General features: G+C 26.4%; 1 protein-coding gene across 3 annotated transcripts; it reads left to right on the forward strand.

Moving 5' to 3' along the window:
* The first annotated feature begins 9,790 nt into the window (after nt 1–9,790).
* Nucleotides 9,791–49,052, forward strand: LOC148230183 (uncharacterized). Of its 3 annotated transcripts, XM_088198707.1 has the most exons (4): nt 9,791–9,906; nt 26,749–27,174; nt 27,406–28,626; nt 48,848–49,052. In XM_088198707.1, exons 3-4 carry the CDS (start codon nt 27,512–27,514, stop codon nt 48,849–48,851), a joined length of 1,119 nt encoding a protein of 372 aa, XP_088054833.1. In that variant the 5' UTR covers nt 9,791–9,906; nt 26,749–27,174; nt 27,406–27,511; the 3' UTR covers nt 48,852–49,052. The 3 variants fall into 3 exon arrangements, 2 of the variants coding, with proteins under 2 accessions (XP_088054833.1, XP_088054834.1); XR_015811495.1 differs by lacking the exon at nt 48,848–49,052 and having other exon boundaries at nt 27,406–27,546; XM_088198708.1 differs by lacking the exon at nt 26,749–27,174.
* Nucleotides 49,053–72,089: the final 23,037 nt, after the last annotated feature.

A 72,089-nucleotide genomic window follows, 5' to 3' on the forward strand; every position in this document is an offset into this window, starting at 1 on the left:
AAGAAAACCAAATTTTACCCCGTTTCTCCATGACCTTATCACCAGAGACGAAAAATGGGTTCTTTATCATGATATAAAAAAATAGAAACAATGGTTAAATCGAGGTCAAACCCCAATTCCAACACCAAAACCAGGACTACATCCTCGGAAAGCATTATTGTGTGTGTGGTGGGATTCGAAAGGTGTAATTTATTATGATGTTTTAAAACAAGGGCAAACTGTTACTGCAGCCCTCTATTGTGAACAGATGGACAAATTAAATACGACGTTACAAAAAATTAGACCTGCTCTTGTGAATAAAAGTAATGTCATTCTTCAACATGATAACGCCCAGCCGCATGTTGCCGATATTACCCGTAAAAAAATCCAGGACCTTAGCTGGAATGTTTTATTGCATCCACCCTATTATCTGGACTTGGTACCGAGCAACTTTCACTTATTTCGCTTTTTAGAAACGCAATTAGGGAACAAAAAATTCGACAATTCGACAAAAACTGAAATCGGGTCTTTCGGAGTTCTTCGAATCTAAACCAAAAGCCTTTTATGAGAAAGGAATTTTAGATCTAGTAACAAGATGGCAAAGAGTCGTAGATAACACTAGAAATTACTTTGTATTAAAAAAATATTTAATAATTAAAAAAAAAAATAAGTTTGAGTTTTAATAAAAAACGACATTAATTCCGGGATTACCTAATATATATATATATATATATATATATATATATATATATATATATATATATATATATATATATATATATATATATATATATATATATATATATATATGATTCCACACGGAATCAAAAAAGTACGCGGAGTAATCCGACTCCTATAAATATTAACCATATATATATATATATATATATATATATATATATATATATATATATATATATATATATATATATATCATCACATCCGGTGTGGGCAAAGCCCAGCATGTGGTTGTTCATATTCTCAATTTTCCCCTGAGGATGGCCGGGGAATCTGGCTGAAACGTAGGGACCATGATTCCACACGGAATCAAAAAAGTACGCGGAGTAATCCGACTCCTAGAAATATTAACCAAATATTTCTCCGCGAAAACGCATTCAACCACACATATATATATATATATATATACATATATATATATATATATATATATATATATATATATATATATATATATATATATATATATATATATATATATATATATATATATATATATTTATATATATATATATATATACATATATATACATATATATATATATATATATATATATATATATATATATATATATATATATATATATATATATATATATATATATATATATATATCGTATACTCTCTCTGTGTTTGCAGCTGTGGTGGTTGCAGTGCCTGGGGGCACCAATAGTTTCCACTCTTTAGAGGAAGGTTCGTTCGATACTGGTTCAAGCAATACTATCTTTTTTCCCATCTTAAAATAATCGTCCAAAAGCAAAAACTGCCCTGCTATAAGGCTTTCCGTGAAAGCGTTAGTAATAAAAACTAAATCTCCTTTTAAATATTCGGTTTGTTCTCGAAAATGAATTAATATTCACCGTTTAGGGCGTAGTTTAAATGTGTTGATCTATCTTGTGGAGAAATATAATTTATTAGGACTAAAATTTAACAAAAAATAAAATTATAAAAACAGACATTTCTCAGTAACATTAAATTATTTTGTTCCGAGAAATAGTTTTATCTCTATAGCGTTGCAAACGGTCGCCACGCAAAAATATTTTCAGTTGCGTTGCATCAAACTATAAATTTGCAGTAAAACGTTTTACAAAAAATCGATAATTCTTATATCCAATATTTTCTAAATAGATAGATATTAAAAAACCACTAATTAAATAAATATGTATATTCTAATACGCCTATTTTAAATAACCTAATAATATAATAATATTTGTATATATGTTGGATCATTATTTTACTTACCTAAAATTAGCTATGCGTGTCAATACAATTATATGCATTCATATAATTTTTAAGATAATTTTCTTAGGCATGCCATAGCTATTAAGTACAACCTTGTTTTCAGTTATGTTTTAATTTAAATGCGGTATTTTCAGATCGTCAGTGATCTATTAATATTCTCAACTTAATGTATTCATATCATTTCTTGTGAATTTTGCTCTGATACATCAATAACGTTTTTTACACTCAACATCAAAAAGAGGTATTTTTATTGCTTTAATAAATATATAAAGCAATGTTTTATATAAATATAGTTATTTACACGTTTTATATGGTTCAATTCGATTTTGACATAAAAATTCAAATTTTACATTTACTTTGTGCGAAGCGAACAATAGGTTCTGTAGCTGTAAAAAAACGATATAAATGAAGTTCATCGCTGTCAATTTTTATTGCGATGAAAAAGATATTTGCTGTATAAAAAAAACGACTCAACGCTCCTCGGTATGACCCACTTGTCTTGCTTTACATCAGTCCTTGGGGTGTAGTTTAAAAAGGAAAAAGGACGACCTAGGGTTTGATATAGGAAGATATATGTGTGCGGATAGTATAAAATTCCTGAGTCGCAAACGTATTGTAAAATATGGTATAAGTATCGTAATAGAATTGTAGGATAAAAATATAAATAAAAATTCAAGTTACGCAACGTTTAACTTATATTTTTCAGTCTTTAATGATAATATTATACAGCTTCCTTTAAGGGTGCTCATACTCATAATACGCATAATTAAATCTCCTCAACTCTCTTATTCCTTTCCTCTACTTCACAATAACATTTTTCATACTAATTTCGCTTGTTAAAAGTTATTTCCGTTCATTTCCTGTCTGACAAGTAGCAAAATTACGATTTCAATAGAAAGTTATTCATTTCAATTAAAATGAACCCAGATGCTGAATATGAGTCGATAAAACTCCCCAAAGAGCTGGTTCAAAAGAAGAGTTGAACTTTTAGTAATCAATCTTAGTTTATGGATGTAATACATCTACATCTGAATATGTGAATAATAGAATATTACTTTTGTATTATATACGAATTATTCACCATTACATGTGTATAATATTTGTTAATTACGACATTGCGTATTATTCATCTTGAGGTAGAACGTGCCGAGATTGTATGTCAGTGAAAGATAAACAGACAATATGGTTTGATAATTTAGAACTTGATTTAAAGCACAATGAGATTCTACTCGCGTTATTTTGTAACACAAGTTCGTTATTAATTTATTAATATTTAAGCGCATTCTTATCCGCTTTGTACATGCCATAAATTTAACCCCATTATAAACACATATTTTATTTTGTAAAGATTGTTAATAACAGGTTAGCATGTTAAAATATTAATCAAGCACAGTTCTACTTTTGATTAATGTCTTTACAATTCACATTGTTATTTCAAACCAAATAATATTACAAAAAATGTAAAGTGACTTATTACATTGTTCTTAATTAATTTTAATTTAATAATTTTATATTTTATTTATTTATTTAATATAAAGTTGAGTTTTTTTAAACTTTATAGATATTGATGTAGCTTTCTCTAAGAATACAATGCAATGCATAGCTATTTTTTTGTAAAGCATATATTGGTGATAAAATACCTAAGAGTTACAAAACTATAAACATAGATGTGATTTATAAAATACCAATAATTTTTATACAACATTAGTTTTATAAGCAAGGTCTTACTATTTCACTATCTACCTATTTAGTTTTACATTCGCACGCGTGAATCTTTTGTATGCTACGAATCAACCGGCGATTCACCTAACCCTTCCTCCTTTTACCGGTTCACCCCGTGTCGATAACCTTGTAATGACCATTGATTTATTATTTATTTATGTATATACATGTGCAGAGCATAATAGTTATACATAAATATAATTTTATATAAATATTTACCATGATAATTAAACCACAATACGTCCATTAACTGCGAGCTGCTGGATGAAAACAAATCAATACTATTTGAGAGATTGATTTGTATAATACTTTTTTTGTGTTTGCGGTACTTTAAACTATACTTAAGAACCCAACTCACTCTAGATTCTCGACACTAAGTACAAGCGTTATCGCGACTTCAATGAATCATATCCCAGCATGTATTGTGAAATTTTTATAAGAAATAAAAATAGATAATATTCATATTGTCTCGTATACAGAAATCTGATTAATTAGTATGACGCCTTATTGCTAAAATTTGCGAGAAAGCGTTGAGAATGCTCAGCTTTGTTATGCGGAGCGCGTGTCACTTTAATAATATATTGCCTTTTTGCGTTCAGTACGATACGCTAGTTTGTAGCGTCCCCAAATATTGTTATATTGCCTAGAATCTTAATAAGGTAAAGTACTTGTTGATATAATGAATTTAAAAAAAATCTGTGATATATTTAGCCCAGTACCATTTTACTAGCAGCTGTAAGATACAATTCATTGCATTCTATGCGTAGTTTTTAAAGTTACTAAGGGGTTGTGCTATAAACTTCTCAGCAATTTTTAGAGTGCCTTAGAGAGTCGCGATCGCTTCCCTTATTCTTACCCGTTGCGGTTAGGACTCTAGCTTCTTAGCGAACTTAGATGTGTTTATTTTTAAAATATATAGATATCAGTGTGGCTTTTTCTAAGAATACAATACAATGCATGGCTATTTTTTTATAAATCATAATTGATTATGAAATATCTAATAGCTACAAAACTAAAAACGTAAAATGTATTGTTTGTTAATCATAGATTCGATTTCAAGTGCAACAATAATTATATAAATGCGATCGCCTCCCTTCTTCTTGCCCGTTGCGGTCAGGATGTCAGTGCTTATGAATGTGCTTCATAGCTGTGTTATATTATTTATTTTTTCAAATGTTAAATTGTATAATGGGCATCATGATGCATTGGAAAAACTTGTCAAGTCATTAAAATTAGCTTTTTAAATATTAAAATAATAAATATAGTCTTCGAGCTCTTTAATTGACGAATCCCAACATTTTATTTTATTTGTTGATTAAATATAACACCCAAATCGGTTACCACTTCTGTGCGATAAAGCACGTCGTAATATGTTTTATAATCATGCTCTACAATATATTTTTTACTCAAGGGATCTATTTATTTGAATAAATACTTTAAGGCAATGGTCATAGTGGGTGATTCAAGCATATATGCTGGGCGATGGGTATTTTTGTACGGTGTATATATATTTGTGAACGGTTCCTATATAAATATAAACAATACAATAAACATATAAATTTAAGTAACTATATTTTTAGCTTCTTACTTCTAAAAAATATTTCTCATACTTATACTTGATTGAGTTATTGCGACTTTAATGCGCTGTAAAGATTTTTTTCATAAGAGGTCATCGGCAAAAATAAATATTTTAAAATCGAAAGCACTCTTATAATTATTATTATTAAATAAAAAATAATGGAACGAGATTACAACCTTGTTGAATTCTTGATGTAGTAATTGTATTAAAATTGAGTTACAAGTTTATGAGATCAATACTAATTTATTTTTTATGTAATTAAGAACCCAGTGATATTTAAACGGTAATAAAAAATATAATATTATTTTGAAATGCCCGAAAAGAAACAGAAATTTATTTTCTTATCAATAAAACATACATGAGATAATATTTTTAAAGACTTTCATTTAAATTGATATTATAAGTCAATTTTACCGTATGTTTTAAATATAATACATTATCAAATTATTACCTTACTTTGACTATTTTTAGTTAATGTATATCTGCAGGAAAAACTGCTTAGTATTTAATGTAAAATAAGCTTAATTCTCACAAGCTCATCCAAAATGCTTATCTTCTAATCCTCGTGTCTCTATATTCTATTTTGGGATAAAATTTAATAACACACGTTATACGAAACGTTAAAATCCTTATTAAAACGAAAGTTTATTATTTATTTTTATCCCTCGAAGAGATATTTTATACGCGAGATAAACTTTCACCACCTACTTGATCTCTAACCGCCCACAAAATGACTAATACCAAACGGTGAAACATATATGTTTAAATGGCAATTTTCCAAAGATTGATTTCATTATTCACGCTTAGTCATCAACGGCAGTCACTGATCATAAAATCACACATGTCCAATTATAACTGGATACTGTATATTAGATCACAATAGATACTAACTAAAAATACAAAGCGGATATTGCGAGCATCTCTCGTTTGTTGCGCTATGAACTCACTTAACATTTGACAGACAACTCGTCAACGTTTGTTTGCTTATCGAAAATAATATTTAACTTCCACTGCCAATTTACTGTAAAGTAACGAAAACACGTTTCAAAGAGAATCTCAAATTATTTTGATACATTGTTTCCAGTAAAGAGTGTAAATTTAACATGCGTACATTTATTTATTTAATCTGAGTTAAATACACATTGTTTTAATTGTATAAAATCTCATAATAATAGTCTCTGACTAACGTAAAAAGTTAGTCGTAAGTGATATATAATGTGTTAACTTTGTACAGTGATAAATTATTAACTATTTGTTTTATTTTTTTCTTGACTTTTGAAATTTATATAAAAATGCGCAACTAATATACCGCGATTATGGTAAGAATATATCTACTGAAACCTCGGTTAAACTCTATCTTTCGAGTCTTAAGTCGTACCAAATATCAAATATAATTGGGATTTAAGCAACTGCTTATCTGGACTTGAAAAACAAACGCTTTATTAAAGCTTAAGATCGACTCTGTCAACTTGGCGTATCTTCACTCGGTGCGAGTTCAGCTATGTGTGATAGTTATATAGTCAGGTTTTGACTGGAGTGTTTAAAAGAATGATTGATTACTCAAATAAGTATTTTGCAATTATTATTTGCTAAATAAATGTTGTATCCTGTCCCTTTCAATCTTTGATAATCTGACTAATACTTATTATTTAGGGCGGAACCAGACTCTTTATAGCATAATGGAAATTTCAAAATCAATACATTTGGCAACGTCGTTAACTTCTGAACTGTCCAATTTTATACATGTTGAGTAAAAAATATCAAGAAATTTTTATGTTAAAATAGGGTCTAACGGTTTCGATTCAAAAAATTAGGCATTACTATTTTTTATGTTAATGGACATCCGCATTGATATGCATTATTTCTGTTTTGTTTTTTTATGCCGATGAAAGCTCCCAAGTTTCTCGGTTTTTTTATAGTAATGCCAGTCGAATTAGCGTAGCTATACTTGCAGCTTATAATGCTACACTCTTTTTATTACAAGTTGGAAGTATAGTGGTAGTTTTGTGGTCAAGTTCTGATGGATGTGTCCAAAGAAAGTCATTGAGTACGGCAAATGAGACACTAACCAATCGCATTAGGGTCTAACTCTAACACTAAAATTACCCCTTCAGTGAAAGCTGGTTAAAGGATACCGTTAATAAATTACAAATGATAATTTTAACAATATTTATGAGGTGCAAAAGTATTTTCAGTCGACTTTTAAAGCAATTTAAAAGAAAGAGTGTAAAGATTTTTTGTTGAAATTGCTGACTTTAAAAAATTTTTGTGACTATGTTTTATTTTCTGTTTATGTTATATATATTATATATATATATATATATATATATATATATATATATATATATATATATATATATATATATATATATATATATATATATATATATATATATATATATACATATGTTTAGTTAAAATTTGTTTGATGTAAAAATTAGGTAATTGCCTATATAAATAAATAAATCTTGTGCAATTTTCGGTATTTTGAGCTAAACCATTGTAGTTAAACATTTTTAATGTTTTTTTAGCTAAATACATCGCCTTAAACTAAATTGTATTGGTCGTTGCTGCTTTAATGCGTCGCTTTGTTTTTTCTTTTTAATGAAGTCGTTGGTACTTATGGTCTTGAATACGTGTTTTGGTGGTGATGCTCAGCAGGAGGTGAGAACAAAGTCCGTGTTAAAAATATTCCTTAAAAAATCGTAGTAGTTGAGTCTCGTTTTGCTACTGTAATATATACACGGTTGAGTGGGCTCGCAGTATCCCCACTTAGTACGTTGGTACGCCATAAATCCACCATGTTTCGACGGAATCTCTCACAGGATGTCATATAAATTTGTGTTAAAAAAGCTGCATATAAAAAAATGTTCTTAAAATCAAAAGTAGTCCTCACAGTCTTTTCTGGTAATCCGGAGGCTACAGGATCGAGTGACGGCAACGACTCGAACTGTTATTTATATAAAGGCGCTTTTATTAAAAACTAGACCCGGCTGCAATATGCCATATATGTATAACAAATTATTTCATAAATAATAATTTATGAATATCTATATAGATTGTCACTGATTTACTAACCTTGGTAATACAGATTTACCCTGTTGTAACACATTGGGCTTACGCCCATCAAGATTAAAAAAGACGTTGCGAACCTACAGATACAAAATTATTTATTACTTATCTATATATTTATTAATCTTTTATTAAAAAAATGTTATATAAATACCACTAATTATTATATTATTAATAAATATATAATTTATATTGAATTAAAAAAAAAATCGTTCAAAATTTAATGTTCTAATCTCAAATATATTGCAGATTATTTATGTACTTATCATTTATTTTTATTAAATCTTCCGTTGTAACTTGACAGATGTAAGCCCAATACGTTACAACGGGAAAATCTGTTCAAATTGAGTAAGTCAATTCAAATTAATATGTGCTATACAATTTATAATTAATAGATGTCACTGCAGCTGGTGCCGGTTTTTTCAATAATAGCGCATTTTTATGAATAAAAATTCCAGTGCCGCTCCTGGTGCTCGAACCCGCAACTTTAGAGTTACTAGTCTGAGATGTTCCATCCGTTTTTATATTATATAAAATTTGATTCACAATTTACAATTACAATTAGACGGTGTATTATTTTATTTTTATGATATATTAGAAACTACTATTTCAATATATATATTATTATTATTATTACAAATTTTTGTATATAAAAGGAAAAATTTTAATAATTTATTTTGATGATTCAAACAAATTTTAAGTTAACAGTTTCTTAATAAAAATACTCACAACTTTTATTATTAAAATTGAAAGCGCTGTTAATTTTTTTTTTATGTGTTTTATACAAATTTTGAAGCAGCCTATAATTCTACTAGCGCTTTTTATACAATAATATGTAGTTAAAATATATATTTACTAATAAAAATATTTTTGACAAGTGGTAATTTTAATGTAGATTGGTCAGCAGTAATATATTTTTGAATATTTATACAATTAGTAACATGTTTAAATTGATGGGAATAATACAATGGGTGGCAGACAAGCCAAAAAATGTATTGTCCGCCCTCACGTCAGTGTTACAAGAGTGCCTAGTTTTTGGCCATAGTAAATAAATTGAACCCCACAAATAAAAATATTATTTTACTGTAACATATATTACAATATCATATTAAATATACATAGCTTTGTGCATAAGTTTGCATTAAATGGATAAATATATAAATAGACGTAGCACCTAAAAGTGATTTTCGCTTAATAAAAAGTATTTTTCTTATATCTTTAAAAGATCAAAATTATTTTGTAATTGATATATCGTGCCACAAAATTAATTAAAAAAATCGTATATATATTTATTTTTTAATAATTATTTATGAATTATTTTTTAGCGAATAATAGGTGTTATACCCATTATTCATATCTTATTCGTAATTACGCGTCTGATAATATATAAAAATTGGGTCACAGTCGCCGAAGGGTTAACTCGCCGTCGAGTGTTACCGAATTAGAGTCAGTCGAATCAGTGTTCGTTGGCGCGCCATCCGTGCTGGACGCGTACGCTTGCTTCCAGCTTCTGTTTCTTCTTTCTCTTCTCCTTCCAAAAGAGAAGATCACGTAAAACCAACAAAAAAACCAACGTGCGTTCCCCCAGTGCTTAAATTTTAACCATCGATCAAAACACAAAGAAATTTTATTATACAGTGCGGCTAAAATCGGTTCAAAATCACGGTTAAATTTAACCGAAAACACACGTGCGTATGTGTGTATGATTTGTGCTATTACAAAAGTGTAAATCTATATAATTATATATGATTCAATGTTTAGTGTGGTTTAGTATAGATTAAAGGTATACAGAGAGCGTTGGGTTTGGTTTTAATTGCATATATTATTATACTATTGAACGATAAAATAAGTAGAGAAATATTTACATATGAGATTGATTCGATTTATAGTGTGCCTTTTATTTGAGTCAATGTTAAAGCTTTGATATGAAAAATGACTAAGCAACGTTGCGAATACTCCTGTTTAACATATTCAATGTCTTTACAGTATTACTCATAATGTGTTTCTTTCAATTTCTAGAACATTGAAATTCTACTTCATGTAGGTGGAAAAGCTAAATGCGTTCTTAGCAGCGAGGACGCTCGTCACGTTGATGTCTGATAATAGATTTGTTCTGGTCGGATGTATAAATTGTTTTGTAAAGACTTTAGAATTTTAAAGTATCACTCTAGCCAGGTCCAAATACAATTCTATTATCGCGCGACAATGAGACCGTTGATCCGAAAATATTTCCTAGGTGGTTTGCCAAGGAAAATGTTTAACGTTCAAGGAGTTTTTCCTCTACTTAAGTCGCATGAAAAATGTATTAAGGCAAAAAGGACGATCGGATTAGCGAGAGCGCTCGTATCCTGAGCAGCACTCAGTAGTACATATGCGAAATGTCACTTTATCGATTCGGTCCAGATGCTGCTGAATTATGACTCTTGTATACAACTCACAAAAAACACATTCTCACCCTGAATTATACCCAAGAGCGATATTAGTGACATAATGGCTGTCAGATTGCGAGAAAAGCGTTTTGTGTGCGAAATTTGATATACGATGCGACGATGGAACATTTTTTATGATCTAATTGCGTTGAGATTGTTTTTAAAATCTCAAGGCAGTCAAACCATGAAAAAATAAAAGGAATTGTTTTTATATTAACGCTCAAAAAAAATTCGCGTTTGTGAATAAATATAATATATGCCTCACTCCTCAGAGCATACATCATGTATTAACGTGAAAAAAATATTGAAATTGTAATATTGCGTTCAAGACGATGTACCCTTCGTCGAGCATATCATAATATACTTGTTCATACAAACATCAATATATCTATTCATAATACATGTACCTATTGCGTTCGCTTTAGATTATCTCTTCGTAATATACGCGTAATGCAAAATGAAATTCGCCTCGTGTTTAATGAAAGAAGTCTTCGTGGTTATAAATATGTTACGTGTAGGTTTCAGCGTAAACATCGCGTGATATATTTTTAATTTGCAGTCATATTTTCTAGATTAAACTAATTTATTTGTGAAATGCAAAACAAAGACAAATAACTTAAATTTATTATCTATGAGAATTTTCGAGAGAAAAGATTATGTTGATTCAAAAATCTTATCTAAATTACATATATTGATAATATTATTAGGTATTAAAATAAGATTTGGTACAAAATATCTCCATTTTCTAGTTGATAAGTAATAAAATTATTATTTATGGAGTAGTACGTATCTAATACAAATTTACGACTCAGTCGTGTGATTTTTTTTTAATGAATTGGATTATTTTTTATATATGTTATCAAATTTTAACTAAGACATTAATATAAAATATGACTTGAAATAAATATGTCTATTAGATATTCTAAGATAAAATAATGTATAAATATGATTTGTTATTTATACACAATTTTATTTTGTTAGACCTGTTATAATCGCACTTCTATAATTTCATAACTTTATATTTGAACTAATACTCCAATATCCATACATCATCCAAAATTGAATCACGATTGGAAAACTTTTGAGTGAAATAGAAGAAATGGAAAGAATCCGTGAAAGAAATTCAGATGTGGGGTTAAAACCAGTGCTTCTTAAAATGTTATATAATAACCAGTTAGCAAAATTTTCATGTTTTTAACCTATTTATTTTCATTGAAATGATTTAGTGTTTATATCATATTTATATATATATATATTCGATCTTTTTGATTCTTCTGAATTAAATAATATTTTTATAGAACAAATAGTTACGATTTATATCATATCATATAAATGTGTAACTAATACTTTAAAGAACTGGTCTTGAATCTCGTGTGGACCCAATTTTTTTAATTTTTATCATGTCTAAGAAATCGATCATCCGTATTGAAGTTTTTCTAGCTTTCCTGAAACTTATTGTTTAATAATTAAAATAAAATGTAATTATTGCATAGTGATTCTTATGTATACAATATTTTTAATTAATATAATACATTTATTTTATTCTGGTCACTACGTAATTTGTAGTTATTGATTGTGTTTACTTCGTTGACGCGCATTTGGCTCATGCCAGTCGTGTTGCAACAAATGATTTACAATATATTAAAAAATGAAATTATTAAAATCAAATTTACTTAACAGTGAGTCTCTACTTTAAATATTTTATTATGTTTTTCTGAATAAGAAAAATATATTAAACATATTTTTTAAATAAGATAATATTCATTGTAAGTTAAATTACGATTAGCTTGAAAATAAATTAATAAATATCTTAAAAAATACTTAAATTTTGTAAATTAGCTAAAAATTCCACTGATTAAAACTAAGCTAATAATATAATTTAATATTGCACTATTTGTAAAAGAAATATTGCAGTAATATTTTTTCCACAAAGATAAGATTTAATTCATTTATAGGCAAAATTATTCTTATGTTATTTCTTTTGTGTCATTACATTTTTTGAATATGGTATTATTTTTGATATTTTTTTAAAGTGCATCATTTTGTATAAAATATTTTTAACTCATCTCTTAACTAATTTGGGGATTTTAATAAATGTTTAATACCGAAATATTTATTCAAAAACTTAAATGTAGATGGTACAGATTTACTGCTAGTTTTATTTCAAAATGGCATAGATTAAAAAAATACAAAACAATGTTACTCCCTTAAGAAATCTAAGAAAAATATTATAAAATCTCATAAGCATTTTAAATTAAAGCAAAACCAAAATTTAAAAAAATGTTTACACACATTTTTTAAAATAACGTAGGTAAATTTATGATGCTTTTATATACTAAATAACTACAATATCTTATATTATTTTAATTTTTGTTTACAAATAATTTTGTAAATAAAAAATATCGTAACGTAAAAAAATCCTGGATAAAAAGTTTAAAATTTAAAAACTTGTATAATACATATTAAAAAAATAAAAAGTTTTTTATGACACTTTTCTAAAAACTAAAAAATGTAAATATAAATATCTTAACTAAGTTTGCTTGCCAGCTTAATCTGCCATTTTCTTTAAAATAAAGGCTGATCAAAAATTTTAAAAATTTTGTCTAAAAAGTAAATTAAAATAAAAAATATTTTTTCTCATCAATATGGGTTATTACAGTTTTTGAGAAGACAGTAAATTACTGTAGTTTTATATAGATCAAACTTTGATTTGATATTTTTTGTTTAAGTATTTTATATGTTTACAAGAAATAACATAGCTATATCCATTTTTTTCCAAATTTAAATCGCGAAAATTTATGATAAGGCATCATGGATGTTCGACTTCGTTATGCGGAGCGCGTGTCACTTTAATAATTTATTGCCAATTTACGTTCTGTACGATACGCTATTCCGTAGCGTCCTCAAATATGGATCTAATGTCTGAAGATCGAGTGAAGCATTTTTTTTTTATTTACAAATTTATTTGCTATTATTTGTTGAAATTCAAGTGAAGTACTTCCTGTCGTTAGAGTTAAAGTACATACAAGACGGAATACAGATAGTATTGATATTTATATCCTAGTGCCTATTTGCACTGGGATATAATTCATAAAATTCCTGGTGTAGCGTATACTTGACAGAACACTTTTTAATGTTGCTTAAAGGCGGTGTTGACAACCCGTCAATGTTCGGTGGCATTTTACTGCACGTTTTAGTGTCCTAAAGAGTCGCGATCGCGTCCCTTATTCTTAACCGTTGCAGTCAGGACCAGAGTGCTTGTAAACCAGCATGAGTTTTTCAGATTCTCATTAGATTGTTTATTATCACGTATTAGGGAAACATGATAAGGAATGATAGTCAGATTTGTAATTAAAAATATATAAAAAAAATAATAAGTATATAAGATGTAAATCGAGACCTGTAGAAAAAAAAATATGATTTGGTTTTACTTTGTAGTTAAAATCATAAAATAAAATAACTTTTTATTGGTTCATTACCTTGCTGCTAATATAGTAAAGCTTTGCAAAATGATTTATTGTGTCATAATTAAAACTTATCTCTCTCAGCTTACCCAGATTAGGATGCTGCGTTACCACGTTTCAGTAGCGTATCTACACTAAATTGGTATAGTGGTCGCATTGTCTATTCTGTGTATATTTGGATGAGGAACGTTTGTGGAATTTGCAGCTGTTCAAATTCGGATTAAGACAAATGTTTGTGTGTAGTGATCGTGACGAAACGCGACCCGTTTGAATACACAAATTTTTGTAACTACGACTGTACAAACATGGATGGGTCTTTGTGATTTTTTTCAACTATGAAAACGCTCATTGATTACGAAATTGTTATATTTTAATAAATATACTCGGGTTTTCTTAGACGTTTTCCAATCGACGGAATAAATGAAGCGTCACGTTTTCATTGTGTCGGGTATTGGTTCGTTGGTAAAATGCGGATAAAAGTTTGATAAAAAATAAATTGAATATACAAAAATGTTCGTATAATATTTTAATAATATACGTTTACAAAAGATGTAATAGATCCATATGGATATGTTTCATAATATATTTATATTGGTAACAATTTCGATAAACATCAAGCGTCATATTTTATTTTTTAATCTGATCTTTTTTGTTTTGTATTACTTACCCCACAATTTATTTCAGTATATCGTTGTTTGTAAAAACAATAAAAATATATAATTTAAATATAAATATTTATATTACAAATCATAAATCTGTCAAGTGATGAAAATACTGATAATTTATGTTGTTACATAAAAAACGACAATTAGCACTCTGCGTCACAAGGTATTTTTTTATTTTTGTATTGTGAAAATAATATTGTTCTTTCTAACTAAAGTCGTTATTTTGAACAAAGTTTCGCTAGTTACAACAATGGTTCCATGTGCTGTTAATTACATAATGGACACGTTGTTAATTAAAGCTATATTTGTTACTACAATACATTGACTTCGTCACTTTCTTGTGAATTCAATGCGATACTTTGCTTTTTATGAAAACGTTAAGAACTATTGTTATAACTGAATAATTATATAATTAGTAAAAACGCGTTTTTTGTTATATATATATAAATATGCTAATAATTAAGTCTTATTTTTAAGCAACAAAAAAATATAATTCTATTAAAAATACGTAGTTTATGGAAAATAGTACTTTATTAATATCTTGATTGACTATAATTCCCCATATGGTTTCAAAATGATGGCTTATTAATAAAAACGCGTTTTTCAATATATATTTTATTTATTTATATTAAAATTAACTGATATATTTTTTAATTAAATATTTAAGTCGTATTTAAGCAATGAAAAAAATGAGATTAAGATAATTTATATAAAATATACAAATATTAGGTAGATTTAAATCATAGCATCAATTTGATTTGATTTATTGTAAAAAAATAATCTGTGATTTCTTTTAACTCTCTATATTTTTGTCTTAAAAATTAATTAGTAAAGAATATTATTCAGTTAATTAACCAGTTTTTATATAACGGCTAATAAAAAAATAAAAAATAGAAATATTATAAAATTAGGAGGGTCAAAAATATTTTATAACATATTAATAAACTAAAAAAAAATAAAAAATTAAGTATATTTTTAGGTTCAAAATTTTTTTAGGAATATTATATTTATTATCTTGAAAATAATCTATAAGTAGCACTATAATATTTATAATAATAAACGCTGTAAATCAGCTGAAACTTTTCACTGGTTTAAAACTAAATCATTATTATTATACAGTATTGGGCTATTTGTTAAATTTATATGTTTGAAAAAAAATCTACAAAAATATGATTGCTTGATTATGTATAATTACGTTTATTTCAAATGTGATATTAGTATTTTAACAATATAGTTTTTTTAATAATATACAACAAGCAGATTTTTTTTATATTATATAGTATTTTTTTTTAAATAAAATATTTAATTTTTCTCGCTCTCTTCATTTATAGAATTATTTTAAATATTAAAGTATAATTGAGTTAACCTTAAATAATTTGCGACTCATTGGTGAATTCCAAGAAATGTAATACCTAAAAAAGTCAAACTTATAATATTTTTATTATTTTAAAACGTTATTCTAAAAAGTATTATGTGAAATCTTATTTTTTCTAGTTTGTATAATATTTAGTATACAGCAGATAATATAGTCAAAATTATTTTGTAACCCCTTAGTCTGTACTTTTTTTAAGCTTAAAAGTATATGTTATTAAGAATATAATACTATATGTTAATAATATACAATAGAAATATATTGTTATATTAGCTTAGTCCTAATAGCAATTTTATAATCTTTCAACAATATATTTAGAATAGTATTTAATCAATACTTTATCAAAAATTACATTACGATTAGAAAACTTTTGGGTGCAATAAAATGAATGGATAGATAAATGTGGGGTTAAAACCGTTTATTCATACAGTATTATGCAATAACTATTTTTTTATACTTATTTTTATATTTGTTTATTAAGCATATTGAGACTAATTATAAATTAAAATAATATATTTGCTTTTAAAAACATATTTTTATTATTTTAGCGATGTTGTAATTGCACTAAAAAAATACTAAATGATTTTATATTTTATATAAATAAGAAATAATAATTTAATTAAATATAAAATATGTACCCATGTATTTGCTCAGGGTATTTTATTTTTATTATATTTCTTGCAAGCAATAATTAATGATTTTAATTTATTTTATTTTGTACATTTTGAAGTACGCTATTTGTATCAATCCAAATCGACGTGAGTCATTTAATTTAATTGCGTCACAGTAACCACTTGAACTCGATGCTAATTTTACGGCGATACCAAAAAAAAGAATACAAAATATAATTTATGGAGAGCTAAGCGAACTTCAAACGTTTATAATAAAAAATATAAATGTGTTTTTTCTAAAAATATTTACTCAAAATTTACATTTTACGCAGGGCATAGATCGCCAGAGCGGTTGGTTTTTTATCACGCTGATAATTTTTCCCCGCGCGATTTTTTTTTCATTTTTGACATAGATGAGTAAATATTACAGAATATTTTTGCACGTTCCTGAGCCGTGAATCACTATTGAGTTATTTCAAATGACGCTTTGGTCCATTTCCAAATGTCACGGGCGAGAACGGTATTTTGGCTCATAATTCGAGAAAAATCTTTTTTGTCACTTTTTAATTTGACTGGCGATAAAATTTTATTACTTTTTTATTTATAGATAATTTAAACGAGTTTCTTATAATTAGGTAATAAAATAAGTTATTTTTAATAAGCATGGACATAAACATAGTTTGGACTGAAATAGTACATATATATTTTATATGTACATAACTGAATTTTGAAACGAATTAAAAGTAGAAAATTATTAAATTATGAAATGGACCATATATTATATAATAGTATGTGATCATATTTTTAATAAATTTTACATATAATATTATGTTCTTTATTTTTTTTCTTATTTGTAGTCAGACGGTTCGCGAATTATTTTTTATTAAATAAATAAAATTATTATAATATTAGATATATTAAAATTATATCTTTTTATACATATAAACTAATACATAATGAATAACAATTTTCTATTTAGCGAAGGTACTGTTAGTCAGAGAAATTTCATCTGTTAGTTTAAAAAATTCCGTAGTGAAAATAAGTTCTTTTAAGAGAAGTCAAAGTTATTTGACTTTTTTCATAAACAAAACCTGTGTTGTTAGTCTAACAGCACTTGAAAATAAACCCAATGAATGACTTTCTACTGTTGTTTAAAAAAAAATTGAAACGTTGTTAGCCCTAATTTATAAAAACGACATCTAAATGCAAATAATTGACAATTGGGTACCGCACGTACATACCGAAAAATCAGCAAAGTCTATTCTTTAGTAATAATCAGATACAATAAGGAATCATTTTTACATATAATATTTATCTGCAATTAGTAATAGATAATCTGTGATACTCGGAAGAGTTCATACAGTTTATTAAACATGCTTTAAAACTGGGTTTATACAGAAAAAGTTACGGTGACAGTAATTGATTATATTTTAATTATATGAATAATAATCAATTGGTTTTGTAGAAATTTTACATAATTTTTTAAACCAAACTAGACTATAACATTTACCAAATTCTCCTGACTTTATTTATACATATTAATATGTTGAGACTTATTTCTTTGAAATATGAAAATTAATAATCAGAGTGATGCTATAAAAGCATTTTACGACTTTACAATCTCTGAAAATAAAGATGTTTATGAGCAAGGAATTTAAAAGACAATTTCTGTAAATGAAGCATATTTTGATTATGCAGTAAAAAATATATACCACTACCACTTTCAATATTACAACCTTATACAATTGGTAAATATGTATTGTAACGTTTGATAAATTAACAAAATAAATGTCAATATAATTTTTTTACTTTTTTGTTTTGTGTCACATCTGACAAAAATTATTCATATACATAAACTTATGATAAGTGTTATCAATTATCACTACAAAAAGTACTTCATAAAAATATTTTTTTCTTGCATTTTGTGCTATTTTTTCTTATTTTTAATTTCCAAATTAAATATATTATGGGGTAATAATTTTTTTGTAATAGACACAACAGCCGTTACATAAAACACGTTCTGTGCATCTGATTTTTTTTAAAGCTGATGTGCTTTTTACAATTGCAAAAATTGTATGCTTAATATATGTATAAAGAAATTTATATAATATATTTATCAACTGTTATCAATAATATTAACTATTTCATGTGCATCGTGAAACTGCATAACTATGAATTTAAACCCAATACGTTGCGGGTCTCTTGTTTAACCCAATTATTCTGAATCTCATTATAAGTTATTGAAGCATTCAACGTACTGTGACTAATATATTATTTAAAGTTCATACATATAAATTATTATAAAGCTATGAATATAATAAATAAATTATGTAAAGTAAATATGATGAATTTGGTATAAAATATAATAAGTAACTTCTAATAATAGTACCTCGTTAAAATTGCCCTTTAAAAGTTACTTCTCCAATATTTAGCGTTTGTGTAACCTTTGACAAAAAAGCGAGGGTTTTTTAATCGCACTAGATGCATGAAGTTTCTCAATTGAAACTTACATCATGATGATAAAAATACATAACTTAAGATTTTAACTGCTGATTGAATTTGCAGTTGTTGAGATTAAATTAGTTTGTGATTTACTATCACTTAGCTTCAGTGCCAGAACCATTAGTCTATCAAAGTTGTAGTTTGAATGGCAACTGCCAAGATTGCAATTTGTTTGATACCGTTCCAGGTGATAATTTGAACGCAAATCATAAATCGGAAATTACATTCGTGAGTTGGATCGTTAATTTTACTTAGACACTACTACCAGACATATATTTATGAGCTTAGCCTTTGTATTATAGATAGACATTCGTATATTTTTTAGTACTTCATTATGCATAAATAATAATGTTTGACTTTGCACCTACTTTGTTTTCCTAAAGTGAATTACCAATTCATCAATCTTAAAGTGTGAAAGCTTTTAGAGTTACTCGCAACTTTGTAAAAAGTTTTCCTTGTGTTACTTTCAAGTATTGTCCCTAAACTTAAAAATTCTTTTAAAAACACTGAAAACTTATAAGCGAATAACTCATTCGTTAAATTAACCCAAAATAAAATTAATATATAATAAATTATGATCTTCCAAGACAAAGTTTCGCTCTTTGATCCCTTACATGTGTAATGAACAGACCGATATAGAAAGTGCCTCATATAGAGCGAACGATCTGTTTGGTTCAATGGAAATATTACGAAAACGGTCCATGCGACACATAATCTGAGATATCCCCAGAGAAATTGAAGAAAATCAATTGAAACGTGTTTGTTTCACGTCCAACATCGCAGAAAATAAAGGGTCTGCCACACCACAACAAATATTTGCAGCAAAATAAAAGCAATTAAAAGTTATATATTTTTTCACGTGAATCCTCTTTTATGCTTTTGCGGTTTAAAAAATATCTGCGCTCTAATGACATTAAAAGTTTAACTTTAACGGGTTTTGTTTACGCGATGCAACGAAGCTTAAAAGCTCACGAAAGCTCATGGGATCTCTGACAACTTTATTTCCACGCTCTTATAACTTTACGACGGTATCAGCGAAACCCTTTCTTTCAACAATACATATACTTGCATATATTATTCAATATATAATACGTATACGTTGTATGGTATGCATAGATTAAAGGATATGAAATGGAGAATTTAATTTTGAAAATGGCGTCGAACGTTGCAGTTGACCCAGAAACGAAAAGTGGAACGTTAATTACTTAATATCGTGAATTTGTACGGCACAGTACTTGGAAACACCTGATATTATGAAACGAGGAATGAATCAAGCGCTTCCGAATTTAATTTATGAAGCCAAATAAAGTGGTGTTCAAAAATAGATGGAAAAGGGTTTCGTCAATAATTTGATATTTATCATTAGTAAATGGAATTATCTTTTATAAAAATATTTTAAATATCAAATAACAAATTTTAAACTTTTATATTTAATTTACAATATTATTTATCAACTTGATTTATTTTACTATAATATTAATTATGCGTTTTTCATTACATATAGTACACTTATGCTAGAAATTCTTTCAATCCACTATTTGTTATAATCTTGAGCTTACTTGGCGATTTTTAGTCAAAGAAGATCATATCTTATTAATACAATAATTGCGGCATCATGGCGGTGTCATTTTTGACCCACGATGCGATATTGTAGTATTAACACAAACGGCATAATATTACAAGATAACATTTATTAATTCCCGTATGATTAGAGTATAGATTTTATGTAATATATAACGTAATAATCAAAGAAAACCGTTAGAAAAAACCTTGACATTGGATCTTGGCTCTTCATTCTCTCTTTCATACTTTCTGCATGCTCTTTTAATATTTTCTTCATCTGCGAAAATATAAATTAGGTACTAAAAAATATATCTGGTTAATACAATATATGCGGCATCACGACAATGTCATTTTTGACCAAAAAAATTACAAATTAGTAGATAAGTATAAAATCAAAGTACAAAATTTAAGAGGTGTTTGCTTAGTATTATAACGTTATCTTTAGAGCTTCTTATATAGCTCGCAATAAAGTACAGTAAAATAATATTTAGCCATAATGTAATAATAAAAAAAAACATTTAGGAAAACCTTGACATTAGATCAAACTTAACGTGTTTCATGTGCTTGTCTTTTTTGTGAATCTTAATGACTTTCAATGTTCTCTTTATTTACGGAAGAAAAAATAACTCACTAGAAAATCATTTCTCATAAATATGATAATTTCGAAATCAAGATGATGTCGTTTTTAACCAAATATATCGGTGAATAATAGTAGTGTGAAATCGTAGTGCAAAATCTAATTCTTGCACTACACTCTTTGAAAGTTGTCCTAACTGAAGTCAGCCGAGGTCGCCAACTTTCGAATAGCGGCCACAAATTTTATATGCCGTCCGGACGGCGTGCGTGAATGACGTCCGCATGGCGGCTGCTGTCACGTATAGCTGGCATATTTGCGCGCGATCGAAAAATGTGCCAAATAATCGCAATTTTTAAATTGTCATATTATTAAAATTACGCTACTGATAATTATAAAAGTTTGTGTGGGCACTCACCAATACAATATCAGTGAAAACTTTTCGGTCGTAAATATTCAATTTACGCAAAATTTTTGTTTGCTTTTGCAAAATGCCGTAAGGCATAAAAATAACACTTCAGAATACAAACACCACATTTGTGACTATCCTAGAATTTGTCGCCATCGATTCTAAATATGAATTCGTTATGGTGTGACATTTATATAAACCGATCTAGAAAAATACATAGAGATATTTGAAACGATTTTTTTAAACAAAATCAAGTACCTAAATCAAGTAGTAATTTTATATGAAAAAAATAATTTACCGATATCTGTTAGAAGAATATACTATCAAAAATATAATTAATCCCTTTTGGTGCGAAACGATCTTTTTACACATAACAGGCAGACAGGCATAAGAGTGTTTGTCTCTAAACTGCAATATGATACTCCTAAAACGTTGAAAATTTGTTGTGGGAATTAATTAAATAAAACAGTAAGAATAACCTTGATATTGTGTTGATCTTGACGTGCTTTTTTGGTATTGGCTCTTCATTTTCAGTCAAAATTGTTTCGCATAAATCATACGAGATAGCAACTTTTTTTAGCGGTCATTAATATTTGACTGTTAAACTCAAACAATGCGTTTGATATATTCGACAATTAACAGGCGTTTCACATATAGTATGTACGTGAAAGAGCTTAAGCAAAAACAAATAGTGCTATCAATCTATAAATTATAAAATAATAAATAATTGATATACCTTCAAAATTTAAATTGAATTAAATTTATTAATTAAACAATGATTCTATATAATAGTTTAGTTTAGGTTATTTGTTATATAATACTGTTATAGAATAAAGTAGCCTTTCAAAATTATTATATTACAGGCTTTTAAAGTGAATCGAGCTTCATTATCGTCATCAACTTTGTTAAACGCTAACAAAGTTTGCATTATTCATTGAGTATCAAATGGCAATTTCAAATGCATATTAAATTTTATAGTACACATTGATTATCAACATTATGCAGTGTGTATTTTGCTTCTCTCCAATTGCGATATTAATAGCGCTTAAGTTCAAGTACGCTGTCAAAGATGTAATTTCATGCAAATGAATTCGCAAACGTAATTTGATACCGTTCTAACTTTATTTATACAAGATCATCGCTGAATGTATATTCAATAATAATATTATTTGTATATTTATATTACAATTGTCAGGCGCCCGGTTAACTTTCAGGTAACTCCAATTATGTAGATAACGGTTGAACTGAACCTCGTCGTAAATTAAATACGTCAAATTTATAATTCATACAGCAATAACGCTCTAGTTTTTTTATATCTTTATTATCGAATTGTGTTACATGGATGTTATCGATTGGAATGACAGCAATGAACCTTTTATTATTTATGTAAACTGCTTGTTATGTAACTGAAGCATGTAAACATAAATTTACAAATGTTGTATTATATATTAAATGCGAGATTTGTAGTTTGTAGTTTTAATTAAATATTTAAAGGTAAATAGGTTGCGTTTAACTTTATAACTCTGTTACAGTTTTAAACATGTTTAATACGTTTAATAATTAGTGGTTCGTGTTCATCAAACTTTTATCAAGTTTAATCTCAAGTTGACATTTTAGAATGAATGATGCATTGAAAGCTTATAATAAATTCATATTAATATTTATAGTGAATTTAGATTTGGCATTTATCCTATCACTTTTTTCCAATCTTTAAATAATTATTAAAAAACGTGAATTACTGGTTCCTTATATATATATTATAGAGTTTGACTTTGTTTGTCTCTGTATGTCTTGTGATATATCGAAAGCGTTCCTTCGGCGATTTTTTTGATTATTGATTATGTCGACAGGCTCTAGTAGACCAATAACGTGGTTTTCGTGTACGTTTTTTACGTTTCTTAATTTTTTGTGCCTCTTGAAGGCAGTGACTACTTCAATATCTGATATAACATAAGAAATGTTCATTTACAGGTTTTGTTCTATATATCTTAAATTAAGCATATATTTATAATTTCAGAATTAAGCATGTTGCTTAATTCTGAAATTATTGTTTTTCATAATAATTCTTACTTTTGCTGGTGATTCGGAACGCATTATATGATGTCATTTGGGGGAGGCATTTTTCCTCCTTGAATTTAATTAGGATATATAAAAAAACTGAAATCACACAAAAAAATTTAGGTTATCCCTTAAAGAAAATCTAAAAAAAAATAATAAAAATTATTCATAATATGTTTTATTGTAAAATATTGTAATAAAAAAATATATACAACAGGTTTAATCATTTTTTGACCTTTAATACATACGAATTTCTGTAGTATTTACCATTGTGCTAAAAAAACAACTCTAATCTATCCCAGAAATATTTTTAAATATGTGATTGCCACAAAATCATATAGAAATACATTTTCACTGGTAGATATATATTTTTCAGCAACTTTTCCATATAAATGTAGTAGTAATATAAACATTTATATAGTAATCATTATTTATTTACATGCAATGTATTTATGTTACAGTGAATGTATATTTTTCAGTAAAGCTATATTGTCACTAGTGAAATCCAAATACATTTTTAACAGTAGATATATATCCCTATTAACAAAAATATAATTTTACCGGCGCTAATAAAATTATACGCTACTCTAAAATGTCTTTATAAACATTTTTGTATAAATCAGGTACATATTTTAATCACACATAATACCATTTAATCCACCGGTTGTTTTTTCGCCGCTTGATGCGCAACAACGGGCAGATTTGCATAAATATCGTGATATGATTTTTCGAAAATTAAAAATAAAAAGTTTTAAATATTCGAGTTGCGTAGAATTAAAATCAGAACTTTATAATTTACTTCCATGTAAAACTCGTTTCATTTCTATATAAAAAAACATATATTCATAAATACAATTAAAACCTAATAAACTTTAGTCGTCGACTAGTAAGAACAGCTTATGTAAGCTAATTTTTTTTACCATAATTATAGCTCTGTTACGCTAAAAATCACGATTTTGATTATTATTAAAATTAAAAAAAAATAATAAATAGTTTGTAAAAATAATACAAGATAGATTGAAACGCAATGAATGTCAAAAAAGATTGATTTTACCCGTTTCGTATATTATCATAGACTCACATGACGGGTAGGTACTACCTGACCCGTCGGTTGAGTGTTACTATCACAATATTTTTCAATAAAATATATAATGAATAACATTTATTCAATTTTTTTTTAATATTTTGTTGATACCTGATAGGCATACGCCCAATGCGTTACAATGGCGTAAATCTGTATCGTTATAATATTCGATTATTATCTGTATTATGATTTACAATCAAAACTTTGTAGTGAAAATAAGGATTTTTCGGCTCATCATAAGTAGATAAAGCAGCTTCAAATCTTGTACAAGCTGAATCTTGTAAGCTCGTAAACCAATATCTTTTCGCAAAATAGTTCATTAAGTGGATGGAGGTAGCTCCAATTACTGTGCACGATGGCAAATTGACTCTTCAATATTTCGCAGTGTACGACGTCTCTGCGGATGCGTATTATTGATTAGAGTATGCGTGGTACAAAAACGATCCATGGTTATTACGAATTACTTACGCATGGACGTTTATTTCACTGTAAGTGTCGCAAACTGAAATATATTTTCACAATTTGCAAGCGTTATTCTAGCTAAAGGCAAACCAAACTGAATACAGTCAGCTGTCGTTGGAAAAAGTGTTGTTAATTCGGAAAAAACACCTTTTAGTATGTTGGTATTCTGTAAGAATTATTCATCGATCGTTTCTTAAATTGGCTCGAACCTGCGATCTCTGTGTTAATAGTCTAAACCTTTCGGACTATGCTATTTCAATTTAAAATAGTATAACCACGTTATACTATTTTAAGTACATAGTTTAACTTCAACTAGAACTACATACATTGAAATGAAAATTTAGCATGTCGATAATTTTCTTAAACTATTAAAATAATCATTAAAGTGAACTTCAATGAAAAAACAATAATAATAACATTTTTTTTTTATTTTAATGCAGATACGATATTTTCTATAAACTGAAATAGCTTAATTTTAATTCATCATCACGATATTTATGCGTGAGATTAGAAAAATTTTGGTTACCCTATTTGTGATGATTGATCGGAATTGCAATTATATAATAATCACTAATTTCGATCTCCCAGACATGGGATTTGAACCCAAATGTGTATGATCAATAGGCAAAAACATACTATTTGTCGATTATGCTGGTTATAATACAAAAAATATTATAATGCAATTTTTTTATTAAAATTTAAAGAAACAAAAATTTTAATAAGATTCAATAGTATGCAAAATAAAATTAATGCAATATGACGCTGATAAATATTTATTGAATATGATTATATGTAAATAAAATATTTTTTATTACAAAACCATTATAACTACTGTATAAAATAATATATACATGTATTCGCTGCTGGTGTGTAGTCGTTTCGTATCATGGCAAATTGTAACAGATGCGCTTTATTACCCTTAAGGCACAAATGCAGGCTAGAAGAACCAGGGGAAATTTTCCTGAAACGATTTTGATACCAAGCTGCATATTAATGGTTTCATGCAATTTTCAGCGGTATATGAAAATGTATGCGTCGTTTTTCACCGGTTTAAACCCTTACCGCATTGCCGCGTTATGTTATACGTTGGTCCTAGAACGTGTGGTCGTAGTACAGGACTAAAATCGATACGTGTCCGAGAGAAAGCTCTGCACGTTTGTAACCAAAGCTCACAGTGTACCAGAATCCGCCATAATAACCGATTGAATTTCTCTACTTTTTAGATTAAAAAATCCCAAATATGTCTGAATCCGATCTGAAAGCCACGTCAGCCACTCAATTGGTCCAGAAGACAATGGACTCAGTCATGCAACAGAAGACTGAACAAACGAGGGTTTGCATAGAAGCGCGTCAAGAATTTTCAGAGAGCTACTCGGCCAGCTATGAAGAAGAATTTGAGGAGGAGATTCACACAGATTCTTCCGGAAACACCAAAACGATCCGCAACGAATCTTCAAGCTCTTCCGAAGAATCCAACAAGAGCGCTAAAGTCCAAGTCAAAGCATCGGGGCTTAACCAAGAGCAGATGCAAGCTCTGACCCAAGCTTCCAACCAGCTTGGCGAAGTCCTAGCGCTCCAGGACAAATCCAACTAAACAAAAACGCAAAAAAACGGTGCTTTTCACACAAAGATCTTATACTCACATTACGGTATGTTTTCGCATAGGTGTTGTTCATTCAAAGGCATGCTCTTCTCTCTACCCTTTTTATAACTCTAAAAACTAACCCAATGCTCTCAGTAACGCTTTTAACGCTCTAAACCTGTAAATAGCGTGAAACTGCATAAAATAAAGTGTAAATACGAGTGACTACGCCTTAATTTATGGCTTTCGGTGTGAAGTGCACTCGGATGTATAAAAAAAAATGTTCTTATCGTTTCAGGAATACTTATACAGATAATTAAAAAGTTAATAAATGACGGACGGATCATAACGTTAAATATTTATATATATATATATCACACAAGTGACCTTTATCTCGACCAAATATGGAGGAGGAAGACGATGAAACTAAGATTGCTCGCGGTGTCGTGGAGCAAAAATCGACTAGAATACAATCTAGAGTGCAGACGTTCTCCAGTACGTCGTACAGTACAACAACAGTGAAAACTTCATCTACTCGCTCGTCCTTCATAAAAGGTACTGCAATGTCAGAACCAACGCGCAAAATTTGCGAATCGGAGGAGAGCTCCGAACAAAATTCGGTGGACGTAGCGACCAGTAGCGTTTCTAAATCTTTAGAAGACGATCTTCCAGTGATTCCGATGTGCCAGATAATAACGCATCAAGCCTCGAACGAATCTGAAGAATCGGGAGGCACAATATCCGAAACGGATATAGATGGCAATAAGATCACGAAGACCTTTCAAGGCATCTTGAAAGATAAAACAACTTCTAGATATTCAGATCAGAGGTTTTCGGCGAAACTGGGCTTGTTTTCTAGGAGCGCTACTTCTAGCTCAAGCCAAGAAGAATATGAACCCGAGATTAAGTTGTTCGGTCAAAAGACGATTAGTTCAACTCAATTTTTGACTACTGGAAGGGTCGAAGCTACCAAGTCGATGGAGAGTTTAAGAGTCGCTAAGGAGAACACTAATCAATTGAGCGTGTCATCTGAAAAGACGCTCCACGCGCATAGAGGTTCTTTTCTCACGTCCAGCGAGAGAGACATGCGAAAGGTTTTAACTACCCATTCGGAAAACAGGAGCTTCGACAGTTACGACCGAGACATAAGACTGAAGAGGAGAGCCTTGTCGGGCGAAGAGATGGGAGGGTCAATGAGCAGAGAGGAGACCGTGCAAATTACAGCTGAAAAAAGGAGAGGGCTGTTCGCAGGGGTGGAGAGAAGATCGACTCCTCAGCATCTCAGCCTGCCTCCATCCGGAGGCCCCTTTTTCGGAATGGGTTCGTCGCAAGACAGTTCCAGGAAGCTTATGATCCTGAGTCCTCACAGCCCTCTCACGACGCCAGATTTGCTCAACTTTACCCAGCCCTCGCTTGGTATCAAGGGGAGGCGAAAAAAGGGAATGGTTCTGCCTAAACTGATACTGCCCAGGAGCGACTCTGAAGCGTCGGAGGTCTTCTTCGATCATAACCTTTTAGAGTAAGTTATTTTTTTTTCACTCTTACGCAACCGTTTTAGCGGCACGTTTTATCGGTCGTAAAAGAGACCCGAGGCACATTGGATAATTTTATATTATTATATAAATATTTTCAACTTCATTACATTATACTAAAATCTGAAGCCTGCGCTTTGGTTTAATCATAGATATCGAAAATATTACCCTTACTAAAAAGGAGGTTAAATATTTGCATATATAGATTATAATAAATTAACTATACTAACCTTCTAATAAAATATGATCTTATCAAGTAATTAAAATGTGCATTAGGTTTAAAAAATATATGTATAATATATATATATTATTTACTTAAATTCACATAATATATAATGATTTTGCTATTAGCTATTTATAGTAGGTTTAGATAATTCATCTATAGTGGGTACATAAATTAAAATTTCAGTTTATTAATTCGATCTAGTTTGTCTTTATATCGTGTTTTAAAATATCGACGATTTTATTTTTTAAAGTGAATAATGGAATTTATTGCTTAACTCAAGGTTTGATAAATTGGTTGTGTGCAATAAAAATATATTATTAAGTGCATTTTTATAATTTATTATGAAATATACTGTATATATATGTGTGTATTTTTATAATAAATTAAAGGTATAATTATTATTTTTATAAGTAAAAAAATAATTATCTCAAAAATATAGGTTTATTTTTCAAAATTAAGTTAATTTAAAGTAATCAGATAAATATTGCTTTATGTAACTTTTTTTTATTATTACCTCAATTTATTATTTATATTAGCTAAAAGTCAATTGTGAAAAATTATACTTAAAAATAATTGTTTTATCTATAAATAATTAATATTAGCCAATAGTATAAATCAATGAATTTATATCTCAAATATTTATGATAGATTAGTGACCTTTCATATACTTTTAAAATGGCTATTTAAAATAAAAATAAATTTATAGAAACATGTTTTATAGCAGAAATAGATCATAATAATACTTACTTCTTGATTGAATTACAGCTAGTTTATATCATTTTTACGGTTACGTGTGCCGCGTGAATATTTATATTTAATATCACTAATTTTATTTAAAATTGAAACTCAGCTATAATATTATTCAATAAAAAAAAATCGTACCCTATTGTTAATTTAATAAAATACTTTTAAAAATTGCAATTTTTAATCAAATATTTTAGGCAAATATGATAATTTTTAATGTATATGTGCTACTACTTCATAAATAATTGACCTAAAAGTTATATTTACTATGAATTAAAATTTCTTATAGTCATTATATTTATTATGCATATATAATACATATTCTCTATTTGCGTTAACCCAGTCAGTTCTAGAGCTATTTATTTTATCATTATTTATAATTGAGAAAAAGATGGCAAGTTTGTTTTACGCCTCTAGTATTAGCTCTAAAAGATATATATTTACTCCGATTTTCCGATTGATAAATATAAAAAATATAGTAATGATTTTAATTTCTATAAATTTGTTTAAAATAGTAACAGGAGTATGTTTATATTTTACCTTAACCTCAAGTTTTAATATGCTTTGAAAAATGTATTATTTTTAAATTTTTTAAAATAATTTATATTAGCTTATAATAGCCTTATTTACAAAAATTAAGTTCATAAATATTTTAAAATGTTGCATAAATATGGCGGCTCTTAAAAATAAATGTTCATTAAAATATTATTTTTCGGCTAAAATATTTTTTTTTAATAAAATCTTAAAGTCTGTTTCATCATTTTTACGGCTACGTGTGACGCGTATCCATTTTTTTATGAGATCATTATTTATATAATGAATTTTAAGCTTGGTATAAAAAATATTGCGTATATAAATCGTAACATACTAAATTTAAAAAAAATGTGTTTTTAATGTTATTAAAAATTAAATCTTATCTTTGTAGCAAATATTTTGATTTGAATTATATTTATGTCACTGCGTTATGTGTTAGGTTACAATTAAAATTTATTAAAGCGATTGATTTGTTTGTTTATATATATATATTTATATATATATATATATATATATATATATATATATATATATATATATATATATATATATATATATATATATATATATATATATATATATATATATATATATATATATATATATATATATATATATATATATATATATATATATATATATATATATATATATATATATATATATATATATATATATATATATATATATATATATATATATATATATATATATATATATATATATATATATATATATATATATATATATATATATATATATATATATATATATATATATATATATATATATATATATATATATATATATATATATATATATATATATATATATATATATATATATATATATATAGATTAGTGTTTTTTATTTATTTTGATCGTGCTCTGAAAAGTTTTGGCATTCTAAATTATTATATTATAAAAATGTTAAGCATTTTATTATAAATTATTATTGATTTTTAATTCTAATCAATCATTATAGATTAGGTTTTCTTAGATTTTTCTTATATCACGGGTGACTATCGTAGATAATTAATAAAAATAAAATCAAGTTAGGTTGTTCCAAGAGACTTAAGCTGTTCATGTACATAGTTAATATTTGAAAAAATGTCACTGCTTTACCGACTTTGATATGTAGGTATTAATTGTGTTAATCCTGTTGTACCGCATTGGGTTAATGACTTAAATGCTTAAATATAAAATTTAATATAAAATATGTTTTAATGTTTCATTAATTATATAATATTTATTTGTATTTTAAACCATAAATATACAATTCTAGTTTTATCAGTGTTGACTCAATAAATCAAAGCTTGAATATTTTTTCATGAAAAGTTGGAAAAGAATTCGATGAAATATATTTCATGTTTATTTTATTCTTCTAGGAAAATCCTAGAATATCGAATACTATTTACGTTAAAGATAAACAAATTTATTTGAAGAACATATCTAAGATAAGAAATGTGTCTGTGTATGAGCATTATATTTGATACCATAAATCAAAACTTAATATTTAAAACAATGTAAAGCAAATATTTGCTTTTATGATCATATACCACATACGTCGAATTATGTTAATTTGATCTCAGTTTAACATCCCGAAATGTAATCAACTGCGTCAATATCAAGAACCGTATCTCTAGCAAAACTCCCCCAGCTCCCAAACCATCAATTATTCAAAATTATTTACTTGAGAACGCACGCGAACGTTTACCAATTATTCATTAAACGCTTCTCAAATATTTCGCAATGAATTAAATTCGCAGAAATAAAATCCAGCCTAAGACTGCTCGGCTTAAATATTCATATAAATTTTCACGATTTTCGCCCTTGACCCGCCGAAGTGCGAACTTATAGCAAAAAGGCAGATACCTATGATACATAGGTACATGTATAAGGTATTTATATATGTATATGAGTTACCTTTACCTTTCGGCTGAGCGAGGCACCGATGGCCCTTACGTGCCATGTAGTAATTTTACCCAGCACGATACCGAGCAATCATTGGGTATTCGAATCCGTTTTAGCGCGATTGTAAATAAGCAAAAACTTTACATATATTTATGTATATTCTGGTTCTGTGTTATCGTTTTATTGTGTGGCTCGTTATTGGTTAACAAATTGTATAAATATAGAAAAACAGCGATGCTTATTTATATCAATAACTGTCGTACCATGTGTCAATAATGTATTGATATTATTTTTTTAATAATATTACTATCAGATAGATTAGAGAAATATTTATTATAATTACTATTTAAAATACTATTATTATACTCACCAATCTTAAGTATCTCTTACATCCGTCAATTACACTTGATTGATTTGTTGTGGTGAAAATACGCAAATTGGCAATTTGAGTGTAAAGTGCAAATGAAAAAAATATTTTTTTATCGTGATTTTTCACATTTTGTATCTGAGATAAGCGAGATTTTCGGCTTACGTCTGATTAATTTTCTTCGAAAATTCGTACTTGATGGAAATGCCAATGATTTGTTCGCTCGGATGTCTGCGAATGAAAATTAATTAAAGTTAATTTGAACGGAAAAATTAGCAATAGCTAAAAATCGTTTTTAAGCCAAGTGAGGCGAAATTTATTTTATATAAAAAATTAAAGGCAATAGTAAAAATTTCAATATATATATATTTAATTCCGAACCAGAGTATGGTATGTCTTAAGACCTTGAGAAATAACTTATCAATAGCAAAAATCGTCCATTCGTTTTAATTATATAAAAAATATTTCTTGGTATGTTATCATTGTTTTTTTTAATATTATGATTTTTATCAGTCGTTAAAATAATACTTACTTCACGAAGTTACATTAAATATATATTTAACGTTATATAAATTAATTTGCTTTGGTGCAAATTTAAATGGTCAATGCTTTTAGGACGATATTAATAAAGGGTCATACAATAACGTTAACGGTCCGTATGTTCCGATACCTTTCATGCGATTAATACTGTTAATGCTATTAAATTAAAATACAATTTTCTACTCATATAAATTATTTTTAAATACATTCATGTTACACCTAAGGGAATGCTTAGTTTTCCCACAGAATTCTGGCTTTTTCATCTGAATAATAATTGTGGAAAAAAATATCTAACAAAGCACGTTTCTCGTTAATAAAACGGGTCGTAAACGCTAATTTTATGGCAACAGCGAACCGTGTAAAATAATTAGTACAACCCTCTCAATTATCGCGCTAAAGATATTTTAATCATCCGTTTATCCTATCATTAATATTTTTATTCAATTAATTAGTTTGAGCATGTCGCTTCAAACACTTACAATAAGTCTAGGGTCGAAACTTGTTTTTGTCTTATTGTCTAAGTAACTTTTTAACTCCGCCAATTATTAAATGATTTTTTATTACTTAAAATATTTTATTAAATGTAGTTTTTGCATATATATATTTATATAATGTGAACTTTATATGTTTGATTTTAATTCGATCTATTTTTTAAACAAATTTATATAAGTGCCTTTAATGTTATTAATGTTAAATATTAATTAAATAAAAGCAATGGTATTTAACCGTTACATATTTTTAATAATATAGTTACATATTTTTATTGATATTTAAATATTTTTAATAAATAAAAAAAAAATATTTCTAAAAATATTATATTTTAATATGTGCAAAAATTAATTGTTGTATTTTATAAAAATATTCACACGAATAAATTTAGACTTTAACTTAAAATTTTTAAATTATTTATACAATATTTTTTTTGTATATAAAACATTTATTTTATTATTTTAATTAAATTTACAAAAAAGCTTTAAATAAAATACATGTTACTGGTTTATTTTCGTGCTTGATATTTCTTATTAGCTACAATTAAATAAAAATTAGGGATATAAAATTAAATATTGTGTGTAGGGAAAAAACTAAATACCTTTCTATGAAAGAATATTGAAAAGTAAATTAGGTGGTAATTTAATTTAATTTATTATATGATTATCTATATCGTTTTTCTTATTTTTTAAAGCTTTAAAAAAACACTTATGTAATAAAATATTTTAAGCTCACAAAAATTTTAATAAAGGCCTAGGCGTGGCTGTTTTACGCTACGCGTTCGTAAAGTCGCGCTTTTTTAGTTACACACAATTCATTCTTTTTATTTACAGCTTATTAATAAATATATTTTAAGCATTAAAAAAATCATTAATATTTATCTTATACTAGTTAATATAAAATTTAAATAACGAATAGATAAAGAATGTACAAAAAAATATATTATTAATAATACATGAATTTAAAGTAAAATTTCCAGTAAAAAATGGCTACAAATAGTACTCATTTTTTTTTAATATAAACGATATTTTTATGTATTAGTAATAGTATTTCGTACTTTTAATATTATTTTATAGTTTATTATTATTAGATAATCGAGTTTTAATGTATATAAAATAATCGTACAAAATAATAATTTAAACTTTTTCAAAATATAATTTTTTGTAGTAAATCTCTACTAAAAATTCTTATTATATTCGTATATGATTTTTTATATTTTATCAATGTCTGTATTTTATTAGATTTTGTGTCTCGTGAATTTTCAAATATTATTTTTTAATGAATGTAGTATTATTAAAATTTTCAAAAACATTAATTTTACAAAAAATCATTTGTTTTAAAAATTATGCTATAAAATTATATTAATAATGATTTTAATAAATCACACATATTGCCTCGTATATTTATAAATAATTTATAATTTAGTATTTGATTATAAATTTTGAAATGAATAAATTTAGAAAAAGTAAAATTTTTTGTAAAAATCTCAACCAAAAATTCTATATATCTACTTAGATAATTTTTTATTTATTTCGATGTACTCATTTTAGAAGTCATTTAAAAATATAATTAATATAAAGTAATTTAAGTTTAATGTGTTAATTTTCCGTTTAATTATTGCTGCATAAATTTGGCAACGTTTTTCGTACATTTGGAAATATTTTCATAAAATTATGTATTTATAAGCAAGTTAAATTTTTTTTTTTTAAATATTATAATTTTTAAAGATAAGTGTAATTAATTAAATTTTAGATTTAAAAGTCAGATAAAATATATTTTTCATAAAAAATACGTTGCAAACAAATTTCACTATTTTTTACATTTCAAGCAATTGTTTATCCTAATTTTTCTTTGTCAAATGTTAAAATCACTTTCAATCTTAGTCAAATAATACATATTGCTTAAAAAAATACGATTGCAAGAGTACCTTATAAATCACTTTTAAAACATTAGTGAGAATTTTCATTATTTAATGTTTACTGTAAATATAGCATCTTAAAACAGCTTTAACTGATATCTTAAATGTACTATATCATAATATATTATAATAAACTAGATATATGTGAATAAAAAATATTTTTGAGTACGATAAAATTTGCCAGAAACATTAAAATAATAAAAGCAGGTTTTTATTAAAATATTCTTAAAATTATGCTGTGTAATAAATTCAGTAGTTTCTATTGTCCAGAACCATAAACTCATTATGCTTATTTCATTGTTGTAAAGTTGATTTATAAACATTTAAATTCTCTTACATTTTCTATAAGACAAATTGTAAATTTCCGACTGTCTATTGCCACTCTAATTTATTTAATTTTGTTTCAATTTATATCCAAAGCAAATTGAGTTGCAGCTTGCTCAAAGAACTTTTACGTCTTAAATGTAAATATAAGCACACTTCGATTGCGAACTACAAACGAATTCGTTAAAAAAAACCAGCAGAGAATACTAAGAAGTTATGTAAATTAACAAAAAATATCATACAATATATTTATAGTAAATAAAAATACGTTTTAATTAGGTACGATATTTTTTTAATAATATAACAAATTTTTAACGATGTGTGTATTATATATGAAATATAATAATTTACTCAAAATATATTAGAAACCGGAATCAGTATTATAAATAAGCCTTAGGATAATTCTGCATTATTATATTAGATAAAAGCTGCGTTTCTGCATCATTACCCGAAAAGCTAACTATTGTATTGCGGTCTATTGGATAAATCCCTTGAATAAAATGGTTAATGGAGTGATAAGATGTCCAAAGATGAGAAAACGAATTACGCTTGTGGAAAATTGAAATTTAACATTTTTTGTTATGCGCTTAAAGGGCACAAAAAGGTTGAGGTCTATTAATAGTCGTGGGTATTTATATGAATAAATCAAATACAAATATTTTATTAAATGTTTTTTTTATAAATAAAAGTATTTATGGCAAATAATTAAATATATATTTAATTGAGTAGCTATTCCTGTACATCTTATTTTAATTGTACTGTTTTCCTTAAATGCCTAACAAATTATATGGAGTTTTAAATGGCGTTTTACTTTGGTCTGAAACCATTTGCCATCGCAAAAGCAAAGAGTTGTTCTTTTCTGCATAATTAAAGATTTGGGCGAAGTTTAAAAGCGAAAATTCAGTAAAAGTCTCTTTAGTAATTTCAAGCTTGTGTACGTCGAGCTTGAAATGCAATTTAATATTGTCGGAAAGACACGCTTTTGGCGAGGAAATTGCTAAAATTAAATTTTTGCCTGATAAAAAATAACACGATAAAGGCAATATACGTACATAGGAGATGGATCTGAGGCAATCAAATTACGTTTTGCTAACTTTTAAAGAACTTCAAAGCGACTTTATGCATCAAAGAGAAAAATGCATTTAACTTTTAATCAAATTATATCCTGAGCAGCTTAATTTTACATATCAAGCATTATATCTATAATATTTTTGATAGCTTCAATTGAATAAATAATCGTTTTAGTGGTTTGTATTAAATATTTAATTATTTTATAATATAATACTCACAGCATAGTAAAAATAAACTTTGTTTGTTTCCTAAGAAAGTAGCATCATTAATTAATAAATAATTTATTTTATTTATTAAAATATGTAATAATTTTATATTATTGTAATATGCAAATATGAAATACGTATAAACTGTATGACCTTAGATAAATAAAGAAGATACGATCCATATTTGACACTCTTTTCTTGTGACTGATTGTTTTAGTTGTCCTGACTTAATTTAATTTTAATATAAATAGCTGTGGCTTAAGTCAGATACTTTAATATAATTCTAGTCGCAGTAACAAGATTATGTAAAGCAAAGGGTATAGATGCTTTGTTTGTTTTAATTTTGCACACTTTAAACCAAATTCTATTATATGTATAATAATAAAATTGTTTGCTCTAAATACATATATAGCATATTTCCACCTCTATATGTACATATAATGTGTATCAATTGTTTATGAATATACATATTTATACTTTGAGACTATATAAAATACGATATATGTATAATATGCATATGTATTATATACAGCTGTCCTTGTCAGCTATCCGGACATGCACTGACATTCGCGATGGAAAATGCAGGCGAATTTCCACGAAGCTCTTTTTTGAAGCGTCAGAGAACTTTTACAATTTTTCACGAGCTACAAGTTTACTTGCTTGAACGCTTTTTATTATTTCTCATATTTTCTTTATGCCATCAAACACCAGATAGAGTACACAAACGGCAAAGCGAGGTTTTCTCTTTACCATTTTGCACTTCTTTGCATACGACATTACTTCCCACACAGCAATCTTATAGTATATATTTTATATATATATATATATTTATAAAATTTATATATTCATAAAATTCTTTTAGTTTTATTTGTAAAGAGCTTAACGGTGATTTTATTATTATTTAATTTTAATAAAATGATCCAAAAATATATATCTTCAAATCTTATGAGTCACATAATCCTAATTGAGTGGCGTTTGTCAATTTTGCTGTTGAGCAATACTTTTATTAATAATATCGTATCATATACTTGATGTTTACTATTATATAAAACATATAAATACCTAATATGGTATGAGTTATTTTTTTATAAATCGCTACATATGATTTATAATATTCGAGATAAGTTATTTTGCCGTTTAAATTATGTATTATAAAAAATGTTTTTTCTAAGAGATACAAGTAATTTTAAAATCTATTTTTAAACAATGATTTTAAGTGACAAAATGTATAATATTATACTTAAAATATACAGTACACTACTCGTATAAATTATTAATTTTAAATGTATGACTATTTAAATATTGTTTGTATTGTAACAATCATAATTCATTAAAGAAACTTGTCAAGTTTTATTAGTCAAATTTTTATTGAAAAATAATCTTGAAAAAGTTTTCTCATGGTGGTGTTCCATTTTTACAAAAAAAAACTCTTTTTGTCTTAGACGTTTAAAACTTTGTATATCACGTGCTGAAACTGCTTTTGTGATTTAATAGTAAATGTTTTAAAAAGTTTTATACCGATTTAAACCTGTAGATTTTATTATCTTTAATTGTTCAATTGATTAACCTGAGAGTACTGCTTCAAATATTTTTACTACATAAAACAGCATAATACAGTAGTTTAATTATCTTTTTCTTTTTATCATACCATACCCTATTTCATATATTTTTATAAAAGCTCTCCCACATCACAGCATTTTCGCTTTGCATGAATTCTATAATACTTACACACGACACTCACTTTTTCATACAATATGTCCTTTTTTCTCCTCGTCACATACTCGGACATTTTAAACATTTTCCCATCCATCTAATCCGTCTTTGTTACGTATCCTAAAGGCAATTTCATGAAGCTCCCGTCGTATACGTGTAAGTTTCGGTAGGATTTGAAGCGACGCAGATAACCGAGTAACATTTTCGCCCCGGGGAAGTTATATCCATTGCCGGCTCATTGCTTATGCGAATCCCCAAGGATGTGCTGGCTGGCGTGTCTGAGAGATACCCAGGATACTACTTTTCTTTTCCAGGTCTATTACCCTGACGTCGTATAGATCGTTTCGGTGGCGAACGCCGAGCAAAATTTAATTAGCTCGCAGGGAAACTCCGTTAATTAACTAGATGTAATGCACTCCATAAATATAAAATGGTAATGGATATCACTTGTTTGACGGCCGTTTGTTGTTTATAATGGATAATATCCATACTTATATGATTATTACTTAGACGAGTCAGTTTAGGTTGAATATTGCTAACATATCAGTAAAAGGGATTGGGTTCTGTATAATATATTAAAAGCTTTGTACAAATACATAAGTTGAATAATCAACGCCACAAACCGTCATACACAGACAGAATTTCATTATACTGAGATTGAGTAATTAACAATGTAATTACATATATGTATATCGTACATAAAAAATTGTTTTAATCACTGTAATTCACAAATTCGTATAAAATTGAATAAAACTGTGATGGTTATGATTTGCGATTAAATTTTTAAATTCAACATTTTTTTATTATATTAATTTATTATAAATTATTAATATTTTTAATCAAGATAGAAATAAATATAGCAATATACACAAAACCAGCACTAGGTTATTTAGCGCCCCAGGCAAAAACTAAATTTTCGCCCCTTCCCTCCCCCAATATTATTACTCATTAAATGAGTTTAAAATATAATTCAAGTTCAAGTAATCTAATATTAAATTTTACACAATACATTTTCTTGCAATTGCGGGTATTTAAGAATTTGTAGTTTTTTTCTTAAAGCAATTTCCTAAAATGTTTAAAATCGAATAATTGACAAAAATATAAAATAAGCATTTTTCGATTTTTATTTTGCTTTTATTTTTATGACAAAACATTTTTACTATCTGTACTTTTTTTAAATATTTTTAAACGAAGATACGTTTTTATTTATTTTTTTGAATAGCCATCATTTGAATATAAAATGGTAGATATAGCTGGCTAACATATATATTTAAAATGTTACAAGGTCTATTTTTTGGCAAAAAAATTATACTGATATAGTAAAAGATATAGTGTCTTTAATTTTGAGTAAATTCCATTTATAAACCTATTATTTTCAAGCAGCAAAATGTGTTTTTATAAGGAATTAAGTAAGGTCACTAGGGCGGTGCAACGGGTGCAAGGTACGCAGGCTGCAATATATGAGAGGGTCCAATTCTTAAAAAAAAATTTAATGATTTTTAAAATTAATAATTTAATTTTTTTTAATCGCAACTTATACTATAAAACATTTAATTGTTTTCCTGAAATATCCATATGGCGCTGAAGAAAAACCATTAAAAATATTAATTTTTATAAAAGACCCCCTCATAATATGCAGCCTAGGTACCTTGCACCCGTTGCACCGCCCTGGTGACTACCTCTATGTGTAATTAAAGATATAAAATTAAGAACACTTTTACATAAATTTATATTTTCCCTTAAACAAAAATCTTTTAAGTTATGCTAGGTTAGGGTACGATAAATCGTAGCCTAACCTAGCCTAACTCAACCTAACTTAATTCCTTATAAAAATATATTTTGCCTGAAAGTAATAAGTTTATATATGGAATTTACATAAATTAAAGACACGATAACTTTTGCTGCTTTTAATATATCAGCATAATTTTTGTGCCAAAAAATAGACCTGTTAAACATCTCAAATATTTATGTTAGCCAGCTATATCCACAGTTTTGTTTTAAAATGGTGGCTATTCAAAAAATAAAAAAAATTGTATCTTCGTTAAAAACATTTTAGGGAAGAAATTAATACAAGTAAAAATATTTTATATTGAAAATAAAAGCAAATTAAAAATAAAATTTTTTTTTTTACATTTTTGTCAATTATTTGTTTTTAAGACACGATCACTGCTGCAGTTTTGAACTCGTCCACGTTGATGCGCTGACTTAAACGATTCACTGTAAAACAATAAAAACACGCAACTCATAAATTAAGTTTAAGATGCGCAATGTATTTTAAATTTCTGGAATAATGACATCATCCACTTTCATTGTCACATAGATCAAATCCGTGTAAAATATTTTTAAATAGGAGTAATAAATTTAATTAAACACAGGACCATTCAGCCAGTTGGGCGAAGCTAAGCTCTTATTTTAAAAGTATATTATATAAAATAATAGTTTTTTTGATAGTCATTTGTTCAACAATAAAAAAGAGCAACAAGTGGTGTATACGAAAAAATCAGGAGCTCTACAACTCTTCCAAGAAGAGTTGAAAAACTCCAGAAAAAAAGTTGAAAAAATATATGATTGTAACCGATGATATACAATATGATATACATCCAAAAAAATATGACATATTATACATACATACATGAGCCAATAAAAATGAAAGTGGACTAAGTCATGATTTTTTCATTACGTGATATTAAAAGGTTTGCGTTTGTATTTATTAAAAAATATTTTTATATTACGCAACACATTGTTTTCAAGTTTATATATTCTGCTAGATTTATAATTTATTTTGACATTTAAATTTTGCATATAATTTTTAAGAAAACATGAAAAATTTAAGGTTAAAATGAAAAAAGTATTTTTTTTATTTAAAAGATTTTTTATTAAGCCATGTTAAATAATATTTTAAATATTGTTTCATTATTTCGATTCAGTATTGATTACTTTTCTGTAAATTTACTTATTTACGTTTGATTCGTTATTTTATCTACATTTCTCTACATAAAAGTCATATATTTTTTTTAATATCTAAATCAGAGTTCAAATTTTTTTAACCTAGGGTGTGATAAGATCTAGTATAGTGGCTTTTATTTGCTGGGAAACTTTAAATGCGTTCTTTTATAACAGTAATTTTATCCTCACCGAGCATTTTTCCTCAAATATCAATTCTACCTATTTCGGTATTCAGAGCCCGAAATTTAGCAGAAATGTTATAAGTTTAAAAAAAAATGCTAACAAACAGTAACTTGTGAATTTAGTGTTAAAAAAAGTAGTTAAAGTTCTAGGACGTCATTATTTTATTATTTTTTTTATAGACTAGAATTTAAAAAATAAAATTTGCTTTGAGATTGCACTTAAAATGGGACTGACCCATTAAACTGTTGTGACACATTTGCATCGCATAAGAATAATTTGATTAGGACGTTTTCCTTCTTCCCCAATTACCAGCCACCATTAAATTCAATACATATTGCTTTAAATGAAAAATAAAAGCACAAGCTTTTTCCATCGATTGCTAACTGGACATGAAACACGGGTTGTATACAACAATGTGACATGAAAAAGACATTGTGCTATATCTGAGCAAACCCCATTAACCACCCTGATAGCAGAAATTCCTGCAACCATGTAATGCTTTATGTACGGTTAAATTACAGGGGTATTGTGTATAATGAAATTTTAGAACGCAACGAAACAATTACAGTCAAATATAATCGTGATCAATTACCAAAATGAAAAACCGCTCTTAAACAGGTTAGACCTTAAGTCGTAAACAGAAAGGGAGTATTTTTTCACTATGACAATTCAAAACCTCGCTTAGCAATGATGACTTAACTCTAGGATTTATGCAACTAACATACTTTTATGCCTTTGTTTCTTCATAATATCAGTTTGTTCAGGGCATTAAAAATGTTTAGATAACAAAAAAAAATTGAAACAAGGACATGTAAAAAAACTCTAATTAATTCTTTACATAAATAAGCTTCTAGACAAAAATCAAGGAAAAGTTCAAGCAGCAATAAATAATATTTAGTTGTATTAATTAATACAGAAAAGTGAAAAAAAAAATTTATTGAATAAATATGATAATTGCGGCATCACGCCGATGTTGTTCTTAACCAAAAATTTACGAATTAGTATCAACTTTTGCACTGGTGCGTTATCGAGTTATTGGGTCACAAATTTAATCGTTTAATTTGGATTGCCTTATCCAAACAGCGTTAAAATAGAAATGTGTTCTATTTAATAACCATACAATCTATTAGTAATAAATATAGTATACTTAATTGTTACATTCAGAACTTGCCATTCTTTTGTGATGGTTCTTCAAGGAGCCTCCTTGATATGATTGCACCTTTGTTATAATAATATTCACATAATTCATCACCATCAGCAATTTTAAGTCACTGTCAATTTGATTTAACATTTTTTTATATATTTATTTTTGTTAAAAATCAATTATAGAATAAATTGGTATGCTACTCGTTTTATGTCTAAATGTCAGTCAAAATAACTTCGCATGAATCAAACAAGATAGCAAGAATATGTTTCAACGTCTTCGTGACCCCCACTTTAGATATAAATTGGGGTATTTTATATTAGTGACATAAAAGTTTATTAATAAATGTATTTGCTATAAAAAGTTTTTATGGTTTAATCATGAGTTTTGAAATTGTGACCCTATTTTTTCTACTTAATGTTAAACTGCACGCAGGTATATCAACTATATAGTATATTTAGGTAATAAAAAATGTGAGTACATAATCATATACTTTATTATTTATATCATATTTTTATTATTTTAATAATAAATGATTAATGTTATTACATAACGAATAACGACAAAAATATTTACTATCTAAAAAAATAATTGAAAATATAATTACACATTTTTTATAAAAAGCACAATGTTTCTCTAGGGAAATTTACTTTTCATCACGGAACACTGACCATATTAATTTTGGACATAACTAATTTCAAACAATGTGCCACTTTTCATAAAAAATAAATATTTATTGTTATGTAAAAAATAGCACGTTATTTTTTATCTAAATTCTCCATTTGAGAATATGAATTGCATAAATTTCAGTCCAGATGTTCAAACGTAAATTGAACACGTTTTTCATAGCTTTGCTGAAATCATATTTCGTTGTATAAAAATATATTTTTTCTAAATCAATAACTTACAATTTACTAACCCAAACTATTTACAAAAATTGTTTATGTTTCTATTGCTATTATTTTATACATATATATTTTTAATTAAATAAAGTAACTAATTTTAATATATTTTTATGCTTCATATGTACGACCAAGACTTTCCGGCAGCTTTTTTACGGTATTTTTAAAGCTTAAAAATCGTATATTTCTATTTATTTATTTTTACGTAAATATGAAGTCATTAATTTTAATTTACTTATTTAAAAATTTAACCCTAATTTCAAAAATAAAATAAAATTTCAGTTACTTTTAAATTGCTGATCCCACTAAAAAATGACAAAAACAATATTAAGCTATGTAAAGTATGGATGCAAATTTAATTAAAAAAATATTTTTTATTTTCTTTGCAATTATTCCTAGTTGATTTTGGTAAATCATTGACGGTTTTAATTGCAATATATTTCAAAGATTTTGTGCCTAACTTCACAGAAAATGCTTGAGGGATGTGTAAATAATCGGTAGATCTAACTTGATATTTATGTAGTTGTTTTCTAAATTTAAATTCAGTATTTTTGCATTTTTTAGTAGCAATATTTTTTCATATTCTGGTAGAATAGTAATAGGCAAAATTTTGGTTTTCATATATATCTTTCATGTGAGTATATTACAATTTTTATCGTACTTATAAACTCACAATTAGTAATTATTATTTAATTTTAATTCCAATCGTTTATCACAGATTATGTATACTTAGATTTTAAAATATCGTGATGATTATTTATAGTCAAGCTAAGTCGTATATTCTTGATATTGAATTTTGTAATAATGCGCTTTATCAGTTATATGTATGTATATGCACATTATATGTATTTAATCCAGAAATATTATCAATTAGTTGTTTCTACGTTGGTGGTAATTAATAATAATACATGATTAAGCAATAATATTTATATTTATATTAACTCTGGCCTAATGCGTCACAGTACACAAAAACAATATTCAACCTAAATTTGTCTGGAAAACAAGCATCTAAATATAAATAAATTCCGACAATCTGACAGACCTTTTTCAATAATATATTAAACAAGAAGAGATCAAAATAACTATATATAGCACATTTTCATTTGTAATACAATACATGAAATGTTGAATATAAAATTCAATTCTCTTTTTCAATAACTATAAAATATTAAATATCTACAATTTAATAAAATTCAGTATTTAGATTTAAAGCTGGATATTTATTTAATTTCATTTCTCGTTCGATAGCCATCGTATTAAATTTATTCAACGAGGTCGACCCCAGACAATTAAGCTTATATTTCAATACATTTCGTATCCGCGTGCGAAATTTGCGAATTCACCTCTCAATAGAAATCCGATTGAGCACTCTCGTTCGATTCTCACAAATCGATTCACACGCACATTTAGACACGTTCACCTGGCGAATGACGTCAATATGGTTTGTCCAACTTATTTTGGATTGTAATGTAACGAGCTTTCGCTGTCACACTTGAATTTTTAAGTTACTAGTAATAAAAAGCAATTGAGATAATTATTTCAGGTAAATAACCCAAGCCTCGTTTGAATAAAAAAGTTATTATAATCGAATAAAAATTGTTTACGATTATTAATGTATGCTCTTTCACTTTGCGCTGCGTATGTTTTATTACGCTCGAGCTTAAAAGCTCATTTCTTTGTACCTGTCGCGTGACACTTTCAAGCTTTTATTGTTTGACTTTTATTCTCAAAATAAATTAAAACACGTTTTAGAAAAGTATTCAGAGTAATATTAAAATATTTTATTTAAAGTATAATACAGATATTTAATATCCGTTGTGTGCGATCGAAGCATTGTTCGAAAAAATCAGATATGAAACACAATGGAATGGGTTAATTCGTATTTTTATTATAGCTACTGTCATTTATACTAGTAATTTTGTTTGAAATAATCAAAATTGAAACATATTTTTAGCTAATACTTAAAAACAGTACGACATATTTTATTTGTTTTTTTACATCTTACTTATCAGAAATATTTTTACACTACTATTTATGCCACATCTATATATTTTTTTTTTGGATTGCGTAATAGCAGTTATATATTTTTTAAATAGTGTTTTTTATAGCTTAATTTACAACTCAATATCAACCTAGTTTATGTTTACTTTATAATTACATTATAAGTGAATTTCCATTATTTTAATAATCTAGAAACATTGGTTAAGAATGTGAATCTAAAACTGATAAAAATGAATCAATGCTATTCATAAAACTTTATACATTTAATAATATTATTATTAATTGTTTACTACAAAATATATTTAATTATTGTGTCACAAATTGTATTTCTGTTTTTTTTTGTCACAAAAATAATCTAGAGTTAAAAAAATTACTGACCAAAATCCTAAAAAACTATTGACGCAAAAAATAAAATTTTGCTATAATATATTCTAACATTTTTGTAGTTCTATTTAAAAAAAATCTATAAAATAAGTGTGTCACAAATTGCTTATATGTTTTTTTTGCCACAAATATAATATATCTCATATAATCTATCGATTTTAATAAATTACTGACCAAAATCTTACAAAACTATTGCCGCAGTAAATAAATTTTGCTATATAGAATTTTAGCAATTCTGTAGATATATTATATTAACAAAAAATCTATTAAATAAGTGTGTCACAAATTGTATGTATGAATATTTTGCCTCAAAGATAAGAAGGCCCAATTTTTAATTAAATTTAAACACTGATTATAATATTCTTTAGGAATCTCTTGAAACAGCAAAAAAAATATTACTTTTTCCTTATAATAATTGGTCAAAATTATAAATTTTAGTCTGTCAGTAGATTTAACCAAATTATCAGTAAAGCTCTGAATACTGATATTAACCCATTCGCATCATTTAATTTTGATATTTCATGATTTTTTTGATTGTTTTTAATATGTTTTATTTTATTTAAATATCCTCGATTTTCATCGATTTTTTCCTCAAAAAAATTGTCTCGGTTTTCGTCGGTTACCTCGGATTTCGTCGGCGTTAGTTTGCCAGCTTTTTTTATTGATTGTGAGTGCTAATGCATACTATAAATAATTGCTTCGGTTTTCGTCGGTTTTGAATTTCAACGATTGCTTTCAAACGGATTATCGAGAAAAACCGATAAACCACTATTTTGTTTTCATCGTGACGCATTGGGATAACCTGTTAGGTTACGACGCTCTTAATTTAATTAAGGACGGAATAGTGTAGTCCGTAACGTCTTAGGTTGCGGGTTCTAGCCTCGACAGCGGCACTCAAATTTTCATTAAAAAAAAAATACGCTCATATTAAAAACACTGGCCCCAGCTGCAGTGACATCTATTGGTTATAAATAATATTACCCATAATAATTAAAAATTAGTAACATAGATGTATTCATTATATCCGATTGGCACACTCAATTGCTACAGATTCACCCCGTTGTAACGCATTGGGCTTACGCTTATCAGGCTACAACGGAAGATTTAATAAAATAAATAAACTTGAACAAAATAAATATCGATAATACAATATTCGGTGTAAATATAACTGACTTAAATAATAATTAAACGTTTCATATAAATACTTACCGTTCAGATATTATCCAACCGACAATTTATGAAATCTACTGACTATTTAATCAAATTACTGACCAAAATAATAAAAAATTAATCCAATAAATACGTTTTATGTTCAGATTCACACTCTAATTTTACGGCAATAAGTGTTTTAAAAATATATTTATTAAAAAGTCCTGAAAATCGTATATACATATTTATTTTTGCCACAAAGATAAGATTAAATATATATTTATTATAGCATGTTGATTTATAAGTTTTCTGTATTTTTTGACAAAAACATTCGATTCGAAAATCAAATTTTTTTAATAATTGCTTAATAATATCAGTAGATTTTTGACATGCGGTCAGTAAAGCTATAATACTTTATTTAAAAATACAGTATTCATATATTTATTTTATTTAATACAAAATATCAGCAAAGCTTAAAACATAATAATAAAACTAATAGTTTTTTAAATAAATTACTGATTCAAATTAAGCGAATTTACTGAACAAATTAATTTTATCTAAATGTAACTATTATAATTTACTATTTTTATATACAGAAATCTAGCATTTTTATAAATATATTTACTACACGTGTCATCAATAAAATGTATGTTTTTGCCGCAAAGATAAGATAAACTTATTTATATTAAAATGACATGCTAATTTAATATTTTACTTTTTTAGTAAAATCAATTTGTTTTACTCATGGCTCATAAAAATATTTTGGTTTATACACATAGTAAGTCGCTGTAGTAGTAGTTTATTTAAAATGCTTACAATTAGCTACATATTATTAAAAAAAAATATTATATGAAAGATCAGTGAACGAGTCTTCGCCGTTCATCTTCTTCCCAAAGAGGTTTAGCTGTGTGTTGCCACTTATTTTTTGGCCAAAATAAATAAATCGACCCCCAATGTATCGATAAATTATATAAAAATTCTAGATATATTATCTTACAATTTTTTTAATTGCACATATGTATATTTGCCACAAAAATAAGATAACTTGATTTATATTCACACACGCTCATTTTAAATCTTTATTTATTTATTTTGTAATTTTTTTTTCTATGTATATACGTATATACCGATAGCTAATATACTTTTTTTTTTCTACATAAATAAATTTACGTTCATAAATAATTTTAATCTGAAATATTTTGTGATAAATCAGAGTGTCAAACACATAATTTTTGGATTAAAATGAAACCCTCCGCTAAAACGAAGTTTCACGATTTTTCCAACTCTCTTTTTTTAAATATCAACTACGAAATACAAAAGCACTGTTGTGTTAAAATCAAACGTCAAACACAATACGTTGAATTTATGTATTCTTTAAATCAGATACATAAATTCTAAGCCAAATAGGATTTTATGTAAAGTATATTAACGATCGTTATTTTTTCTCTTTTCAGGTGAGTACCAAATCTACATAAAGCAACGCATCAAAAGGTCTCTAGGTGATATAAGATTATTTTTATACATATATAAATCCAATATTATATAATTCGTACGTATGTTTATGTGAGAGCACCGTAAATCCATGATTCCCTATATGTTATTTAAGTGAAAATTATATTCGATACATGTTGAATACATATCATATTATTAAACATTGAATGTTCTTTTTATTTATTAATTTAATCTGTATTTACTAATATAGATTCCATAGATATAGATAAAGTTTCGAAACTCACCCTTCTTATCTTTTGAAGCTATCCCCAAAGTTTTGGAAGGAAGTTGTTGGCTAAGTGAAATATTTGCATATGCCAACAAAAATGGCGCTTTGATTGTAACATACACATTATTTTGAAACAAGAGTTTTCAATTTACGCAACAAGTTATAATATGTAAATAATAAATATATTTTAATTGCATTTATAAATATTTTATGACTAATTACATATATGTTTTTTATTTAGTAAGAAAAAAGCATCGTTTATTTATATTTAATTTAATAATATATTATATTACGACATATTCTATTCTTAAATAAATATGTTCATAATATTATGATTGAATTTTAAAGGCATCCCTTTATTGCGTTCGTGAGACAATTGTATAAGCGAGAGCTTTTATTATTTCAAGATATATCTTTGTTATGTAAGCTATGAAAGCTTGAAATTATTGTTTTTAATTCCTAAATTCCAGTGACTACATATATTTGATTTCAAAATAAGCTTTTGAAGCTTTGTTTATTTTATATTATTTAATTGTTTTACGTGGATATTTTTAAAGCTTTTAATTTACTGAAACTGCCACCAGTATCCTTAGAACATGTAAATCATATCTTAAGGTTATACGTCTACCCAACTCCTGAATTTGTAATTATATTGTATATATGTATATATTATAAATAAAATAGATCGCTCATGTGAATATTTGCCATTCTCTTCTCTCGATCGAATGCCAAACTTTTATCGTCCGTCGAGCTTTCGCCTTGACCAATTTTGCTTCCACAAAAGAGCTTTCATCATAAAGGTTCACTTCTAATTTCGGAGCGGAAATTTCGATTAACCTCGCGAACATTAAACTCCCCGTCCTTCCCCAATACCTTCCAAATTTTTACGACACAATATTTCATATTACAAAATCGAATACATGTAACATTTTTTTATTACACTCGCAGCTGACCTCTCAGGCGTAAAGCAATAATTTCTTTCTTTGGTTCGATGCAAAAATTTCACATTTAAGTATTCGCTCCCATTATCATGTTTTTCTTTAGCTTTCATTCTCCTTCTGAGAATTTCGAGGTATTGTTAAAAGACCGCTAAGAGGGGGATGTTCGCTAAGATGCGTCTTTATTGAACAAAAGTGATATATAAATATAGAAATAAAGACCGAAACATTTTCAGGTGGTAGATAAAATCTTTTAAAGAGAGATAAATTTTAAATTTCATAAATTAAAAGACAGTTAAGCCAGTTATTAAATTACTGCCTGATAGCGGTATCAGATGATTACTTTTGATTTATTTGATCTGTTTTTAGTATTACTGTCAATATATATTAAACCCTTATCAACTGTCTTAGATCCTAGAACAAACACTTCGTTGTGTACAAATTAAAGAGCATCGCCAAAAACACCCATTAACTCTTAAAGGAAAAACATACTAAATAATATAGCACCGTCTTATAAAATATTATAAATGAAAATACAAACATATTATAAAAATACATAATAAATGAAATCATTAAATCTATTTAATATGTTTGTACTTATTTTAAGTCTAATATTATATAATCAATATATTTTACATTTTAAATTAAATCACAATTATATAATACGTGCTTAATACATTTTTAGTCGTACTATAAAACACACCCTTTATATATTGTTCAATAATTTTTAGGTGCGTGTCAAAAATTATAGCCAAATCGGTAATAACTGCAAATTTTGTGTGAGATTTGTGACTTAATATTACGTATTTAAAATATGGTTCTTATTTTCGTACAACTAATGATATAGCATTTGTGAATATTAAGTTTTATAAATCCACTAATTAGTAAGAGTATTGCCATTTAAATCAGATTAAAAAATCGTTTACATTTTTAAACTTAAATACAATGTTAAATAGTAACTGTAAGACATACATAATCTGGCTTTTAACTGAATAATTAGATTTTTTGTAAAAAAAAATATTTCTTTAATTGCAATACATTTTAAAGCATCACAAAAATCTAACGTATTGCAATGAATCATAACTACAGGAAATATGGGTTAAGTAGAATTTATAATATTCAAGAAAATATCTGATTTGTTCTGAACAGTTTGTCATGTCATGATAATAATTATTAATAATATAATTTAATATAAATTATTATCAAAAAATCTAAACAAAATTTATTTATGCTAATACACGTTAATGAATGCTTTCAATTTCACTTTTATATGTTTTTCACAATTTTTTATAAAGACTAATGGTATGTTCTTAAAAATAGGACATTGATATAAATAAATTATCATTTTTTTAATGCAAATATCTTTTATTTATTAAATTAATTATTTTTAAATTGATTTTTTTCAATCTTATATCACAAAACTAAATACCCATGCTGTAAAAATATGTATCTTTATAAATTATTTGATTAGTGTTAATTTTTTAATGTATTAATCATGTCAATTACATCATCCAACCTTTTTTAAATAGATTTGGCAAAAAATAATTTTGCTAAAATAAGTATTAAACCTATAAATTGCCTTTAAAATCTATATTTCGAATATTATTTCACTAAAGTAAATAACTATGGTGTTTAAAATGTGTAGTGAATATTTTTTAATTATTAGAAAGAAGGTGGTTCAGTAAGATAATTAAAATTTGAATTTATTAAGACCCATATTAAATAATCTGACATTTTATGAAATATTTGAAAAATAAAATAGATATTTTAATTGTTTACTTATTTTTTTTAAGAAAAATATGGAAAGCTTTTTTTACAAACTTAATAAAAATTCTGATAAGATAGGTATTTTAATAATTATTTACAAAGCAATATAAAGACGAATTAAAATTGACATTCATAATAAAAATCCTTAAAAATCAGTAGTAAAATTAATTTGACCCATATAAAAATATCAACCTTTTCAACAATCATTGATTTAATGATCCTATTGAAAAAAAAATATTAGCTTCTCAAGACTTTCTAACATAGTATTAGCAGGTATTAACACGTTTCATGCCGCAGTACATTTTGAGAAAATAAGTACCTACGCCACTAAACAAATTATAGTTTAAATTATGTATACATATATAGGTTTATTAAAAATATTTGCATTTTCAAACAAAATTTTGGAAGTTTTTATATGCATTATATTCAGGGGCACCGTATAGGTCATATTCAATGTTAAAATTCGAAGTAAATGTGACCACAGGCGCACTGGGACTGTTTATAAAAAAAACACGTAGGTCACCGGTGACCTACGTGGCGCCCTGTTCAAACACATGGTAGGTCACCGGTGACCTTCGCGGCGCGGAACGTGAATTTAGGCACTAATGAATAAGTAAAGATTAAAAATATTTATCATGTTCAAAACTATCATTCAAAATGATAAAAAGAATCATTGGATTAAATATTTAGATAAATAGAGACCGCAAGGTTATGTTTTTGGACTTCTTTTATTTTTTATATTTATCAATTTTATAAAAAATAATTTTGTGCAGGTGAAAGTGAGATATAATATGACATTATATAAACTCTACATATTATATATACTCTAGTATCGTTTTTAGGTAGAAAAAAAGTAGACTATAAATCAAACAATCTTTACAATTTCAGTTGATAATACATTAAATACTTTTCATATTTTATTGACATATTTATTATTATAAAAATTAAGTGGTTTATAAATATTAACTAAGATTAGCAACAAAAAATTGTTTAGATAAACCAGAAATAATTTAAAACATAACACAAAAATTTATTAAATACATAAATATTAAATTAGATAGCAAGATAATACTTAAACACACCTACAACTAATCTTTTTAGTTTAGACTCTTGTTGGTATATGCAATTCATAACTCAAAGTACTGACTGCATTTGCTATTTATATTCAATAAGCAAATAATTTTTAATCATCAATTAGTAAAGAAAAAATATATAGATAAACAATATTTTTTTTGTGTATTTAATAATATGTTTAATGAATACTTACTTAACTATTATTATTTATTTTTTCTAAAACATTATTATTTTTGTATTTACATAAAACATGTAGCATCCATATTTATATATTAAAACATTATAAATAAAGTATCATTAACGGTTTATTAAGCATTTAAAGTAATGTTTTTTGGTGTATTTCCGGCATTTTGTAGTACTTTAGTTTAATTATCTATATTACAAACGTACACGATTATTTAGAGGCACGTCTGCCAACAAACAAAACGTCACAAACGTGACACAGTAAGGATCATGTGACGACGGCGTAAATCTGTCATGTGTCTCGCGAGTAATTTACGTGAGTTCTGGTAAACGTGATAAATTTACAGCTTTTGAGTAAATGTTGAATTTATCTATAAATACTAAGAACTTATATGTTTATTGGTACAAAATAATTTGATACGAGACAGTATTATATTATGAAGCAGTGACCCGCAAAAAATGTACACCTGCGGCAGAAAATTGTCGACTAACCAGACATGTTTCTACAAGGAAATTGACTTTGTATGAACGTACACCTTCTGGAAACTTAATGGCCATTTGTCGCCCTCAGGGCTGCAGATATTACAGGACGAGTGATTTTTATAATATATTGTAATACCTTGAAACACGTGTGGAATAAACAAAAAATATGCTACGTAATACATTATTGGAAATTTAATATAATGCTGGAAATTTTACATAAATTATACTTTTCTGAGGATATGAATAAAATAATATTTATTAAACGGTTAATTAAAATTAAATATGTAGTATATAATTTACATTCCTTTAATTTGATGTTACTACTTAAAAATATAAACCATAAAACTGCTTCTTTAAATCTCAATACTTCAGTACTTAATAAGCGCAATCATAGCGTATAACCATTGTAGGCTTATTAATGTATGGTATAGCTTAATATATAATGATACACATTGTGTTACGTATCAAAGGAACAGTGATAATGTAATTTTCATTGTTGTAATTCAACGAAAATGTTCACGGATTGAGTTTAACTATGATTCGTCTTAAGTTCAGAGAGTTCATTCGTCTTTGTTAAGCAAAAGTATTGAAGCTACTGCGTTAATTTGCAACGTTGACTTTTAATTAATAACTACGACTATCATATTTTTAATCATTGCATTGTATTTAATAACTATATAACTATGTTCATAAATAGTTAATTTCAAAGAAAAGACAAACATATATAATAATTACTAGCAAATGTTTATAATATAAATACATTGCTATTAAATAAAAAAATTTAATAGTAATTGTATATTATAAGTGAAATAATAAATAGCTAACTCGTTTACTAATTAACTAAGAGCATATAGATTATCTTTTTATATGCAATTTATATCTTTGTTAATATTTTAAATTTAATTTATACTATTGATCTAAATTGATCCATACTATTTTTTTTTTTTTTAAATACAGACGTATTTACAGTATTACAAAATAAGTATTTAGGTATAAACCGGCAAAGTGTTAACTTAAATTTAAAAAAAAACTATATCGATTAAGGGTAACCTAATATATAAATTTAACAATAACAATCCCACGTATGTCAGAGCTAAATTTATTTATATGAAAAAATATATTTGATTTGATTTATTTATTTAATAAAAAGGTATACAATATAAAATTTATTATATCTCATTTCATAAACAAATATCTTTCTCAGGAACCAAATATCATATTATATATAGTAATATTGGGTCGAGAGTCAATAAATAAATTTATCAAAGCTTATTGTTATATAATTAAATATTTTTTCATCACTTTTAAAATTTTGACTGGCAACATATGGATTGCTAAATAAAATAATTTATTACAATTTTATACGAACATAAAAACAGCAATAGTTAATATTATTAAAAAAAGATTTTATCTCTCGGAAAATACGTATGTTAAATGTTCTTCATAATAAAAGATAGCTTTTTTTTCTTTTTATTTTCCACCGTTTATTTCGTTCGCGGAAGAAGGAAATATAAGAGAGATGAATTTTCAAACGTGTTCAAGTATTTATTATGAAAATTTATATTTTTCTTCATTAATAACAAAGAAGCCCTAGGGTTCAAAGGTGTAATTACACCAAAATGATTTCGATTTGAAAAGAGTCCTTTCAACAGTTTTTTCGCCATTTCTAATGAAGCCAGATCTAAGCATTTATATTTATACAATATAAATAAGATATTCTTGATGAATTTTCACAATGTCTATTCTGAATTTGCATGAAGTTTCTACAGACGTTAATTCCACTAGCTTTCAGATATAATCCTAAAATGTATAAATAATTTTTGTTCAAAAGGACCGCACCAAAACCACTAATCCCTATACGCGTACAAAATGTTTATAGTCATATTTAATCATAGTGAAATTATTGTTTAAAATGATATCTCTTATTTTTACATAAATATTTACTATTACAATTAAAGTAATGTTAAAAATAAAATATAAAATATTATCTTATAGCCCAAAGCTTATCTGTGTGTGTGTGTGTGTTTTTTTTAACCATTTGCTTTCGAGTCCCTTATCGAGACTAACCCTCGTATTATGTACACCCTTTGTAGGTATTTTTTCAATGCGCTTCATATGTGACCCTTGGTATTTGCGGTTAAGTCCTCTTCTGTGTATGCGTCTTTCTTTCTATAAGGAACTCTTTCCTTTATGAACATCCGTCGCCCTAGAATTAGATAGACCCATTGCTTGAAGGCTCTCATTTCAAACAAAAAAGGTAATTTTAAGAACTTTCTCACAAAGAAATATTATTATTTATATTACATAATTATTACAAAATCAATGACATTAAATATTATAAAAAATATATGTTTCTATGATTTAATTTAGTGGTTCATCATGATATTTATCCGTGAGATTAGAAAAATCTGGGTCAACATCTATAGAAATATTACATATTATATGTATAATAATCACTAATTCCGACAAAAAAGTACTGGGGTCCATATGGGATTCAAATCCTGGTCTTTCTGGTATTAGTATTATGTATATTTGTACCAATATGTGTTATAGATATTGTTCAAAAATAAATTTGTGGTAAATTCTAGATTTTTTAGCACTTTTTTACATATTTTTGTAGTAATCATCTGGATGCAGATCATTAAACTTATTAGTCAATTTGTCTCTTAAGATGTGTATGTATTAAAACAGTTCATTATTAAAGTTAATAAGTTTTAAGAGTGCTAAGTATTTGTTTGCATATAAATGTTGATGCAAACTTTATCACTATTTTTTATTGCCCAAATAATTTTATTTAATTTTTTTTTTATACGTCATTGAACATATTATTATTATTTTCTGTATTGAGTCCATATTATCATATATTTATAAGTTTTACTTTCTTGAATATAAGAAGTATGGATCTTGATACAGTTTATACTAAAAAATTCTTTCTAACTAAATTAATACAAAGAAATTATCAAGTTTTATGAATTTTTTTATATACAGCTGAAGAAAACACAGAACTGATCAATATATGACGCTAAAATTTTTGGTGCAATTTATGCTTTTGAGACAGGATTTATTGTAATAAGACACGAATAAAATGACAAAAAAGCGTTTTTTTATAGCATTATTTGTTTCATAGAAATAGACATAAATTTCGAAAAACATTTTACCAAGCAGGTAGCGAAACCGACAAAACATTTGTTTGAAAATAAATGTTCTGCATACCCAAATATTACTTTGAATCGCTTAAAAAACTTACCTATGTATATTTTAAAACTTCTTTACTTATAATTCCTATTTTTCTTGAAATATACTCATAATAAATAAACATAATTTTTTTAATAATTTCATCCACTTGAATTTGTCATTAATATAGAAATATTAAATGTTAAATGACTTAGAAATGTTTTTATCTTAGATTACTATTCATTTCATAAAAATAAACAAAAAGGGCAAAAAGCGTTTTACGGAGCAGGTAGCAAAACCTACAAAATATTTGTTTGAAAATATTTTTTTATAGAAATTATTTAATTTACTGTTTTTACACATACATATTTATAGCTGTTATTTACATATAAATAAACGTTGCATTGTAATTTAATTTAAACATAGAAATAGGCGAATATTATAATAACAACTTAAATGTTTGCTGTTTTTGTTCCTATAATATTAACTTTTATTTTTCTCTGTTGAAATTTCAGGTTAATATTATTGTTAAGTTTGTTAAGTTTAAGATTTTTTTAATATAAATTAAGCTTTTAAAGTAATTAAAAATGTTTTAATTGCATTGTTTTGTTTGAGTTTAAAACGATGGTAAAGCAATATAAACTGCTCGTTAACCATATTATGCATTGTTAAGAAGATGAGAAAATTCGTGTCAAAATAATGTCTTTCCTATGTTTGTTAACAACTGAAAGCATTGGTTAAATTATAACCACGCATAATTTAGAGCTTGATCAAGATCATGTGAAGAGGGAAGCAGCTGCTTTCTTGATCTTTTCATTCTTTCTACGAGTTCAGATAAACTCTCATATCTTAAAGTGCGTAATATTTGGCTAAAGTTTTTGTCATAACTAAATTTCAAATAAAAGTGCTGAAAGAAGCGAATTCCGAATAGACATGGTATGCATTATGTATGTGCTTATATGCTTCAAGTTTCACAATGCATATTTTTTATAGATACCCTTGCATGGGGAAATTCACTTACAGTTTAGTTGAAGATTTTCAAGCAAAAATAGTTCTGTCGATTACTTGAGAATGATGATCGATTTTATATGCACATCGCTAAAATTTGCTTTACTTTAATAATTTATCAGCGATTCGCATTCCGTATGATACGCTAGTTCTTTGAGTCTTTGGTTATGACTTAGTTATGATCTAATGGATATTATAAAAAATGACAATAAATTACAAAAAAATATTATTAAACAATGCTATAAATAAAATACACAAAGTATATAAATTTAATTAAAATTGCAAATAAATACTTTTTGCTACGATAGTACATTTTTATAAAAGTACCCAGGTATGACACGTTTTCGTCTGCATGCATTTCCAGTTAAATATAGTGGTTCAGTTTTATCAGCGACGCCGTTTGCATTTAAAATGCACGCGATGTTACATAATACAGTTTCCTCGCAAAAGAGTGTTCTTTAAAACATACTCTATGTTTTAGAAGCTCAACTAGAATATTATGCAAACGTGCATTAGACCATATCCAATAGCAAATTCTTGAATAAAGATATTTGGGTACTCAAAGGTCAAAGCACTTCAACTAAGCCAGATTGTACCAATCCTATTGATGCAAAGGATGTATTTTAATATATCAAATATAACTCAAAGGAATATTATATATTTTATACATAAGGTATAAATTATAAAAATAAAAAATAATAAATAAAACACATGTGCAAATCAATATTTCAAAAACGAACCTTGTATTGAAGCCGTATTTTTCCTTTTGTTATTTGCACGAAATTTCGCTTTGTATTTTATATAATGTTATATTGAACGTAAATATTGCGGGGTAAAACGGGCTTCATATCGAAACAAATATATTTTTGTGTTTATTTTATAAAGAAAAAAAGAGAGATTCTGTGGTATACGGATGGGTGATACGAGCTTCTGTGTATTTTATAATGAGGTAGTATGTTGCTGAGTAATTGGGTAATAATGCTGTAATTACGTTATTTGATAAATTAAATCGCATGAGCAAATAACTCAATATAAAATATATGAAGCAATCTCAAAGATTAAAGCTTGTATCATTAAAAAGAAAATAATATTGCAGTATAACAAATTGATTTAAATAATATTTTTCGTTCTGAATTATTTTAAATTGTAACTAATGTATGTTAATAAATGCTAAGAGTTTAATGCAAATTAATTAAATGTGCACTTAAGAAAAGCTTAAATTATACGTTATTAATATAAAATGTAAGATATTTACATTATTTTTATTTTTAATTATAAAGTAGAATTTTTTTTTAAGTTTTTATATTGGGATTTGACTACAAATTAATTAAAAATGCACTTGAAAGTTGGTTTTTATTACATATTTTATTTATGTATTAGAAGTAAAAAAATAAAAATTATATTTCAATAATCTTTTCATAAATGTATAACTTTTTCAATAGATAATTAGCACATAAATTATGTATATATATTTTTTAATGAATTTTTAATTTTTTTATTATCTTATCAAAAAATTTTTAATAATCAATGCTAATGGTAAAGAATAAACTTAATTTAAGGCGCACTTAAGAGTAGCCCCCATTTGTTCTTTTTAAATATTTTTATTTACAAATAAATCGTATTTTTCCAATGAGTCACATTATATTTTCAAATCCTGAAAGTCTCAAATAAAAAATAAATTAAGGGCGCATTAAAAAGTATCATGTGGTAATTTAATATATAAAAAACAATTAAATACAGTAAAAGTTTCAAATTTAAATTCAAAAATATTTTATTTTTATTTAAAAAGTACTTTATAATATATTAAATGCTAAGAGAAATTAGAATCAAGGCGCACTTAAAAGTATTCTTTGTTATTTAAAATATATTTTTAATTATATTTTTACAATACATTTTTAAAATGAAAAATTTAGTGTAAATTAAATTTAGGGCGCCTTAAAAAGTAGACTTTTTAATTTTTAGTTACATCTAAAATTTCAAAAACATTTTTAGTTTAAAATAAAATTATTTTTTTAATAGTAGTTTTATTATTTGTAAGTAAATGTTAAATTAACTAAAGGAAGCATAACAATAGCCGATATTTAATGAAAAATCAAAATATTTAAATTATTAATAAAATCAAACATATCTTATTATTAGAAAATAATATTTATTTAATTTAATAATTTTTATCATTTAATTCAGAGACTTCAGGATAAATTCGCTTTAAGACGCAATTAAAATAATATTATGAATACAATTTCTTAAATATTAATACCATACAATTTCAATAGCTTAAATGAAATGTTTTAATTATTTTTATAATAGCAGTTTCATTATTTGTTAATTAATGTTTACATTTAAATTTAAATAAAAGGCACACTTAAATGTAGCTGATTTTTTTAATTATAAAATAAAATATTATTAAAATGGTTAAAATATGATACTAAAAATATATATTTTTTAAATATTTGGTAATAAAGGTTATAAGGTGCGTTTAAAAGTAGCTCATTTTTGATTAGAGATTGTATAAATAATAGTTTAAGGTTATTGTTTTGATTTGTTAATAAATGTTGAAAGTTTCACAAAAATATAGTAAAAGACGACCTTAAAAATTACTAATATTTATATTAAAATATAAACATAATATTTTAAAATCACAATTAAAATGTAAAATTATTAATATTTTTATATTTTATAATATTATATAGGTTCATCAATATTTTAATATTATCGATATTTTAAGAAATACTAAACTATATTTTTTATTATATATTATGAAAAACGTTTACAGGTATATTTAATATTTTTTTCTTCCTAAATAATTATTATTATATAATTAAACAAATTTAGGAAAAACCTCTTTATATGGAAATAAAAATATATTATTTTAAATTTTATGTATTAGTTATTGCTAATTTAATTTGTATAGCATTGATGTATTTTATCATAAAACAGTTTGTTTAAATCGGAAATATTTTATATTTAATTCATAATTTTTAAGGCTTGAAATATAATTTATTAATTTTTTATTCACAGTATAATATTACGCAATTTTCCGGAAAATCCAGAAAATTGCGTATTTAGTTTTACTTTTGCTCGGCAGATGGCTCTGTAAACTTAATTAAAAAGATTTTATTTAGTTTGCAACTTGGCTAAAATATTTAATATTAGTCGATGGATATACTAAAATGTTTTTATTTTTTACCAATAGGTGTCGCTTAATACAAATAGTATTCACATTTATAATATATATAATATATAATAGTAAATTAACTATTTTTTTATTATATTTACTAAATCACAAAATCTATATTTAAGCTATTAATTAAGATATTTATTTTAATTTACAAAAGCATCCGGTGTTAAATATATGCAACTTATGTCGCGAAACACACAGAGGAAAGAGAAAGGAGGGCAGAGCCGCTCGACGTAGGGCTTCGGCGCATGCTCCGATAAATCGACCCCCTAGACTACGGGGGCTGTTTTGCTTTTTTACATACACACAAATATGTCATACACCACTTTGACTATCTACGTGCGTGTATTACACAATATTCCGAACCGCGAGCGAGCCAATCCGCTCGTGAGTGTCACATCTGTGTGAGGCGCATAAACATTTCAATACACTCTCTCGCATTCGATAATCCTGGACGATATTGAATAAAGGAAACCTTAGAAAATATAAAATTTATATAGAGAAAACCCGAAGCTGAGGTATCTAAGGGCTAATCTAATAAAAATCGTATATGCTTTCCACCATAAACGACCTCAAAAGCTGAGGCGCCTAACTTCAAAATACCACAAGGTATATTAAATTCACAAAAATATCGATATATTACACTGATATCGATAAATGGGTCGTTTTTATTGCTTAAGATAAGCATAAAAATTACCTACAGACTTCTAAAAAAATTATTTTTTATAAATTTAAAAAAAAAAAATTTACTGAAAATCCAACAAAAGAGCAGTTATGCATATCCGCGCGGATGTAGATTAACTGTATCCATCAATAGAGGCTAAAGAATTATACTTAGATTTTACTCACAAACTCAAAAATATTTGCTAAATGGTTTATTAATGTTTTTATCTGATACATATATTCATCAGACCATAACAAAAAGTCTGGTTCCGCCTAGAATCATCTGTATTTGCCAAGGGATTGTAGGCAAAAAAAGCACGTTAAAAAGCACGTCCGTGGCGTTCTTCTGCCTGCGCTTTGTAGCTGGACCGTTGACGTAAAAAGGGAAGCGGCTGCTTCAGCATAGCATATTAAAGCTCTACATATATATTTTGTATTATTCAGTCATACAAATGTAACGAAAATTATTTTTAAGTATTAAAAATCTATTATAAAACAAAAACACAAAAAATATATATAGAATTGTTTCGTAGTTGTTGCAAAAAAATGCGCAATCACATATTGTGTTATATCTTATCCTAGTATGATATTATCTAATACGTTATATGCTCGAATACAGGGCTTTACATTTGAAGGGCCTCATTATATTAAGATGCCTTATTGTTTTGGCGAAGCGTAATAGACTCGGGCGATTTACTCGATAGCTTCTACGTTGTATCATACTATATACCCAATGGCAATTATGGCAAGATCGATTTAAGCTCCCTCAAACATCCATTGTGTAATTTTTTTAAAAGTATATCGCTTGATTAAATAACTATAGTATTTATTAGTTTAGGATTATATTATAATATTTTTTTTAATTGAATCATATTAAGTGCCCAATTTTTAATTTATATAAAACGGGCAAAATATTTATGTTTTTTATTTTTTTATGACGGGTGTTGATTTTTTTTGTTTCATCACAGGCCATTTCAGCGCAGGCCATGAGAAACAGCAATTTGCGATTTAGCGAGGGTGCTGTTAGTCAGAGAAGTGTTAAATTTTCATTTGAGAAATTTATTATTGGTCATATTACCTTTGCAAATTAGCCCTGTAAATATTTTCATTTGCTGTTAATGAATATTGAGAGTCATTGTTGAAGCTGATCTACAAACAAATATTCGAAGAGTCGTAGAAAGTTTTTTTTTGCAACTGTTTTACAGCTGAATGCTATGGGAAAGGTGAAAAAAATAGACAAATGGATATCGCACGAATTTACCGAAAATCAAAAACAATATTTTGAAGTCTGTTCTTAATAGCTTAATAGAAGAGAATGGTTTCTCATTGATAATAACCATAAAAATAAGGACAATAACCAGACTTTATAGAAGCTCTGAAACTTCACTACACTGTATTATATGTTGAGTAAATTAATAGTATTTGATATTTATACATATGTATTATTCAGACAGTGATTTGCTATAAATTTCTCTTTATTCTAAAATCAATCAAGTTGCCAAAAGCAAGACCACAACACACATTGTAATACGAATCTAATTAATATTAAGCTCAATCACCTAATTATTAACATAGACTTAAGTTTACGGTTGCCATTAGCGTTTAAACATATAATATTCACCTTAACGTCTTTCTATATTATTATTATTAATTTAGTAAGAATCTATTTAGTTAAGCCTATAAAGCATATTTATATTGTAAAGCGCCGTCAAATTTTCAACTTTTGTTATAAATTGTATGAATGTATGTTTGATTATTGATATTATTATACACGTGATATTCGCTTCAAAGCCTCCATTAGGTTTATTAACGAAGTTTCCGGTTTGTGTATTTTTAACTTGATGAAAAACGTATCGTGACTTACATTTTAGTCACTTAAAAGCAAATTGTATTACCTAATATGATTTATTACTTTGTTTTAGATTTTGCGACTAGAGACATCAATTTTTTAATATACAATAATTGACATGCTTATATTAAAACAAAATGATTTTTTATCTATTCTACTTTAATTGGAAAGATCGATAAATCTGTCTGCTCTCGAGAAATTTCTGTTATTAAGAGCGCTTGATGATTTTCTGTCATCGCAATTATTATAAAATTTTGCAAAATAAAATTATTATTGATCTCAAAGCGTTCTGAAAATTCATTAACGTAGTGCGACGCCAAAATTAATGATTTCGATTGAAAAACTATGGCCGATTCACATAATATTGTTTACGGTTTCGCGCAATATTTCTATTATTTTCCTTATTTAATGTCTGGTTCGGTTTGTGACATTTGATTATAATATTTGATGATTTTTTTAGCTTTATTACCATGAATTATTTTTTGTGTTTTTCTTTCGACTGCTAAATGAAATTTTACTAACAATTAAATTTAATAGTTAAATAAATATTTTTAATTGTCAACCATTTCAATCAATTTTTAAGTATAAATATACAACTATTAAATATATTTTTTTTTAAATATGATTTAATAATCTTGTAGCTCATTAAATATCTAAATATTATATTTAAAGAGAGGTTTTAATTAAAATTTGATTATCTTAAATGTTATAGCGATTTAAATTGACGTCTCGTTTTGCTTGAGACATTTAATAAAATTAATATAAAATTATATCTTAATAAAATCACATTATAAAATTACTATTTGTAATTTTTTTTTCAATTATTAATCAATCGGCAATGAATATAAAAAAATATTTTATTTGAGACCACTTACGTTTTATTAAGAATATTAAAAAAAATAGGTAAATAAAACTTAAATTAATTATAGTATTTAATCCAAATGATTATATTTTAAAATCTTAAAAAAATAATATATAACAAAGTCTTGTATATAAATTTCACTTAAAAGAGTATTTAAGAGTTAAAATTCGATTTTTTTTTTTAATATGAAAAATATAATATTCGATTATTCGAATTATTTACTTAATTTTTAACCACAGAAAAATTGAAATAATTTATCAAATATTCGTTTATAGATATAATACTATCTCTAATTAAATTTAAAAAAAAAAAAATTCTCAATATAACCAAGTGATTAGTGCCACTCCAAAATCTATTGTCTTTTATGCGTCTTTATTCTGCTTCTAAATTATTTGTTTTTTTTTTACCTAATTATAAACAATTTTATTCCATTTGCTAATAGTTGACCGACAAACAGTTATAAATCGTATACAATAAAAGCAATGAAAACAGCATCTATATAGACTTTTATAAAGCAATTGCTTTATAAAAGTCTACATAAATTACCTTGACCTTGATTTTAAAACACAGGGATTTTGTCACCGCCTTCGCAAGAAACATGAGGTTAATGTACATGAAACAACACAGACAAAACTGTATTATTTGTCTACCAAAATTTTATATAAGCTAGTGAAAAAATATATCAAATAACTAGAAGGAACGGCGAATGATCTGAATATTTTAAAATACCATATTTTACCCTTTTTATAAATCCGGGTATACGAATAAGAAAAAAAATCAAAATATAGCAAAAGAGATATAAAATAACATTACAGCCTTTCAATTACTGAAGTGATGGGATTTTAGATGCTCCCTAATTTTTTTAAAAAACATATTTTCTTCTGAGTATTGTAATAACGTTCTTAAAAAAATATTTTACTGAAAAACATTCGTCAAACACACTGTAAATTTTATCATAGATAACGGTAAGAGCCGCTTAAAACTGACTTTGTTAAATTCCAATAATAAAAATTAATTTATTATTAGGAATGCAAATTTTATATTTAGCTGTTTAATATTTATTGTATTCGCCTTAATTGTACATTTAAAAAATATTTCTAGTGTAAAGCGTCCATTGAAAAATATTTTTTTGTAATAATTTTGCTGGTACATTTTTATTATTTTTTAATTAAAAATACTTGAAAATGTTAATCAAAAACTTGGCAAAGAATGCATGAAAATGTTAAGCAAAACTTGGCATAGATGAAAACTAATTTATATATCGAAAACTTATAACATAAAATTGAGGGACTTTTTAATCTAAAGCATAGTAAAAAAAATTGTCTTAATAAAGTTTATTTGTATTGATTTTTTTGTCTTGTAAAGGTTTTGTAATAATATAATTATGTATTTAATATATTAAAATTAATTAGATTAAAACTCAGGGGCTATTTTAAAACGCGCCACTTGAAACATAACGACCCGCATACGTAATGTGCGTATTAAATTAATGCGGCGCGAAAGTGGCGTTGTCTTTTCATTTTGTTTTTCTTTTCTTTTCCATGTATTTTTTTCTTGTGTCTTGAATGAAAAGCAGCGCCGGTTTTCGGCATCAAAGGCGATTCACAAAAGGCTCGCGACGCCGCCTATTGAACGAGTCCGCGCTCGCTATGACGTCACGCGCGCCCCGTAAAATCGGTTATTAGACGGGTTGCCACAAGCTCTTTTATCCGAAGGATCCGGTTTATGGCTAAAAACTACATTTAATCTATCATAATAATTTTAAAATCGTTTAAAATAAATTTCTAGCTCCTTCTGCTCAAGAAATTTGGAGTAGCTGCAATACCTGATTAAACATGTTGACTGTTACCATGTTGTAACGATTTAAAGTAACGCGAAATATGTAAATAGATTTGCAAGAATAATAATATGCCTTATTTTTATCTTAAGCCAATATTAATGAAGCAGTTAAGGAAGATGCATCCATCTCTTGGATTTAGTCGGTTAAGCTTTTGAAGAACTGGTTAAATAAATATATGCGATTTTTTTTAAACTATTTGTTAGCTCACGTACTATTTCTAGTTTTCACTAGTTACAAGAATATAATCATTGCCAATTTAATACAAATTAAAATAAATATGCAATTAATCACGTATATTGCATTTAAACTTTTTTTTATTAAGGAAGACATAATAAATTAATTGATCGGTAAAAAAATCAATATTCTCATAATACACCATTTTAAAAATATATTTGTACTTGTTGAGTATAGGTAAAATAAAATAGTTGTAAAATATATGACGGATCTATTAGACGAAAGGTTTTAGAAAATATCACCTACTGACTGTGATCTCTAAATCGAGCTCAGTTTCTCTATTATTTTATTTAAAAAAAATGATTTTATATTATATTTCTAAGGCTGCTAAATATAAATCTAAATTATAATAATTTAATAACATCCATCACGCAATGCCAGATATCGTAATTAAAAAAATAATTAATAAGTATAAACATTAGTCAAAAAATTAATTTCCTCGTTTAAAAAGAACCTTGTAGGAAACATTTCAGCGGATTTAGTTACAAGGTACACACCATAAATCATAAAATAATAATACATCCCCCACCTTAAAAAGAGATAACCCATGCATTTAAGTTTATCTTCAGAGCGATCGTTTTTGACAAAATGTAACACAAAGGAGACAATGCATATAGATACTGGAACGTTGGAAATCAGGAATTACTACTCAGATACTGCATCTGAGTACTACCTATCAGTAATTTTCTGTGACACTACTGACATTTACACTTAAATATCTAAATCAAAGTTTAAAGGCCCTGCAACTGAAAGAATCAAAAGCAAAGATCGCAAAAACCGCCGCTTCTCTTTTTGCATTTACTGGTCCAGCTCGACGTCCGGAATCCAGAGCAAACCTACTACAACACATTTCAACCGCAGCGTATTAAAATAAATACCTACTTTTTTGTCTTAGCAAAAATAAACTCTCTGCCTAGAAAGCCAAAAAAATGATATGAGGAGTATTACAGTTTGTGACTAATAATACATTCTTAGAACAACCAGAATGTAGACTTTAAAAGCACTTGTTAAAGCAACATAAAAAAAATGATACAAAATATAGTAGTAAAGCAAATTGTGTTTTTAGATAAATATAAATATTTTATTTTATATGGCATAAAATAATCATATATTGCAACTTTAAATCAATGAGATTTTTTTATTCAAAAATAAAAAGATTTCTGGTAACTGTTCTTATTGTAATGTTAATTACTATCCATCAAATATTTTTTTAATAACTTTGTTATTGGTTTTAATTAATAAAATATTCTCATCAATTTTTCAGCACAATTTTTGTATAATTCGATGAAGAAGAAACATCATTAAATAATATAAAAATGTCTACTAGATAAGCGAATTCTTTAAGTCATCTAACATTCGTATCATACAAGAATATATTTAAGAGTTTCTTGTAATATTATACAATGTTTTTTTCAATGCGATAGCAATATAATTTTACGATCCTTTATTTTACAAATAATTAAAAATAGTATGTTCGTTATATTTATATTTTTACTTATTTAAAAAATATAATTAGTGTTAGCACACCTTTATAATTAAACTGTAAAAATCAGAGACAAATACAAATATATGCACATTTTAAAAACATAAGTGCTAATTAAAAAAAACTTTTTAAAATAAATAAGGCACTAATAGTTTTTAAAACTTGTAGAAAAAATAAAGGATTTTAATAGATATAACATATAACACTAAAAAAATAGTTTTTAATTAATTTATTTGTGATTATCGCCAGACTACCTAGATTCAAAAGCTCACAGTAAATCTGGAACAAGACTTATTAGTGTTTGTATGTTATACAATTCAAGTTAAAAATAAGATATTAATTATGACAATTTTATATTGAAAACCAACCAATATTTCCCTGTGTTCTTGAACGTACCGGTACATCTCTTACGGCGACCAACTAATCACAGCGCATTTTATAAAATATTTTTTGTATATTGACTTTTTAAAATAAACAGAGTGGAGTGTTAATTTATTCAGAATTTTTTGGAATACAATATTTATTATTTTTTTGCATCAAATTCTTTGTATATTAAAACTTATCTTTGCACCATTATTACAAGCTGAAAAATAGTATCATATAAATATATTGTAACAGCAAGATTTATATTTTTAGTTACTTCCAAAAATATATTATTTAGTATATATAAATAGAAAAAAAAGTGCCAAAATACGAATTACATCTCACATAGAGAATTTAATTTTTTTAAAGATCTACTAAATTAATTCATTACAGATACATAGATATATCTTAAGCTATAAATGATAAGGAATACGTCCTATAAAATATATTTTTTAATTAAATACGTTTTCTTAAAGCACCTAAATTAATATCTTATTTTTAGTACATACTTCAATATGATAATATGTAATGCTTTTGAAATTGCATCAAAGATTTTAAAGAAAATGGGCTTATACACCTAAAAAATCCTCTGCAGGTTTTTAGCATAGTTGTAGAAAATCAGATCGTATTTTATTTTATTATGTAAAATTAGAATCAATCTAAAAAATAATTCCATACATAGAAAACAAATAAAAAGTAGCATAAACAGTCTGTATGACACTTACATAGATAATCCAACGTAAGAGTAAAGAAGGAATGTTTAAAACATTGTTGATAGATATTCCAATTAAAAATAATTCATTAAATACAACTCAATAAAATTTAAAATATTACAAAATCAGCCAGCCAAAAAAAATATTTTTTTAGATATCATAGATAAAAAAAAACATTTTAAAATCAGATCTAAAATTAAATATATATAAATACAAACAAATAAATTGGTCTTCAACGAGTAAATCATTACACCTACTTGAAAAATCTGAAACGATCATGATGATAAAATTATATTTAAGATAATGAAAAGCAAACTAGATTAAAGCACTGTACATATTTTAAAAAGGAATGAAAATTGCCTCTATGGAAAAAAATTAAAATAGCAGAAGTTTCAAAACATTAATACTTGATTTCTATCTACCACCCTGTTCACTTTTGAAAGATGGTGTTTTAATATCACGATTGTTTTAAAATGATAAAAAAATTAAAAGCAATAGGTCCTGATGGAAAATCTGTTAAAATAAAATTAATATTTAAAATAATGGAAGATACATAAATATTAGTAGTTTAATGCTAATTATGACAAATATGTTATATATTATATTAAACAATTAAAATAAAAAAATAATGCAATTCTAATGCAATAATGCAATAATAAACTGTACCACTAGATTTGAACCAGGATAAGCTTTTTTTATTATACTTATTTAGATACTACAACGTTTGACAAACTTTAAAATTTCCAAAGTCTAACAAAAGTAAATGATAAGCATTTTAAAATTTATAACAAAAAAAATATACATATCTTTGAACTATTTTTAATATTCACTTGCAACAAATGTGAAAGCTAAAGCAAACGACGAATCATCAGAAGACATTGAAATACAGCAAGGACTATGACTTTTTATAATTCTATTTTATAAAAAAAAATCTTTAATAAGCACTGCTGGAAATAAAAGAAGGATAAAGGACAAATAGTGTTTTTTTATAAATAAAAAGTTCCATTCAATTAACTGCGATACGCTGATTAAACAATACGCATATTAAAAAGTGAATTAATATAACTGATTGCCATTCGACAAATGCTTGACGAATAATTCATGTCAGGCAAGAAATTGACAGTGATTTGTTTTGGGGCCAAGTCTTACATCTTTTAAAATGGTCCTTTAAGGAAGCTTGAACAAATAGGAGATAAGTTAAAGTTTTTAGAGCCAATTGCAATTTGCGCTCCACTTCCAAAGAATAATATTCGGTAATGAAAGCTGGTTTAAAAGCTCTGATAATAACAAATAATATTTTTAACGATGCTGAAGAGCTTCAAAACTTATAAAGATAAGGTCTGTGTGGCTATTGTGCAAGCCTGTGTGTTCTGCAGATATTTAATGTTCATCATTAACATGGTTTTTTACAAAAAAATTATGAGACTTCAAGTTTAATTGTATATGCATTTTTTGCAGGTGTAATATGGCTTACAATTCCAAAAAATCTCTTCTCGGAAGTCAAAAATTAACGTCAAAAGCAATAAAATTGTGCTGTCGTCGTCATAGTGTGAACGGTCGGTTAGTTTGTAAGAAAGTATTTGTTAGCTTATCAAAATACCGGGTGGCAACCCTGCCACCGTGCGCCCGCTGCACGCGCGGATGCTGCGCTGTACAAGATGGCGGCGACGCCTATCGGCGCCTACCGGCCGCTAGGCGCCGCCAGCGGCGCTCGGGTCGCGCGCCTCGCCGGACGCCGGTAGTGTTGCCATAGCGCAGCGCCGCGACATTAAGTGCACCGCTCGACACCCCAGGGCTGAAAAAACCCCACGGCCGATATCCGCGGCGGCCAGGTTCGAAATCGGCCGCGTAATCGCGAACGCGTCATCGCGCGCCGTGACGTCACGAGACCCTTGCGGAATGTAATCGATGGCTGTTTAACCTATATATGCTGCGGAGGGGTGGTGGTGTTGTTGTTGTGCTGTGTGAGATCTAACCTAACTCTCGAAGTAAACCTAACCTACACTTTACCTGTGTGATGCGCTTATAGCTTCCATAGTGAAAAAAGAGGGGGATTTGAATACATAAATAATGTTAGCAATTTTATTTAATAGGCATCAATTTATTTAAAATAATTACGTGTGAAAAATATAAAATTATATTTATATTATACAGGAAAACTTTTTATTTATACAACATAAATATTTATTTTTATTGAATACAGAACATCAAAGTATACTTTATAAAATTAAGTACATTTACTTTTTGTGTGTAAGAAATATGTCAACAAAGTTCTAGGGATTTGACTGAAAATTTATTTTATTCCGCGTATTAATCAATACTAATATAATTAATATTCATTAGAAAAGTGCTCACTAAAATTTTAAGTGCCGCGACACAAATCTTAATACAACAGTCTCTCGAGATCTAAATTTATTTATTTTTAAATGCTACTTCACCCCTGAAAAAAATATCATCATAAAATCAGTTTTTTTATAAAATAGTGAGTAGTTTTATTATTAGCTGTGAAACATTTTTTCTTAATAAATGTATGGTTTATAAATTAAATTGTTCCATTTTGCCCAAATGTTGATAATAGACGTTGCTAAAAATATCGAAATTTTTCAATCAAACTATAAAATAAATGGATTTTAAAATTATATATAATCCCTTAAATAAAAATATAAAGTATAAATATAAAAACAATAGCTTTGATATTGTAATTAGCTATAATAGTTAATACTATGATTTAATTACTAACATTTTGTATAAAAGATACTGACCATTTGATTTATTGCCATTTTTCAATATAGGAAAAAATATTTGATCAATCACTTTATTTAAAAGTTACTAACAGTTCATTATTAAAAAAAATGTAATATAGTAATAATTACTAAAAAAAATATTTATTGGCAATTTTAATTATGGTATTTTATATAAGGTTAAAAAAAATTTTCATCAAAAATTTAGTGAGTATTACTTACCGTTGCATTTAAAAGTTACTAGCAATTTATATATAAATAAAATAAATACGCATTTAAACATGAAACTCAATTTTTTTTGTCAAAACGTGTGTGAACATTCATATTATAAAATTAACTATATTATTGACCGTTGCGCTGAAAAGTTACTGACAATTTAATTTGTTAATAATCTAAAATTACGTGAAAAATTAACCACACATA

Source organism: Plectrocnemia conspersa, unplaced genomic scaffold (assembly GCF_051122295.1).
Source record: "Plectrocnemia conspersa isolate PC_06_02 unplaced genomic scaffold, ASM5112229v1 ptg000011l, whole genome shotgun sequence".
Classification (NCBI taxonomy): domain Eukaryota; kingdom Metazoa; phylum Arthropoda; class Insecta; order Trichoptera; family Polycentropodidae; genus Plectrocnemia; species Plectrocnemia conspersa.

Excerpts from the sequence above, each read along its gene's own strand:
- LOC148230183 (XM_088198707.1), top strand. The coding sequence starts at position 27,512 with ATGGAGGAGGAAGACGATGAAACTAAGATTGCTCGCGGTGTCGTGGAG.